The 72,089-nt window shown below is 34.4% G+C and overlaps 5 protein-coding genes and 1 long non-coding RNA gene across 6 annotated transcripts in view; 1 reads left to right on the forward strand and 5 right to left on the reverse strand.

Annotated features, from left to right (window-relative positions):
- Positions 1 to 1,077: 1,077 nt before the first annotated feature.
- Positions 1,078 to 5,673, reverse strand: LOC130728294 (C-terminal binding protein AN). The gene is made up of 7 exons (XM_057579723.1): positions 5,016 to 5,673; positions 4,380 to 4,533; positions 4,154 to 4,284; positions 2,520 to 3,296; positions 2,332 to 2,379; positions 2,021 to 2,134; positions 1,078 to 1,413 (listed from the first exon to the last, which is right to left on the reverse strand). Exons 1-7 carry the CDS (start codon positions 5,574 to 5,576, stop codon positions 1,342 to 1,344), a joined length of 1,857 nt encoding a protein of 618 aa, XP_057435706.1. The 5' UTR covers positions 5,577 to 5,673; the 3' UTR covers positions 1,078 to 1,341.
- A 14,546-nt stretch (positions 5,674 to 20,219) lies between these two features.
- Positions 20,220 to 22,525, reverse strand: LOC130728295 (cytochrome P450 71D11-like). Its single transcript, XM_057579724.1, has 2 exons — positions 21,586 to 22,525; positions 20,220 to 20,979 (listed from the first exon to the last, which is right to left on the reverse strand). The coding sequence occupies exons 1-2, from the start codon at positions 22,501 to 22,503 to the stop codon at positions 20,356 to 20,358; spliced, it is 1,542 nt and encodes a 513-aa protein (XP_057435707.1). The 5' UTR covers positions 22,504 to 22,525; the 3' UTR covers positions 20,220 to 20,355.
- Positions 22,526 to 26,893: 4,368 nt separating this feature from the next.
- Positions 26,894 to 29,575, reverse strand: LOC130728296 (uncharacterized). Its single transcript, XR_009015637.1, has 2 exons — positions 28,719 to 29,575; positions 26,894 to 27,072 (listed from the first exon to the last, which is right to left on the reverse strand). It is a non-coding gene; the product is annotated as an uncharacterized LOC130728296 (long non-coding RNA).
- A 6,230-nt stretch (positions 29,576 to 35,805) lies between these two features.
- On the reverse strand, positions 35,806 to 38,360 carry LOC130728297 (cytochrome P450 71D11-like). The gene is made up of 2 exons (XM_057579725.1): positions 37,412 to 38,360; positions 35,806 to 36,684 (listed from the first exon to the last, which is right to left on the reverse strand). The coding sequence occupies exons 1-2, from the start codon at positions 38,321 to 38,323 to the stop codon at positions 36,058 to 36,060; spliced, it is 1,539 nt and encodes a 512-aa protein (XP_057435708.1). The 5' UTR covers positions 38,324 to 38,360; the 3' UTR covers positions 35,806 to 36,057.
- A 20,812-nt stretch (positions 38,361 to 59,172) lies between these two features.
- Positions 59,173 to 62,779, reverse strand: LOC130728299 (uncharacterized). Its single transcript, XM_057579726.1, has 4 exons — positions 61,712 to 62,779; positions 61,522 to 61,615; positions 59,963 to 60,597; positions 59,173 to 59,857 (listed from the first exon to the last, which is right to left on the reverse strand). The coding sequence occupies exons 1-4, from the start codon at positions 62,702 to 62,704 to the stop codon at positions 59,345 to 59,347; spliced, it is 2,235 nt and encodes a 744-aa protein (XP_057435709.1). The 5' UTR covers positions 62,705 to 62,779; the 3' UTR covers positions 59,173 to 59,344.
- A 9,100-nt stretch (positions 62,780 to 71,879) lies between these two features.
- The window catches only part of LOC130728300 (heavy metal-associated isoprenylated plant protein 39-like), a 2,959-nt gene continuing 2,749 nt past the window's right edge, over positions 71,880 to 72,089 (forward strand). Inside the window, exon 1 of the mRNA XM_057579727.1 lies at positions 71,880 to 72,089. This exon is cut by the window's right edge and continues 109 nt beyond it. The gene's annotated coding sequence lies outside the window, so the exon portion shown is untranslated.

A 72,089-nucleotide genomic window follows, 5' to 3' on the forward strand; every position in this document is an offset into this window, starting at 1 on the left:
GCCATATTCCGCCATTTAGTCATTTACTCATTTATTTAGTCATTTCCGGTTACTTAGTAGTTGTTTTTCTACGTTGCGTTACATTCGTATAACTCGTCTCTCGCCTCTCAATATCAATAACTTATAGCTTTATAGAAACATAGTCTCTTTCCTCAAGTAATCGCTTGTTTAAGAAATCATGGTATCTCAGCCGACTGGACGGTTACCCCTATACCAAAATTTATTTGAAGTAACAACACCCTTAACCCAGTACTTAGAGCATCTCCAATGCCCTGGTTCTTTGTTCTTAGCACTGTTCATATGGGCCCGTACTGTCACATGTGCTTAAGCAACTCTTTGCAGATTTAGCTCCAACCATGAGTTCTTAGTTCTTAATACTATTCATCTGATCCCACAATACCATTATATTAGTAATATTTTTTTATTTTCATATTGATTTAAATTTAAATGCTAATTCAATACCTAAATTTTTAAATCAGTTGATGAATGCGAGAAAAAAAAATAATTTCTTATGCTAAGAACTCTAAAAGTAAAACTCTTTATATAAGAACTAATTCTTATTTTTAAGAACTAAGAACTCCACGTCAGCCCCCTCCAATAGTTAAGAACTCAGTTCTTAGCTCAAAAATAAGAAATAAGAGTTTTGGATTGGAGATATCCTTAAATGTTAGCTACCATTGAAGCATAAGGATGTATGATGACATCCATTATGGATAGAATATGAATTGCTATATACTCACACTCCACACCAAGTCTCAAATATCATTTATCCCAAGCAGTAGAAAGTGCTGTCAAGGCCCTCCAAAGTTGCATGAGGACACTTGAGGTTTAGGACAACATATTCCCATAAAAAATAAGACAACATATGTCTATTACATTTTATAATTAAGATTTAAATTTTTCTAAAGCCATTTTGTATTAAGTGCATTTTTACATAACTTCTACATGTAATTTTGTTGACAAAAAAAAAAGGCAAAATCGGTACTTACAATATTACATCATTTTCATGAAAATATTGAACAGAGCTAATCCCAACACTCATCAGAAGTTTGATAAGGATTGAGTAAAACAGGAACAGGCTAAATGATGGCTAAGTTCATCATTGAAAAGAAATCTCATGAAAGAAAGCCCCTCAATAAATGATATGGATAGAAAGAAAAAAAAAACAAAAGAAACAAAGTTATAATCTACACTATGAATACACTCCATGTTCACAAAGAAACATTTGAAAGATCAATAAGTCATGGGACAGGAATGATTTACAAGCACGCCCTTTTTGAGTAATACAGACCTGGAATCAGTCTCTACAAAGTCTATGAAGAACATACTGGATATTTTACTCTATTCGATCCAACGAGTAACTCCATCTTCGCCAACAGTTGCCAAAATCTCAATGCGTACATTCAAAACAGCCTGACATTTGTATTTATAAGAGGAAACACAGAGATAAACAAAATCAGTTTGCAGAAATTTAGTAAACCAAATTATCAACTTAAACATTATCATAGCCATCTGATGAAGGTGGATACAACAACAATGAAGCAACTCAAATTAAGGTATGCATAATGTAATGTGATGATGACCCACTTGACCCGATGAAAGATACTACTGGTTGACAACAAGAATGCCTTGTCAGGACATGACTTCTATTCCTAGGAAAAATCTAAAGCATCGATAATCTAGAGCAAAGCACAATGATCTACATAAAATACACAAAATTTTAAGTTTACACTGAAATTTCTTCATGCCAATTGAATTTCAAGACTACATAATGAGACCTTAGAATCCATCTTTTAAACCTCTTGCTTATATGAAGGATGAGAACAGCTTTGAGGAAAATATGTCAGAAAAATGATGCGGTAAAAGAAAAACCCATTTTGGAAAAAGCACAACACAATATGCTGCCAAATAGAACCTTTTGAAATTATTTACCAGATGTCAGGGAAACCATTTGAATCTCAAACTGTAGGTATCAAATATGGATCAGAACAGAATTATATGAAGATAACAAAGAACTTACCGATGGGTTTCTGCAATTCACCAGTCTACATTCTTGCAAGGAACCTTCTAGTGTCCAATTTTCCCAAACATCAAAGCTATGACTAGCAAACACAAACTCCATTCTTCTATTGATCTGTAAAATGACATTTATGACCAAATTAAAGGCATCAATATTAATAGCAATGCATATATAAACAGTAGAGGGATCCATATATCCAAATCTTCAACTTTCAGCTAAAATATACAACCCAGAAACAGCAATATAGCATACAACAACATAACGAAATCTATGATGTAATTCAGAAACTGTGTACATTATAAAATAGCTACCTGCAATAGTTTTCCACCAGCAGCAAGAGATCGCAAACCAATTGTGTCCTGAAGCAAATGCATGAACATTCAAATATCAACTAGTTAGCATCAAACTCGAGTAAAAATTAAGACACCTTAAATTACTTTTTGAAATATATGCTGGAAATAAACTACTAGGATAAGTACAAAGTTCCTTTTAAACGAACCTTGCTTCTGAAGATGATGAGAAACTGTGCAGCAGGGTCTCTTTTAGACACATTTGACAAGGAATCCAGGATCCAACCGCCACCTTTAACTCTTTGCCTTGAGACATGAAGTTCTGGACGGTCTTTTGCATACAGAGCTATAACATATCCATCTCTCAGAAGTTCAGTACAGTTTCCATTAAGCCTTGTGCCTGACTTTAGAACTTGGGTGGCAATTGGTTCTTGCATATATTCTACTGGAGTTTTTCTGCTTCTTGAGTTTTCAGAACTGGAGCTGGAAGCTTGATCAGTGCCACTCATAGCAGCATCATCTCTCCGAGATGTGCCTTCTTTCTCCAGTGTAGAAGGATCTTCTGATTTTAGTTGGGACTTCTGACGGGTATGCCTCTTTTTGGCCTTTTTACCTGATCTGCTTCGTCGACCTTCAGATCGAGCAGAGGTACTCTGAGTCAAACTTGACACCTGATGCTGGGATGAAGACTCTTTCACTTGATTACCTTCTTTCTTTTGGGAGCTTTCAGGACTTACATGAACATCATCCATTTGCTCTCTAACAATAATCTGTAGAGCATTATCTTTGTATGGTTGATCGGATTGTTCGTTTTCATCATCCACTTCACTCTCTTCTTCCATGTCAGACAAGGCATTCTGTGGAATAATTCCATCAATGAAGAATGTCTGTAATATCGATATAGCTTTCTCCCTTATCTCCATCCAGACCTCTTCACTGTAATCTGCACTTCGTGGAAGTATCAACACATTAGGCATCTCCTTAACCTGATGCAAACACAGAACAAAGTACATAAACATCATTAGGCATCTCCTTAACCTGGTGTGCCTCTTCACTGTAAACTCTCATTATAGTACCCTAGACAGACTAATAAATATATGATTGAGTAGTAAAAGAATAACAAATTATATGGACAAACTTTTGCAAAACCTATACTTATCTTCATAATAAATTTTCTCATTGATTCCATTCTTGCTGTTCTTCGAAAGAATTATCAAATTCCAAAATACAACAATGCTATTTGATAACTTTTACAAGGAAACCTTTCATCCTGATTATTGTTTCCATTCCAAAATCAATTTAAAGTAGGTCTTGTTTCTCGAGTACTACGATCATCTGCCCTAGACCATTATCATTATTTACAGTATTCTTTTCCTGGATGGGAACAGGGTGCCATTTTTTATTGTTCATCATGACATGAAGACTGCTTAAATCATGAATGTACCCACCACAGACATAGTGTTGTTCAATATGAGAAGTCAAATGCTTTCATACACAAATGCAAGGAGGCATGGATATAAATATAATAACAACAACTGCAGGAATGTGCATAAGAACAGACATGTCCTGGTTTAAAATTGGCTATCACCTGATAGGGAAAATAAAAGACGTAGTTAATGATCCTAGAGAATAATTTTGTTCTATTGACACAAGTAAAACTTCCTCTCAGACATTCTACTATCAAAGCAAGGGGACAACAATTTGAGCAAAAAATAATGGGAAACCATTTCTAATAGTCAGACTGTCAGAGTGAGGGTGAGAATCGATCAGAAATTAGGACGCTTTGTCAATGCCTGTATCATACCATGTAAATTAAAGAATTAAAAACCTAAAATTACCATACCCATGCTTCCATCCATTGGGGCCCTTCTGCACCATCCAAAGCAACGCCAGCTAAGGTTCCATCGATCAAGAGCTGCTTTACAGCACAATCATCCAAAAGCTGAGTACTACCCGTGTTTACAAGAAAAGCACCTGCAGTAAAACGGGTACTTATTCATGAATAGAATTCAGACCACAATAACTAAAATATGCAAAGGAAAATCCCTAAAATATAAACAAGTGCATACCGGGCTTTACATGTTGAAGACTTTCGGCATTAAGAAGCTGCATTGTTTCATTTGTTAAAGCACAATGGAGTGATATAAGGTCACTCGTGGCAAGTAAATCATTAAGAGTATCCATTCTTCGGGCTGCTGGAGGGAAGTTTATTTTTCCGCTTCCCTGTAAATACAAGTTAGGCACAATTACAGTAGCTAGTCAGCTATATAGGATTAGTATTTGGAACCATGAAAAGTACTCAAATAGAAGTCCTTGGTTGAAGTCATGCTAAACTGCTAATTACTTCCAATGTTCGATACAAACAGAAAATGCGAGTCAAAAGAGCACTCTATGGAAGATACAATTAGAATTTGAAGCAAGCTTTATCTTAAGTAAACCCCTCAACTGAATCAAACTAGTAATAGTAATAAAGTTAACATTTTTCACAATAATTGGAAGTATCTAATTCTCACTAAATTACCCAGAATGAGGATTTACATCAACAAACCATGAACACTCACAATTTGCAAGTTAATCATTAACCCCAAAATTCGAAACACCAACCATTCATTCGAATCATGAAATGAAACATGTAAAGTAAAACACCAATTGCCATTTCAAATTTGGAAAAACAAAAACCAGTGATTGAATTTGAAGAAGGTTACCGAGTGAACATCGAAATAGAGAACGCTCATTCTGAAAGCCAAGCTACGAGTGGCCAAAGCCCTAGCGGAAGCAGATCTACCGACGATCCCAAGCACGAGGCCGCGACACCGTCGCATCCCGCGGCAGAGGGGCTGAACGGAGCCAAGCCAGCCGGAGGACGACAGAGAGTGACGAGAGAGCAGGTGCGTGCGGCGGAGAAGGCCGAGGAACAGCGCCATGACGGTGTCAGCGATCTCATCGGCGCGTGAGGTGTCGACGTGAACGAGGCGGAGGCCGAGGTCAGCAGCGAGGGAAGAGTCGACGGCGCGGTCGGAGGAGCCGAGGCAGAGGACGAGGTGGTAAGGGCGGAGACGGCGCTGGGCGGCGCGTGGAAGGTAGGCGAGGGAGTGGAGGAGGACAGCGGCGGCGGACTCGATCTTGCCATCGGAGAGACGGCTGAGAGGGACGTGCTCGACGGCGGCGACGCCGGTGAGGGATTCGAGCTCGAGGGAGCAATCTTCGACGCAGTTTAGGGTAACCACTAAGGGTAGTGGTGGCTCAGTGTTGTTACGGTGAGGCATTGCTGCACACGATTTGATCTCTTCTCTTGTTGTGTTTGCCTCCTCAGTTTACTTTATACTCATGCTACTGCTAAGCCTTCTTCTTCTACCTTTGGGTTTGCCCAAGTTGTAGGAAGGGGAGTTAACAAAACCAAAGGGGTTTTATCTTTTATGGCATGGTAATTGGTAAAAAAAGAATAATGTTTTTGTTAACATCTCTTTTTCCATTTTCAATTTAGATAAATAAATAGTTTGAGAGAAAAAAGAAATTAGTAATATGATATATGATGTGACAGAAAATGCAGAGAGATAGATTAAAAAATGTGTGAAAATGAGATGGGTGAGAAAGTGAAGTGTGAATGAAATTAATGCATTTTTTTGTGTGGTTGATAAGTGTTATCCTGCTCGTGATGTTGCGACAATCTCTAAAGAATGGATTTTTCGCAGTTCGATTTTGTAAATTTATTTTTATGAGAATTTAGCTTACAACTAAACCAACACTTTATTGATGAAATGCGATGAATTTTAATTAGACAACCATGCAAATTTGTTTTTGGGAAAAATTTACATCTAGTGTTCCGTATGTCAATTTTATCAAGTTTTGTATTCAATGGCAAATGAACTTTATTTCTAAAAATAAATGATATTATTAAGACTTAACCATTAAATTTTAAAAAAATTAGATACATGTTACTACATGATTGGAAAATTTGATAGAACTCCTGTTATATAAAAACAGATATGAGTTTTACCAAATCACCACAAAAGAGGTGTTGTCCCTCAATAAAAACTTCCGATCCCCTGCTGTAAATGCCCTAATCCAAGATCAACCCATGAATGTATTAATTGATGAAGAATTGTTTCTAATCTAAATTGAGAAGGACCACAGTACTAACTTTGGCGTCAGTGAAGCTTTGTGGCTGATTGTACCAACGTTTTTCTTCATCTTTGTGTTGATCGAATGTTCCCGGTTGATCATTTTGGGCTACTAATGTGAACCAGTCAATATGCCGTTTTGGCCATCATATAGCTGTGTACGTGCTTATTTTTGGGCAGCTTCTCAAGATAAAATTGATATACATCTTGGGGAGGACATTGACTGGTTATAATTAAGGTTGATTTGTTTCAACATGAAGCTTGTCAAGTGGTGGTTAAAGGTACTATATTTTACGATGGCCAAATATGTCGAGGTGAATTAGTGGCTTATCTATACGTTGGGGCGATTGATGTGCAATGTTTGAAATTAGGGTGGAAATAAGCCAAGCTAAGCTAGGTTTCTGTAGCCCAAGCCCGGTTTGCATTCTTTTTTTGTGGCCCAAATCTGGCATGTGATCTTTTACCAAGCCGAATTTTAATGCTTGGTTTGGCCTGTTATAAGGTCTGACCTGATTTACAAGCCTACTTAACAAGCCGAACTAGGTCTGACATTTTATATTATGAATAAAAATAATATTATATAAGAAAGTAGGCTTATAAGCCAAACTAGGTCTGACATTTTTAGTTAATCAAACATTTTAAAAAGTCTAGGCCCAACCTTTTTAATAAACAAGTCAAACTAGACTAGACCTGCCAAGTCGTAGGTCCTTAACAAGCCGTTTGGCTTACTTCAATACAACTATACAAATTTGCCGCATTTTACTTTCTTTTACTTTCTTGCACTTTATTTTGCAGTCATTTATTTATTCAAGCTTTTAGTCCTTTAACATTTATGCACTTTATTTATTCTGCTTTCAGTCATTTAAGTATTTTATTCATCCATTTTAGTTGTTCCCTTAGTTAGTCCAACCTATTTCATCACCCATCCCTCAATGTCAAACACTAAGCTTTACGAAGTGGCGCCTTAGGAACCTGCATCGATAAACATAATATCTTCCTCGAGTAATCTCTTGATTAAGGAACTGTTATGTTGGCTTCTCACAATCCGACTCACACGGCTACCTTAGACATATTTATTTGCAACCAATAGTTATATATAATTTTGACAATAAAATTTATTTGTGCAGAACAAGTTTGAGGAAGAGATGAGTCAATCCTCAACAGAGGTTGACTCCTTCACTACTGTGAAACTATTACTTGACACAGCGGGTGGGGAGCGCAAGAGACGAATATATGGTGCAGGTTACATGTCTGCGAGTTAAAACCCATGTCGCTTTCCTAACACACGAGCCAACATGAGCTTCTCATTCGTAGTCTCATAATCCATAGATGCCCCTTGACTTTCAACAGATGTTTTGCAAGATAATGGATGACAATCTTATGCTCCAAGAGAGGTTGAGCCTAGGCACAAACAAAGCATATTAGTTCAAAGTACGCAGCCTTAAAAGCGAAGCTTGTGGAGTTGAAGGCGTAACAAGATAGGGGTGCTTTTACTTCTGTTGTTGTTGATGCTAATATTCTTATTGCACTTACGAGGAGGAGTAGGGGTAAAAAAAAATCAAATTTACCGACCACCTAGCCCGTCGATACTTTTGTGTTTAAAAATATCGAGAAATTACAGAGGATTGTGACCATCAGAATAATACCCATGGCTAAGACCGTGGGTAAGTTGCTGGCAGCTCAAGCCATAAGTGTATTACCCATGGCTTAAGCTGTCAAAAAGTTACCGATGACTTTCCCTAAGCCATTGGTATCAAATTACTAACGAGCTAAATATTGACAGATTTTTGTCCTTCGGTTGACTGTTGGTAAGGTCCCATAATGTCCTATTACCGACGATTTTAAGTGTTATCAAAAGCTATTAGTTGTCGGTAAATGACGATTTTCTTATATTGTCTTATAGAAAAATGTTACTCCTCTTACTTTATTTTAGAAATGATATTTTAGAGGACATCCGTTGATGCTAAAATGAAAAAAATAACTAAGTTATGGAGTTAAGAGAGATTTCTGTGGTTCAGACTTGGATTGGAGGTTAAAAGAGATTCAATACGAGTTCACTTTGAATTGAAGTAAGAGTTTGAGTATAAATAAAAGGGTAAGTTGAATACCCAATTTATGGGCTAGATTGAAAGTTCAATTAAATGAATGATTAATTTAAGAGTCATTATCTATATATAGATACAATTCAGAAGTTTTTACTAGCACTGAATGGATGACGTGCCCCCTTCATATGCAAAGATGGATTTAACTTAATAGTTTGTTAGATTTTCTGGTGTGGACACGTGGATTCACAAATTTTGTTCGCAGTATGGGGTGATGGATATGCTACGTGTGAATGCTATGATGACTTGATGACTTCATCCATTTTTATAAATTAAGATAAATTAAGATGTTCATGAGGGTAGTAAATGGGTGTTGTTATGGGATTGGATGCATGGAAACTTCTATATAGATGAGCTCTTGGCTGATGTTCATTGGGGTTAGTAATTGTGCATGTATTCCACGTGTTTCCTTGCATGTTGAGGTTGGACTTTTTTCTGATCCATGTTATGAAAGCATTATAATAGGAAAAATAAAATAATAGGAAAAATAAAATAACCAGATTATGAGGGACACGTTGTGATTCTGAGAAGGATTTTGGTTACATGTCCGCGTATGAAGGTGGTAGTGCATTATAGGTGTTATAATGAAAATGTTGAAAACATTAAGACGGTGAAAGAATGTGTTCTACTTTTGTCAGAAGAGTTGAAGCAGAGTCAAGAATATTACTGACACTGTGTATGTGAAATGAAGAAATTGTGGTACAATTGTGAAATTATGCATGAGATTCAAATTATAGTTTCCCGCTGAAGCCAGTCAAGTGTTCTATAAATAGCAAGGAGCTGGATGGATTGAGCACATCAAGTTCACAGCAAACATATATAATTCTGTAGGCTCTCATATAAGTGTGATTTTGGTGTTGATGGCAAAGATGTTTCAGGTTGGTGATGAGGTTTCGAAATTTTCCCAGGAGAAGGAAGATTGGAAGATTACGGTGAAAGTGATTAGGAAGTGGTTGGCTGAAGGATTCGAAGGTTCTAATGATATTCATGCACCCTTAATGTCCCTCCATATGAATTTTCACTCTGTTTAGGCTTATGTGTTTGCTTCATTTTTTAAAATATGAAGTCCATCTCTCATAATTATAATATGTTCCAGAATGAAATTATAGCTAACAAATTGGCTAAAATTGAGGTCGTATTTTTTTCTTCACATGGTTTAAATCAAAACTCTATCACCAAATGGATTCTGAAGTCTACACACATCTAAATGCATATGGTTAAGCATTTTATTGTACCATCAAGATATCTACTGAGCATGTCCAATATGAGCAGGTTGCCCTAATGCTTTCAGGGATGGGATCATCGAGTGATGTTTTCAGAATGGTAAGAATTACTCACTGTCACGGACTACAGTACAGACTCATTTATTTGTTTAGGTTTGTTTACTCCACTAAGGCACATGAATTACTGCATTCTCAATCATAGAACTGTTTCCTCTCATTTAGAAAGTGAATTAGTATTGTTTCCTCTTCCTCTCAATTATATTTACCCTGTATTTGTTGTCACTACTTGAATGACTAAATGCTTCTCACAAGCCTTATTAGCTATTAGTAAAAATTGGGAAAGAAAGATAAGACATCTTAAGTCAGTTTTCTTAGTGGCTTTTCTCATTTATATAAATTGGAAACAAAGACCTTAAATATCTTAATGCTTCTCACCGGTCTCTTATTCTCGCAGGCATCTTCTACATGGTAGATGGCAAGCAAGAATTGCCTGTGTTGCTGGTAACAAAGACCTTTTCGTAAGCACCATTGCAAGTTAGTCCCCAATGTTCTTTATGATTGGATCAGTTAATTTGCTTCAAGTTTCTTTGTTGTGTTTAGTTATAGTGAAAATTTGTGTTGTCCAGAAAAAGAAACCAGAAAATTGTGTTTTTGTTGTCCTAACTCCTAACATTCTTTGAGTGGTAGATTTCGAGTTGAATTCATGTGAAATTTGCTCCTTTTATTGGTGCTCTAGCTGGAAAAAGAGGCCTTAATATTTCTTGATTCTCTAATGTGTCACTCTTGACCTTGCTTTTGATGACAGACCATCTTCTTAAGTTCCTGATCTTTCTACAGCCAGTATAGTCATTTTTGGCATAGAGTCTTTATCTATAAGTGCTGAGGGAAATCTTGACTTTTTTTGCTTGCCTGAAGAACAACTCTCATCAGCTTCAACAAAGGATTAAAATTGTTGAGCTAGACAAATTTTCTCAAGGCCTGGTGTTGAAGAGAATATAAGCTTTGACCCTCACTTCATGGTTTGGTCACGGATAGAGAGGTCACAAGGTCCAAGTCAGGTTATGATCATGGAGGTTGCTGGGTTCTATGTTCAGGATAAGGTCATTAGGTGTAAAGCTATGCAGGCACAAATCTAGCACTCTAAAGAATAATGGAATTTGGAAATAGGTTGTTTTTACACTTCATCTTATTAAAACCTTTTATTAGACTCTCTCTCTGCTTCAAATTTGTAACTTCCTAAATGCATGTGATGATGTACTGGAAACTTACTATGATTGAGTCTTTTGCATCACTAATTTTTTCTATAATGCCTAGACATGGTTGATTCATCAGTTATATATTGTATTGGTGAGCTTATAGTGTATGTCTATTACCGACATCTTTTATGAGATACTCTTTGAGCCAATTTGAAATTGTTGTGGATTCTGTGAATCCAAGTCGTTTATGTTCTTCAATATTATCAAAATGAATAATCACGGTTGAAGTTACTTTTTTTGTTTTTATGGTTTTTATTTAATGAACTTATTTTGCTGTAATATACCTTAAATCATGGGTGCCAATATCAAAGGTTAAGGACTTAAGGGCAGAGTTGCACCTGACCTTTGTTAGGGGAGAAATTTACTTCTTTTCCCTAAATTAAATCATAATTTATATTTATTTATGTTTAAAGAAAAATTTAATAGAAGTTAAACACTTTTTTATTTTTTTATGTTTAAATTAGGTTAAAAAGTTTTCAACGGTGAGGAATATTCTACATGACAATGCTTTCATGTTAAAATAGGGAGGAATAATTTATTTGATGAATGCTCTGACGGGGAGGAACATTTTACATTAAATTATTTTCATGTACAAATTAATAGAAACACAAATTTTAATAAAATTTCACAACTTTAATTTCATGTTAAAAGTGCATTGTATAATAATATAGTCCACTTTAATTTTTCTACAAATTACAGGGTAAAAGGTCTTACGTGGAGTAACGTTTTACAAGAAAATATTTTCGTGTTAAAAAAAATTCATAGGGCATTTTCATAATTTCTTATTAATAAAAGAAATAATTGCATGTATATAAAACTATGAAAATTTGATGGTGAAACATGTAGTACGAGAATGTAAAAATAGTAATATTATTTATAATTAATTTTTTACAATTAAAAGGTCAGTCGGTATGGGTATTTTACATGAAAATATTTCATATTATAACTAATATAAAAATAAACATGTCAGAATGTGAAGATCATGCCAATTTACTACATCATAACTTATAGTTTCTTGATGGACATAATTTTGAAAGACAAACAATGTTCAACACAATACTGATGTTAGTATAAATGTTGATGCATGAGTTTGGGCTTAGTCAGGTATAAATAGTAAGTTAACAATGTAACATAAGCAAGACAAGGTCGTGGGTTGTTTCTCAAGTGTGACAGGTGTGCGGCGGGCTTATGGAGTGGAAGTTGTAGCCATTTTTCACGCTTTATATTGTACACTTATTCCATTAGGTTTTTTTTTTTGGAAAACACATATTCCATAAGGTTGATCAAGCAATTATGATAGTTAAGTGTTTCATATTTACAATAATATAGAACATGATAATTAACAAACCATTAACGGTTATGGTGCTCGTGCATAGCACGGGTACAAAATCTAGCTTGGAATTGTTATCCTGCAACGCTTCCAGATCTAAAAATATTAGGTTAGCCTATAATACGTATTTTCATAATCTTTTAAATAATTGAGGAATAAACTTACATAAAAACATTAAATTTGGATAGTGAAAATATGTTATGGAGAGATTAGAAAATATGAACATATCACATCGACATTTATTTAGGTTTAATTATATTGTCAAAAGCTCACACGAGGGTGAACAATTTACATGAAAATTATTTTATGTTAAAACTAATAAAAAATAAATTTTAAAATAATGTAAGTACTTTTTTCATATCTTTTCAAAAAATTAGAAGTAAGTATATATAAAAGCATGAAAATTGATAGTGAAAATTATGATGATTAAAAAATATTCATGTAAAAATATAGTCTATATTTATTTGTGTTTAAACCTTAAATTGAAGAAAAAACCCTCACACGGGGAGGAACATGTTACATGAAATAATTTGTTAATATTTATAAAAAAAATTAATACAACTTAAACACCTTTTTATTTTTTATGAATAAATTATAGGTAAAAAGTTTTCACGATGAGGTATATTATACATGAAAATACTTTCATTTTAAAACGGGGAAGAACATTTTACAAGAACGGGGAGAAAAAATCACAGAAGAAATTAAACATCGGTGAAGAACCCAGTGGCAATGTGGTCTTAGAAGATCCAGTTCGGAACATTTTCAATGTCCATTTTAATTATCACAAAGGTCAACCAATTTTCAGTGACAATATTACAAAACTGAGGGAAGACCATGTAATGCAAAGAACTTTTGATTATTCGATTTATTTAACAAGAAAATTTTATAGTTAACAAATTTTTTGATGTGAATCTCAATCAAATTCAATATAGAATTCGATCTGGTCAAGTTGTGTTTGATATTGCAGATCCAGTACTTCTAAGGGCTAATATGGTATCTGATGACAAAGGGAATGACAGGATAATTCATTTAATTAGCAATGATAAATCTACTGATGAAGATGAAGGTGAAATAGATGGGTGTTATATCAATTAATTAGTAGTAATATGTCAATCATATTTGCTTAAAACAAAACATTATACATATACCTGTGCTTTATTAATTTGTACAAGTTTATGTAGTGAATTAATATACTTTTTTTTTGAACGTGTAGTGAATTAATATACTTTTTTTGACATAATAGTGAATTAATATACTTACTCGTGAGTTATAACAATTTTTTTTTTTTAATTTCCTATCTAGACATATGCAATATTATATAGTGTAGAAAATTTTAATCTACACTGATGGACTTAATTCCACTTTGGGCCCCTGATGTTTCACAAATGTGCGGTTTGCATCCACTGTGTTTAAAAGGTGAGATCAACATCCCTCATGATTCCGGAAGGATCTATTGATGCCCTTCCGTTAAGATACGTTAGTTGACTAAAACGGAACTCGCTGACAGTGCATTTATTATATATATATTTTTTAAAACAGAATTATGAAATTCATTAATTCTGAAAAGACAAATTAGTGACGGAAATAATCCGTTACAAACTTAATTAACTTCGTCACAAAATTGATCTTCATCTTCTCAACTGAACCTCTCAAAAGTCAAAACAAAACATCAAACACCATAAGTAGGAGAAGATTGAGAGAAGAGGATGGGAAAAGGATGCTATCAATGCAGAGAAGGGGGCGACATTAGTTTTTGCCATCAAACGCCCCTTCCTTTATCATTTAATTCTTCATCCATGTGCTTCTTCATCAAAAAAGTAGAAGAGGTTGTGGATCTGGGTCTGGAAGGAGAAGAAGAAGTTAACCAAGAGAGGCTAAGAAGAGGTTGTGCAACCGCAACCGCGTTATTTCTTCTAACAAGCTGATCTGTACACCTCCGTCGCGGCGCTCGGGGTTGGACCGTCGGGGATGAGCAGCGACGGAGGTGGAGAAGAAGGGGCGAGCTGTCAGGACTGACTGATGTGGTTCTGGATCGGGCTCGACCATTGAACTCCGATCTGGGTTCGAACGGTGCGGTGGAGGCCGGAGTACGACGTCACGCGGGGATGATCGACGGTTGAAGTACCCAAACCCCATCATCTTCTCCTTTCGATCAACCTCGACCCACCCACCAGATCTCCAGCGAGATGTGAAGAAATTAAGCTCTCATCTTGGGAAGGAGAGCAGTAAACCTTCATCTTCTCCTTCCTTCAAGAATCGTTCTTAATCTCCATTAATCGATTAAGCTTTTGAGAAAGTTAATGGGTGAGAGCTATTACAGTTAATTGCATGTTTCATAGTTTATTGTTCTATTGTTAGAGGGCTGCTGCGGGCTATTGACATCGGGTACTGTTGCGGGTGATTTTGTGTTTATAGTTGAAGTGTTTAGTACTCTTAAATTAACTCTAGAGTACAAGGAGTTTGACTTGGAGATCTAGGCTTGGTACCTGGTTTGTGTTGGAAAGAAAGATTGGAAGAGAAGCATATTAAAGGAATTGATTTTTACATCAGTTGCAAATTTGGGTTTGTGTTCAAAGAAGTAGAATCTGGGTTTTATGGGTGGGGGTTGCAAATATGGGTTTTTTTTTATGATGAAGTATTGTTGATGATGTTGATAAGGATGAAGAAAATGCAATTAATTACTTTCAGTTCCGTTTAGTCAACTGACGGAACTTAACGGAAGGGCACAGGGGATGCAAACCGCACATTTGTGAAACATCAAGGGCCCAAAATGGAATTAAGCCAAATAATTATTATGTCTTCAATTATCAAAAAAAAAAAAAAAAAAATATAGTATTTTAACATTTAAAAAAAAAATCCATTGTATAATTATCCCGTGCATAGCACGGGCATCAAGTCTAGTTTTGAAGAAGGTTCAATTCAAAAGCCAAGATTGAAGAAGCAATCCAACGACTGAGTAGAAGGTCCAACCTGAAGAGTGAAGACCAAATAAAAACTTCATTCGAGGTTGACGAGTTCAAGGAGTATAGTGTGAAATAATGACAATTACTCACTGTCAATCCGTTACAACTCTGTTGACCATCCAAACAAGTCAAAATCCAATTTTTTTTTTTGAAACTAACTTCATTCAATTAAGAAAAAAACAGAGCCTCATTGATTCAATGGAACTAGTGGACTTGCCATTGCTAGGGAGAAAATTTACTTGGTTCAGGCCTAATGGCACTTCCATGAGCCGTTTGGATCGCTGCCTTGTCTCCGTAGAATGGCTAGAACGTTGGCCTCATAGTGTTCAACAGGTGTTGGAACGTGAATTTTCAGATCATTGCCCCATTGTGGTAAAACTGATGAACCAGGAATGGGGCCCTAAACCCTTTAGGGTGCTCAATTGCTGGCATATGGACTCAAGGTTTCGTGGGTTTGTGGTGGACAATTGGAAATATATTTCAGTTCAAGGGGATGGTGCTTTTGTACTAAAAGAAAAGATAAAGAGGATGAAAATTATGTTGAAGAAGTGGAATTTTGAGATCTTTGGAGATTTGAACCTGAAGAGGAAGTAGATTATTGTGAAAATGAATGAGTTTTATCAAAAAGCAGAGGAACAACAGCTCTCTCCAGAGGAATGTCGTGAGAGATCGCAACTTTTATCAGAGTACTGGAGGATTACAAATTTAAATGAGTCACTTTTGTGTCAGAAGTCGAGGGTTCACTGGCTGAGAGAAGGGGATACAAATTCTAAATTTTTTCACTTTGTTGTTAATTGGAAGAGGAGGGTCAATGCATTAAAAGGCTTGAATATGAATGGTGTATGGGTGGAAGATCCCTCTGCTGTGAAAGAAGCAGTGGGAAGCTTTTTTGAACAGAAATATAAGGAGCAAGACGGAGAAGCACCAAATCTGGACGTAGTTCCTTTCCGGTCTCTTTCTGAATTGGATAATGAGATTTTGACAGCGGAATTTGAGGAAGAAGAAATCAGAGCTGTTGTTTGGGAGTGTGATGGTAATAGAAGCCCCGGGCTAGATGGGTATAATTTCAAATTTATAAAGGAGTTTTGGGACTTGTTGAAGGAAGATGTCAAGCGGCTTCTTGATGAATTTCATGCTTCTGGGAGGTGGCCTAGAGGGACTAATTCATCTTTCATCGCGCTTATTCCGAAAGTAGATTCCCCTCAAAATTTAAATGAGTTCAGACCCATCTCGTTGGTTGGATGTCTATATAAAATTGTCACAATAATTCTAGCTGCAAGAATCAAAGGGGTGCTGTCAAAAGTGATTGATGAAAATCAGTATGCATTTCTTGGAGGCCAAAGTATGTTAGATAGCGTGGTTGTTGCAAATGAGGCCGTCCATGAAGCAAAGAGAAGGAAAATTCCCACTATTGTTCTTAAAGTGGATTTTGAGAAAGCTTACGATTCCATCCGGTGGATATTTCTAATTTACATGATGAGAAGGCTCAACTTCTCTGAGAAGTGGATTAGGTGGGTGGGTTGTGGGTTGTCTTGAATCATCATATGTGTCAGTACTTGTCAATGGAAGTCCTTGTCTTGAATCATCATATGTGTCAGTACTTGTCAATGGAAGTCCATCTGGGGAATTTAAAATGGAAAAAAGGGTGAGACAAGGTGACCCTCGGGCACCGTTTCTATTTTTAATTGTGGCGGAAGATTTGAGCGGGATCTTAAAACAAGCTACTGCCACAGCAAACTTCAAGCCTCTTAAGATTGGTAGGGGAGATCCGGTGGAAGTGGCTTTACTTCAGTTTGCGGATGATGCGTTGTTCGTGGGAGAAGCTAATATGCATAATGTTCCAAGTATTGAAGTGTATCTTACGTTACTTCGAGCTAGTGTCAGGTATGAAAATTAATTTTTTTAAAAGCAAGATTGCTGGAATTTCTGTGGATGCAGGGGTGGTAAATAGATTTGCTGCATTTTTAAACTGCCGTGTGATGACCGTCCCTTTTGTGTATTTGGGTCTCCCTATTGGGAGTAATCCGAGGAGGTTATCTACATGGGATCCCATAATTTTGAAGCTGAAGAGAAGATTGTCAAGTTGGAAAGGAAAACAATTATCTTTCGGAGGAAGGTTGTGCTTGGTGAAGAGCGTTCTATCTGCTCTCCCTTTGTACTTTATTTCCTTCTTTAAGCTGCCGAAAGGAGTCATTAAAGCCTGTAACCAGATAATGGCTAGGTTCTTCTGGGGTGGTTCAGATGAGGAGCGCAAGATTGCGTGGGTTAGCTGGTCGAAAGTTTGTAGACCGAAATTGGAGGGAGGACTAGGGATTAAAGACCTAGAAAGCTTTAACATTGCTCTCCTTGGGAAGTGGCGTTGGTGCCTGCTACACGACCATGACCAGCTGTGGTGTCGAATTCTAATAGCAAAATACGGTGAAGGGCATGGGAGGAATGTTTCTGCGTGGTGGAAGGACCTGATTGCTTCTTGTGCAGATCCTGCTACTGGCTCTTTGTTTGCAACTGGAGTGAGTACCCTGTTCTGGGATGTGCACGGATACAGCATACAAAGCATGGGATATGATAATAAGTTGATTTGGGATCTCAAATGGTCAGGGATTTTGGAAGGGGACTTACTGGTTCAATGTGGTGAATTACAACATTTAATTTCTTATTTTGTGCCTATGAGGGGAAGGAGGGATAGTTGGACTTGGATAAAGGAAAATGATGGGAGGTATTCTGTGAGCTCGGGATATGATATAATTGTGGGTAGTAACTCTGAATTTGAAGAGGATGCTTTTAAAGTTCTTTGGAAAATTCCGGGTCCCTCTAATGCGATTTCAGTGGGGTGGAAGGTGCTAATTAATCGGATTCAATCTAAGGAGAATTTAGCTAAAAGGAATGTTCCTCTGACTGATTTGCTATGTCCTCTTTGCTCCTCTGAAACTGAGTCTTCTGCTCATTTATTTTTTAGCTGCGTGAATAGCTGGCAGGTCTGGTCTTTGATTGCTAAATGGTTAGGATTGTCACTGGTTCTACCTAGTAATCCTAAAGACCACTTATATCAGTTTTCTTCCTGTTCTAGCCCAGGTTTCAGGAGTGGGTTGTCACTTATCTGGCTTGCTGTAGTGTGGCGCATTTGGATTGGTAGAAATGGGAGGATTTTCAGGGAAGAAGTGTTTGATGTAGAATCTGTTTTTGAGTTGTCAAGGCGAAAAGCATGGGAACATGCACTGTATGAATGGTACAGGGAACCTATTGTATGCCTTTTTAATATGTAACCTTCTGAGTTGGCTCTTCCCTGTCTCTCACGGGTTGCATTTGGTGCCAATTGGTGGCTTTGGTGTTTTTTGTGGTGGGGGTTGGTGGTTCTGTTTGCTGCAATCTTGCTACTATTTCAATCAATTAATCCATGTTTTGATATTGCCCCCTAGGAGGCTTCTTTCTGAATAATATGTAGCAGTACTACGGCTACCTTTTATGCTCAGCAAGAGGGACTCGTCTAGCATGTTTGGAAAGCTCCAGGTGGCTCTTTTTTTCATTGCAGCTTTGGATGGTTTTGAGAGCAATTTCTACTGGTTTATACTGTCTTTGTTTTTGGCTCACCTTGGAGATTCCATTTTAGTCTTTTTGAAATTGGTATTCTTTTTTCTTTCAAGGTTTTCCCAAGCGGGTTTTTCCTTTTACTTGAAAGATTTTAATGAGGCCTTTTTTCTTTGATCTTTTCTTCAAGGTGGGGGAAGTCACCATTTGTTCTATGGTGGTGCTTGTTGGTTCTTGTAAACTTGTACATTATTTTATTTTTTATCTCTACTTCTATTGGGTTGAAGTACCCCTTGAACTTCTTTTCAATATATATATATATATATATATATATGATCCAATGCTTAAAAAAAAAAAAAATCAAAAACAGAGCTGTTTCTTCTTAATTGAAAAATCCAATTGATTCGCTTTCCCTTTGGTTCTGAACGTGGCGATAATTCCTCCAGAAAATTAGCCTTTTGATATGTTGCTTTTATTGGAATTAAATCAGCCTTGACAAATAATCCATCACAGTAAATTGTGGATGTTGACCGTATTGCTGCATGCATAGAAAAAGTTTGGTTACTGAGTGTTCATCTCGTCTTCTTCTTTTAACCTTTCTTCTTCTATTCCTTCTGGGCAAATTTTATGAAGACTCTATTGAGTTTTGCCTTAAGTGCACAGGTCTATAGCTGAGTTAACCTTGGGGTAAAAAACTGATAGTTGAGATTTGCACTTGAATTTGCCAGAAATTTTGTTTTAGAGCAGTGGCTTGTCACAGCACAACATATCAACAACTCTAATTTCAACGTATACAAGGTAAGGTTGAAACAAGTAACAAGTTATGGATTTCAACATTATTTTTTGGACTTCATATTTCCATCATTTGTCTCTATGATTCCTTTACTCTCAAGTAATCTTCCATTCTTTAAAGCTTTTTAATTTTGTTTCATGAAGCCCTCTTGCATTCATTCATTTACTTTCCAGTTATATTCCATTCATTCGTGTTTTGCTTCTTTGTTCTTTTGACATTGGTTTATTCTAAGTTGCTGATCATACCGAATCACAAAAAGACCAAAAAAATATAATCTTTGATTACTCAAATGTATTAGAATTCAAAGGTACTAAACTTAAGAATGCTAGATGAACTATCTAATCCCAAATTGCTCCTTAGATAAACATTACATAGAAACACGATGTAACAGAGACTAAAAAGAAAATATTAAATTAAACATGACATATTATGGATGGGGAAACCAATTTTATGACAAAACAAAAATGATATACATAACATTTTCTTACTACAAAAGAAATGATGATATTATTAAGCCACAACATGATGAGAGCAAAGCTCACAAGAAAACGATACAAGCAAGCAAAAGAGAAAATGAAACAAGAATCCCCAATATCTAGGATAAAGAACCAATACATTAAGATCAAATATCAAAATACAAAGTAGTATAGACTATAGAGAAACTAATGACAGCAAATATCAAAATAGTAAGGACCACTTTTCAAGTTGTGCATGTTGGATGATATGCATTTTCTATGTTGCTGGCAAAGGACGAGCAACTGTGGGAATCAAGTATAGATCATCTTTTCTTGACATAGTAACTCCAAATTCTTCTGTCAAGTTTAAGTCCTCTTTTTTCATTCCATTGGGTAGCCCCCAATCAAAATGATACAATAAGAATGCAAGACCCTGCTCAACATTTGCCATACCATAGTTCATGCCTGGGCAAATTCTTCTTCCGGCACCAAATGGGATATACTCAAAATTAGTTCCTATGAAGTCAATAGAGCTATCAATAAACCTTTCAGGGTAAAACCTATCCGGTTCAGGCCAATATTTTGGATCCCTTGCAATTGCCCAAGCATTAACAATGACCCTGCTTTTATCAGGTATATTAAATCCATTAACCTCACATGCTTCTTTACATTCCCTTGGAAGAAGAAGAGGAGCAGGAGGGTGTAGCCTGAGGACCTCTTTGATGACTGCTTTAAAGTATTTGAGCTCCTCAATGCCACTTTCATCAATCTTTCCTCTCTTATCAAACACCTCTCTCACTTCAACTTGTGTTTTCTTCAATACGTTAGGATGCCTCATCATCTGAGTCATTGCCCAAATAATAGTAGTTATTGCAGTCCCACTCCCAGCACTGAAGAAATCCTGAAGGGTTAAATTAATGTTAACATCAAATTGCCACTTTTTTTTAACAAATTCTTAACACACTCTGTATCTAAAAGTGATCCATTCATAAGAAAATAAAATTACTTTTGGAGAAAAGGCCAATAGTATGCAACTTTAAAAGACATTTATCTTTGAAGTATGTGATAGAGATAATGTTATTGGAATTTCTTTACATCTTTTGAATCCAAGGAAAGAGACCTGCAAGAAGGGGATAGTCAACCAAAGAAGCCAAAAGAAGGCAAGTGACATTCAAGATATGTAACTTTCAGTTATTTCTAAGAGAAAAAGTTTGATGCACCGACGGTGTAAAGTTTTTTTACACCGTCAACCAATCAAATTTCAAGGATGTGAGAAAATCTCTCCTTTCATTTAATTTATTTAATTGACATGTCACATCCTTGAAATCTGATTGGTTGACGGTGTAAAAAAACTTTACACCGTCGGTACATCAAAATTAAACTCTATTTCTAAACATAAAAAGTAGGTTTTAATATGTTTTTAGTCCCTGCAGCAAATATAACAATTAACATTTTTTATAAATTTAGGAACTAAAAACATATTTAAACCTAAAAAAAGTATGCTTACCAAGATTATAGCCTTAATATTATTTGTAGTTAAATGAAAATCCAAGTTACTGTCACTGCTGTCAGTCTCTTGAAATTTTAAGATAGCATCAATTAGATCTCCCTTTGCTTCCACCAAAGCTTCTTTAGCTCTTGATCTTGCCTCTTTATGGTCATTGATGATATTCTCCAAAATCTTGTCTAATTGGTGGCGCAACTTCTCAAGCTTAGGTCTCATCCCAGAAAGGTTTTGAAGCCATTTAGCTGAAGGAAAATAGTCTCCTATGTAAAAACCAACTGAAAGCTTGACAAGTTCTTTTATCACTAATATGAACTCTTCTTGGTCTGCATATTTCTTGCCAAATGCAGCCTTTGAAAAGAATGTATAGATGGTTGAAACAACTTCTTGAGTGAGATTGATTTCTGATCCTTCTTTTGAAGCAATCAATTTAATGAGGGTAGAGATCTCTTTCTCTCTGATTGGCCAAAGAGATCTAACCCGTTTTGTGCTTAAGAGCTCCATGGCAGAGATCTTCCGGAGCTGCCTCCAATAATCACCATATGGTGAGAATGCTAAATCAGTGCAGTCATAAGACATTATATCCCTGGCTAGAAGACGAGGCCTTGATGCAAAGATAATATCATGGGTTTTCATCACCTCCCTAGCATACTCTGCTGAGGAAACAACGATAGTGAAGATCTCCCCAAGTTGCAGATGCATGATGGGTCCATGTGTTATGGCTAGGTCTCTTAATTTTCGATGTGGTGTAGATGTAATAAGATGGTGAATATTTCCTATGATTGGTAGCTTCCATGGACCTGGAAGTGCATTTGTAGTTGTGTGTGTTTTTTCGAAATTCTTCCTTATCATCACCAGGGTAACAAGCATGGATAGGAAAAGGGTCAAAAGGGCCAACACTTCTTGAATTTGAGAAGCCATTGAGAGATAAAAGAGTAGACGGATAAATCAAGCTGCACAGAGAGCAATTTTATGAATGCATTAATATATATAGACGTTGTGGATCATCGGATGATGTCCTTTTCACTTCTTGATTGGACATGCAAGTAGGACATGCACGTGCTTCTTTGATTATTACTCTTAATAAAAATTTGTGTAACACTTTTTTTCGGGTTGTCAAAATGATATTTGGATTTAGTGATCCTAATTCTAATTATCTTATGGATTTATCTTAAATATCATTGATTGACATTGGGTGATTTAATTCAAAATTCTTGGCCTTAAAAAAAAGTTTTTTGAGTCAAAATTATTATTTTTATAGCTGATTCATTTATATATTTACTACACAAAAGATTTTTATCAACAATTTCATTTCATTCATATGAATAATTACACCTCAAGTGTAGTTTATGTTTGGTTAGAAAATACGAAAACGGAAAAATAACACATTTTAAGTCACTTTGTGTAGAAGTGGCAAGAAAGATGAAAATTGAAAAATACCATGTCCCGAACCACTGTGCTGAAGTAGAAATGTGGCTTGATGTATGTTAATTTTTTTGTCTTTATAATTTTAATTAATCTATCTATATATCTATATATATATATATATATATATAAAGCACACTTGAACTTTTGCATTGATTACTTTACCTTTGTATTAAATACATTAGATAATTAAATACAAAGCTAAAAAACACTATATCTACTTTATTATTCATTATATTAATTAATAATTGTTAAAATTTTCAATTTCCCATATTTTAAAATAATTTTTAATATTGATTCAATTTTAATTATTAATTATAACTTGAGGACAAATTTTTAATAATAATAATAATAATAATAATAATAATAATAATAATTTAAATTGACTACCTTTACATTAATAAAAATAAATTTTACATTTATAACTAATTGTCAAAAATTTCAAATTCTTATTGGTTAAAATTAAATTTATTATTTTAATTTTAATTATTAATCATAAGTTGATGAATTTTAAAAATTAACCAATAAAACTTTTTACTACTTTTTACATATAAAAAACAAATTAAATACTAAAGTTAGATATCATCTTCATAACTTACTAGCAAGATTAGAACATAATATTTGACTTGAGTTCTACATTACTGACAAGATTAATTAATTTTTTATTTTTATTTTCATTTGAAATAATTAACAACCTTAAGGTTGAAAAAAAATAAAAGATACAAAAATAGCACAAACTAATATCTTTTAAATAAAACAAACATGTTAGATATTGAAATTAGTTAATGGTTGAATGCTTTCTGTAAATATATATTTTGAAATTTACTTTTAAAATATGAAATGATTTTGTATGTTGTTTAAATTAACTATAATGTAGTTGCGTGTTATTTTAAAAAAAATAAGTTTAAATTTACTTGTGATTTGTCTTAATAATGATAATAATAAATTATTGATGAATATTTTATGTTATTAACTTTATTAACTATTAATTGTCAACTTTTCAGTTTCTTATACAAAAGAATAATTTATTAAGTAGTTTTTAAAAATAGTTAGAATATTAACCATCAATCATAAATTGAGGGAAAAATTAAGAAATATATTTATATGTTGAAAATATTAATAATTTATATTAAATAATAGTCTAGGTAAAATTTATTAATGAACACTCTAGAAAAATAGTTTAAAAATTAAATAAATTTCTCTATAAGATATTTACTATTAAATATATCGCATGCGTGTATTATTCGAAAAAGAATTACTTTTAAATGTGTTTTTGGACCTATTATATAGTAGTAAAAACATTTTCTCAAGTTTTCGTATATTATTATTAATATTTTATTTTTCAATTTTTTTTGCGTTAATGGTCAAATTAGTCTCTGAGTTTGTAAGCGAGTTTAATTTTAGTCCATTTGAGGATAAATAATGTTTAGTGGCGGTCAAAAACTGTCCGTGATTGTAAAAATGACTGCCACTAAACGTAATTTTTCATTAGAGAGACTAAAATTAAACTCGCTTATAAACTCAGGGACTAATTTGATCATTAACCAAAAATATTATTAAATTTCAATAATATCATTTATCTAAATAAACCGAACTCTAATACAAGCAATTTAATGCATGAAAAAACTCTAATACTCTCTATTTAGATGTCTAAACACAATAATTTTTTCTATATTATATTTTTATTGAAAAAATATTTTAATATTTATTATTTATATAATTACTCTATCGTAATTTACATATAATATTAAAAAATATTGTAAATAAACCTGTGCAACGCACGGGTATAATATCTAGTTGTAAATAAAACACGCTTTCTAATTAAAAAAAAATGCAGTTACAAATTTTATTAATATGAGAAAGTAGTGATAAAAAATGACAAAATTATACTCCCTCTATTCCAATAAATTAGAATGAACCAACAAATTATTGGAATTAGGAATGAAAACAAAAGTGTAAATGTCAAGTCTAAAAATTTACTTTAGGAAGATGTGTGATCTTATGGGGCATTTTGTATCTTAGTGAGGCATATAATATTCTTGTGGGGGCATATAGTTAGGGGTGTTCATCGGTTTGGATCGATCCGATGAAATTGACGAACCGAACCGAACCAAATTAATTGGATTGGTTTTTTTGTTATTCGGTTCAAAATCGATCCAAACCGATAAAAACCAATGAAGATTGGTTCGGTTCATGGTTTGAAAAATCAGAAACCAATGAACCGAACCAATTATATATATTTATGAAATATTTTAATATATATATATGTATTTTATAAAGAATATTTTCGAAGAAATATTGTTCATGTTAGACTTATTATGTTTTTGTTTACTATTATTAATTTGTAATGGTAATAATATTAAACACTAATTTAATCATTTCTACATTGTTAAGTACTTAAGTTGTTGATTATGGATTAAGCTATGAGTGAGTTATTGATTTGACATTTTTATGCATTGTTAAGTTGTGAATCATATGTGGTTGCTATATATTTAAAGTTGTGAAATTGATATTGACAAAAAAGAAAAAGAAGTTGTGAAACCGATGAACCGAACCGATCCACACCGTTCATCATCGGTTTGGTTCGGTTCGGTTTTGGAATTTTATTTGTTAACAATCGTACGAAACCGAACCAATGAATTTTGATTGGATCGGTTTTTGGTTTCACCTAAAACCGGTCAAAACCGAACCGCGAACACCCCTACATATAGTGTCAATAATGATATATACACATGCACCTCATTTTTTAAACACTTTATTTTCACTTCTTTTTATTTCCATCTCTCTCATCTTATCATCTATCATATCTCATACCTTCTCTCTTACTTTTTTTTTCTTCCTATCTCTCTTCTCATTCCACCTATCTCCACCTCAAAGAGGTGGGAATGAAACATTATTCCGCACAACGTGTGTGTGTCCGTCCCTGCTTACTACTGATTATTCTATGTTTCTCTGATCCACTGACATGGGATATGGTATCCTATAATCATTCAATAGATCTTAATATTGTGAGCGTTTGGATTATTTTGAGGTCACATCACAAAACCTATTTGTTTACATTTCATTCCCTCCGAAAAAGCTGAACACAATGAATGCAGTGCGGCAGTGCCTCCTCCATGGAGAATGGTGAGTCTTATTCAATGAAAGAAGAATTAACTCCGTCTATTATGCAAAGAGTTTAAAACAATAGATAGAGGAAAAATACTACTTCAACAAGAAATAGAAATGTTCAAGTGCATGTTTCTCCATGTGACAACATCTCTCACTGCCAAATTAAACACTACTAGAAAAACTATTTTTTACATCGGTTATTTATGACTTTCCACATCAGTTTACATCCGATGTAAGAAAAGGTGATGTGATATGTCCTCAACTTTTCACATCGATTATACAACTCATGTGGTAAGTACTTTTTTACAACCGATGTGAAATGAATACATCAAGTGAGACAAAAACACCGTTGTGAAATGTATACATTTCACATCGGTTATACCAGATAACCGATGTGAAATGTTATAATCGATGTGAAATGTGTACTTACCACATCAGTTCTGTTTGAAACTGATGTAAAATGTTTTGTTTTTTTCGCTTTTTTTTTACACTAATTTGACTTGTACATATTTAAAAAAAAAATGAACATTTATTAGAACAAAAGAGATCTTGAAAACACACTCTCTCAAGTGAGTTTTAGCATTAAAGGAAAATACATAGCAAAGCAGCAATAAAACAGAATAGACTAAAAGAACTATAACAAATCTAACTAGTACAGAAACTAACTAGTAAAGACAAGTGCAGAAAGTAGTCAACATATCAGTAGAGGCGTGCAAGCCAGCATGAGGAAAACAATAGAGAAAGAGACCAGCAAAGATGGAAGAAAGCAATCTGCTACAAGTTAACTATTCTAATGGCTTGATAAAGAATGTGTTAATCAACACAATACACACACATCACAACAATCGTTCAGCAAAAACAACACCAATTCAGCAAATTAATGCCCCAAGCATGAAAGCCACCAGCACCATAAGCATAAATCAGGAGAGCACCAAAGACGAGCAATTTTGAACCCTGCAAAAGTAAGTCCATAAATACAGAGATCAGTATCTACGATATAATGTAGTTGAGAAATATTAGCTAATTAGACAGTTTAGATACAATCTTCAATTAAATACATACCAGGTAAATTCTAAGGTTTAAGCAAGTCAAGAAAACAAGTTGCCCAAATGTTTCGCAAATCATACAACTCTTGTTCTGTTAATGTCATTGGATCATTGAATACCTACCATTTGCACAAAGGTTAAAATACATGTTTTGAGACATTTTGATGATAAACCCGCTTGATTATGGCTATAAGCGTTTAATACATAAACACTTATTTATAAGCTACTTTAAGAAATTTATTAAAATAAGTTGAAAATAAGTTATAAATAATTAAGCATAAGCTCTTTTTCTCAAGCTATTCTGAACAGCTTATAAAATTAAGCTCAAAACAGCTTATTGGTAGGTCATAAGATATTAACATAAGCTATCCCAAACACATATATAAGCAGTTATATATCATATAAGATAAGCTCAAATAAACTCTTTAAAAAATAACCATTGACTATGTAGTCGTATAAAAATGTTAATTTATTTCATTACACACTCATCATTTATCTTTATTCTTTAAAATATACTTATATATTTGATTCTCATGAAATTTTTTACTACTTCCACCAACTAAAAATTTAGCGTTACGCTCCTAACCTAATTCCCCTGGTGACCGCCGCGCCGTGGCGGCAACCCCGACCCTTTGTTTGTTTCTTGCCTTTCGTTGTCTTCCCTTCTCCCTTCCTGCTTCCTTCACCTTTCAGTTTTCAATAAGGCGGAAGCCTCCCTTGTTGTCCCTCTTCCTGTCACGGCAGCAAAGATTCAGATCGGCCGATCTGGGTCGTGTTCGCCTCCCTTGGGCTTGTTGCGCTGCGGTTTTTTGTGCTTCTTTTGCCACCCTTTCGTCCCGCCGTCACTCCTTTCTTTTTACCATCTCTCTTGTGTTGTATGTTGAGGTGTTTTTCTCATATCTGGTTCGTCTTATCTTGTCTCGGTGAGAGCTTTGAATTTGCGTTGGAGGTTGGTACCGGCTTTGAATTTTAGGTCCAATTCTGTTTAGGAGATCATTGACGGAGTCATTGATGTTGGAGATCCGAAAGAGTGGTCAATCTCTGTTTTCTTTCCCCTGTTTTCCCCTTGTGGTTTTGGTGCCTCCGTGTTGGCGACGTGCTCTTTCCGCCCTTGTCTTTGGTGTTGGTTCATGGCAGTGTCCATGGAGCCGTTTTCTTGGCTTCGCAAGCGTTCTATTTACTGGGGGAAGATATAGGTACTGATCGTGATTTGGTCATTAAGGAACTCGAAGAAGCTGGTTTTCACATGACACTTTGGATTTTATACGCAAGTTGGCCTGCAAGGGGAACATTGCGAGTGAATCACCATTTTGGTCCCTAAGAAAGTAAGCGCCGGTCATAGTAGTCCCTAAAAATCATTAATGGTAAAAAAAATCCCTGAAAGTGTTGACGTCGGCCATAGTAGTCCCTATCTATGTTTGGCCGTTAGTCCCTGGGACGGAAAATGCCCATGTGTCAAGTTATGTGCCACGTGGGTTTCAATTTGGTCTTCGACATTATCAATTTAGTCCCTAAGGTTGAAAAAAATCAATTAAAAAATATTGAGGGAAATACCTAGATCACATAGATAGATAATAAACCACTCCAAACTTAATCCTCCCAGATCCTCCATGAGAACGCAGACGGTGAAGCTCGTCGTCATTCGTCGGGTGCGAGGGGTTGAGCTGTGATGAAAACATCGCAGGGGGGGGAGAGGAGAAGGAGAGTGTTGGAGGTTGGTTGAGGAGGAGGGGGAACGACGGTGGTTGGTGGTGGCGGCGAAAGAGGGGTTTCATGGTTATGGTGGCGGAGAGTCCTGCCGCCATAGTCGGAGCTTGGTTTGGAAGAAGTTGAAGATTGCACAGAAGGTGTCTATGTTTATCTCTGGATGAAGGTGTGAAGTGAAGGTTTAAAAAGGGGGGAAAACAGAGACCACAACTTTTTTTGCTGTGAATGGAACTTTGTAATGAAGGTGCTTGTGTGGGGCCAATCAAGGAATTAGTTGGTATACAAAATTGTTTTAAATGTATAATTGATGGTCTGAAATTGGCTATGAAGGTTCATGTTGCTGGGAAGAAAGAAAAAAAGAGGATAGATTCAGGATAATTGCTTGATTTTTTTTTTAGTTTTTTTTTAAATATTTTTTAATTGATTTTTTTCAACCTTAGGGATTAAATTGATAATGTCGGGGACCAAATTGAAACCCACGTGACACATAACTTGACACATGAGCATTTTCCGTCTCAGGGACTAACGACCAAACATAGATAAGAACTACTATGACTGACGTCAACACTTTCAAGGATTTTTTTCACCATTAATGATTTCTAGGGACTACTATGACCGGCGCCTACATAGGTGGTAAGGCCAAACAACACTTGAGAAGCTTGATGATTTTCTAGATGAGCTTATGCAGATTCGTACTATTTCAAGATGAGAAATACACACCTTACTATATTGGGGATCATTACTATTGCTTTGTAATAGCTATTACATTTTTTTTCCCTCTCTTTTCCTACTTGTATTGGCATGAGTTGAAGTACCACTTGACTTCTGTTCAATATATTTCATACTGCTTATCAAAAACAAACAAAAAACGCTAAAAGTAATTTATTTCATTATTTATGTTAAATCATAAATTGTATTTATAATGAAAGTTACACTTACATTTGAAATATGGAAAATCCCCATGCACACAAAGCTAAGCGGATGAAGTGGCAGAAGCAAAAGCATGTGGTGACATATCGGGCAACTAAAAAATGGACTTGAACTCGTTTTAACTTAGAAGTACCTTAATTTGGAATCTATCATACTAATTAAAAATCGGCGTCGTAATTGACTCCACGGAAGTTCAGATCACAGAACATACAGCTAAATTTGCGAATAAAAAGAGCAATATTATATTGCAATTTGCAATATATAAGCGAAAAGAGGGGCACACATGAGGTCCATTGAATCGGTAACAACAACATGCATTTTGAAGAAACTTGTCAAAGAAGCAAATGATACCTTTAATTTTAATTAGTTGTCTAGTATATTCATATTGGTTGTGTGTAAAAAACTACTCGCCCATACCTTATTCCAAGAACCAAATTGGATGTGTACTTTGATCCTTTATACACCCTCTGGTCACATATATAAGCAAAAAAACACATACTATGTTCATTCATTCAATGTCTGTATAATGACTAGGTACATGCATTAAATGAATGAACATAGTATGTGTTTTTTTGCTTATATATGTGACCGGAGGGTGTATAAAATTCAACTTTAAGTTTGTGGGGAATTAATTATTTTTAACAAGAATACTCTTATTTGATTGAATTTTCTCTCTCTTTACACTTATAAAAGCATTAATTATACATTAAAATTAATAAATGTGGATTATGAGTAATTATGAAAAGTCGATATAAATTGAAAACAATTTTTTTTTCCAGAGAAGCCATATAATTGAAAACAAATTTAATTCTACTGACTATATTAACTATGCTTATTAAAGGGTATGAAATGATAATTTGGTTTTTATAAAAAGTAATGGAGAGAATAAAACTAATATCTTGGATTTGTGCTAACACAAAAACTACGACCTGAATAGAATCCAAACCATCATCACAGTTTTGAAACCGCTTGAGGTTTCACGAAATTTGAGTTTAGACTTAAAATATATATGCTGTAAAATATCCAAACAAGACCATAAGATCACATATCCAAATAAGCCTATTTGTGTTTAGGGATGACAATGGGTCTCGGACTCATAGGGTACCCGCAAAAAATACTCACTATGGGTAGTGTAAAAACCCGCTAGATGGGTATGGGTAGTTACCCGCAAAAAGTAATGGGTATGGGTGCGGGTATGGGTACTATAGTACCCAACCCGCCCCATACCCGCACACACATGCATATTATTATTATTATATGAACAAATTAACTTAAGCTATAGCTTTCAAACTTAATTATTTTAAAAAATAGGTTACTATTTAAAGTATTCATAATCATTGCTAATTTACTCCCATTTATTTTTAAAATTAGTAAGTTAATAACCTACAACTTTAGGACTATATTATAAATTCAAAATTAAAAATTAAGTTATATCTTTCTTGCTTATTCGTTCTAAAAAAATATATTCTTAGTTGAATGATTTTATTTGTTACGTAGATAATCTTTTGTATTTATATTAGTGTTTTTTATTTAAAAAGTTAGTTGTATTTTTTGTTTTCTATTAATAAAAATATTGAAAAATATATTTTGGTTAGCTAAATTGCGGGTAATAGACACGGGTACGGGCATATAGGTACCCAGAGGGTACGGGGACGGGTATTCAAGTTGCTACCCACGCGGGTATGGGGACGGGTACGGGTAATTTTTTAAAACGCGGGTATGGGGATGGATACTATAGTACCCTACCCAGACCCTACCCATTGCCATCCCTACTTTAGACTTAATCCATCCAAGCGGTAGTGTAGGCTCCTCTAAGGAAAGAAAAGATTAGCCTATTCTCCCTTTTGTCCATACAAGCTCCTCAAGTCAGTTTTTCTAAAAGCTCTCCTAAATGCTTTTAAATAAGTTGAAATAAATTATTCAAACACAACTTTTAAATAAGCTCTGGCTTTTTTCTAGCAAAAAAGTTGTAATAAGTGCTTATTTGTGATATCCAAACGACCTCTTACACTATAAAAAACTACTTAAAATTTTAGAGGTTTTTTTTCTTCTAAACAATATAGAACTTTTTTAAAATTATATTTAGCCAAACTTTGACTTAAAAGTAAAAAAAAAAAAAAGGTTGGGAAGTGTCAAACACTGTCGTATGAGTGAACATCTTCCGTTTGAATTTTTGAGAAAAAAAGACACAATTAGGTAGCATTTTGTGAGAGAACAAGATAGAACAGAACATGACTGAATATAATAGGATGAAATAGAACAATAATGTTATGTGTGTTGTGTTTCACAACTCTAAGTTATTATAATAGAACCATAATTTTAGTTATATATATAACTCTGATAAGCTAATTAAAACTATGTTGTTTCATACAAAAAATGCGATTTTTTTGGAAAGTTGAAACAAACATAAAAATGAACTTTCTAAAGTAAGCTGAAACAAACGCACTTTAAAGCAGTTTTTCCAAATGATCTGCTTTGTGCTTTTTAGGTAAAACAAATGTAAAAATAAATTTTAATTGAAAAAAACGATTTTTCTAAATATTAGCTGAAACAAATTAGCAATAAGGGAGTTTTCAGTGCTTCTGTTACGAATTAGCAATATCAACAAAATACATATGCACTGACCATAACATTTTCTTATTAAAGTTGAAAAAGGCAAAGCAAACTTAATCCCAAATAGTATTGAAATCTGAATCCTTTCTGTCCCAAAGACACTCGTTGTTTGCATAACGTACGCACTGGGCTGCTGGTGGTCGCCTGTGTCTTCATGGTGGCCGTCGGTGGATTCGTGGTGGCTGGTGCTGGTCGCCTATATCTTTGTCGAAGGAGGAGAAATAGAGATTATTCTCACTGGGAAAGAATCGGGAGTATCAAACATACAATGCACTATTTTCTTTCTTTTAATTTTAGCTCTTGATATCTTTTAAAAGAAATGGACGGATGCGATATAAGCACTTTATTTCCACTAATTTTCCTTTTTCACGGGAGAGGATCCTCTCCCTAAAATCCGTGGAAAAACAAAGACCTGTTCGGGATTGGTTTTGAGTTTTGAGTTTTATATTTTTTTAAAAGCAAAAATCAGTTTTAGATTTTTGATTTTCAAATTGTAATAACTTGTTGCAAAACACGTTCTAAAATTTTATTCATCTAAAATCACGGCCAAAACAAAAAGAATCCCATTAAGCAGTAATCCTATCTTCCTTCTCCCACAATGTCAACGACAACAAGAATCTCTTCTCTTCCTTCCAAAAAAAACTATTTTTCTTGCTTTCAAGGGGTTGTTTATGTGTAAAATTGGAGTTGTAGTTTTCTGCTTTGCTTTGTTGTTTACGAATAATGATTCATAGACATTTAAATAGTAGAAACACCCCAAACACCTCTTTTTTCTACGGATTTGGCCAAATAATACACTGAACTAACCACCTAAATACACATGACTAACCATAAAGCACATAACCATGTAAACTCAGTTGAAATTCATAAATTCAATTTTACACGGTTCTGTGCTTTATGGTTAGTCATGTGTATTTATGTGGTTAGTTCAGTGTATTATTTGGCCAAATCCTTAATTTAGGAATTTCAACTTTACACGGTTCTGTGCTTTATGGTTAGTCATGTGTATTTAGGTGGTTAGTTCAGTGTATTATTTGGCCAAATCCCTAATTTAGGAATTTCAACTGAGTTTACACGGTTATGTGCTTTATGGTTAGTCATGTGTATTTAGGTGGTTAGTTCAGTGTATTATTTAGCCAAATTCGCAGGAAAAATGGGTGTTTGGAGTGTTTTTACTATTTAGATGTCTATGAATCATTATTCGTTGTTTACTGTATCTTTTTTCTTTTTATATTGGGTTGAAATTTAATATAAAGAGAAAACTTGAAATAGTACCTCATGTACTTTAAAACTGACATAAAAATAGAATCAGCACTATTTTTGTTTTATTTTCAAATTTATTTTGAAAATCAAAAACCAGCAACTCACACCCAGTGTTTTAAAACTCGGCTCGGTCATCGACTCGGTCGAGGTACTGAGTCAATGAGTCACTGGTCGGACCAGTGGGTCAATGGGCGGACTGCTTAACTCGGTGTATATTTAAAAATTTTAATATTAATAATACAGCTCATACAACTTCACATTTTTCATATTTTTCAGTGATGTAATTATATTTATAATTAATAATGTGCGTTTATTGTCAATTAATAGCATGTGGTATAGTGGGAAGGTAATATTTTTATATCCTCCATGTCCTGTGTTCGATTCCACCTGTTAGCATTTTCAATTTTTTTTTCCCTTGTGTGCTGCAGTAGTTGACCCAGCCGGTTCAACCGCCCGAGTTTGGCCGGTCCAACCCGAGTTTGACCGGTTTATTCCGAGTTTGACCGGTTTGATGACACAACCGATCTGAACCTGCGACCGGACCGGCCTTAGGATCGAGTTCCGATCGAACCGGTCGGTCCGGTCCGAGTTTTAAAACTATGCTCACACCCACACGCGGGCCTAAATTAACCAAACTGTGGGCCACAGAAATTTCGGCACAACGGACAAAAGAAAAAACACAAATATCAAAACTTGAAGCTCAAATAGGAGGATATATAACCGAGGCAAGGTAGGAAGTACTCCTAATTATACTACAAATTTATAGAATTCTGGTTGATTATAATAGTATAGAAAGTTTGGAACCGACATTCTGAAGCCTATAAGTAAGCAAAGCTACGTTCGGTCATACATGCAGAATAATATTACTCCTATATCAACAACCTCTAATTTCAACATATTTAAGTTAAGGTTGAAAGAAGTAACAAGTGATGGATTTCAACTGTAATTTCAACATCATTTTTTGTACTTTATATTTCCATCATTTGTCTCTAACATTCCTTTACTTTCAAGTAATTTTCCATTCATTTAAAGCCTTTTAATTTTGTTTCATGAAGCAGTCTTGCACTCATTCATTTACTTTCCAGTTATATTTCATTCATTTGTACGTGTTATGCTTCTTTGTTCTTTTGACATTGGTTTATTCTAAGTTGCTTATCATTCCGAATCGCAAAAATAACAAAATTAAAAATAATTCAAATGTATTAAAATTCATAAGCTACTAAACTTAAGAAAGCTAGATGAACTATCTAATTCCAAATTGCTCCTTAGATAAATATTATATTACACAAAAACACGATGTAACAGAGACTAAAAAGAAAATATTAAAACATGACATATTATGGATAGGGAAACCAATTTTATGACAAAACAAAAATGATGATTATTTTACAACAATAGAAATGATGATCAGTGGCGGAACTTGAAGAAAAAGTTTGAGGGGCTAAAAGAAGATTTCAATATAAATTAAAATATTTTTTTATTATTAATACACATATATTCGTAAAAAAATAGTTTTTTTTTACGGACCCTAAATATTTCATCGTAAAAAAAATAGTTCTTAACTTCTTATAATATGAATGTTGAAAATTTAGTATAAGTTAGGTTAATAATCTTCAAAATTTACTTCTCTTCCTTTCAATTTTTGTTTTATGGATATATATTTTACCTTTGAATAACTTCTGTTACTTGAGTCCAAAATAAAAAACTTCTGATACTTTTAATGATCAGTTTAATGAGGGAGATCTGTAATATAAAAATTACCATTACAATTAATGATAAGGAAAAAATTAATAGGTGAAATCTAAATGAATATTTAAAGAATAAAGAAAATAAGTTTTAATATTTGTACAAGTCAACTAAGGCCTGGTCAAAAGCTAAGTGGAACTATAGCTGTTAAACATATATAAAAGGGCTTGAGGTTCAAACCTCAGATCTCCAATGAGCGTTGTGCACAACCGTTCTCAAATACACATTTTAATATATATAACTATTACATAAATAATTTTTTTATGCACAACATGAGACTTGCTCACAGTCTTTGGATGAATATATCTTTTTACTTTAAAAAAATAAATAATTTTTTTTTACCTGAATACTTTTTAAAAAAAATTCTGAAATTTTTGAGGGCTGTCATCAAGAAGGTCCGCCTCTGATGATGATATTATTAAGCCACAACTTGAGTAAAAAGCTCACAAGAAAATGATACAAGCAAGCAAAAGAAAATGAAACAAGAAGCCCCGATATTTAGGATAAAGAAAAGAACCAATACATGAAGATCAAATATAAAAATAAAAATAGTAGAGATAAACTTTATGACAGCAAATATCAAAATAGCAAGGGACCACTTTTCAAGTTGTGCATGTTGGACGATACTGCATTTTTAAGTTGCTGCTGGCAAAGGACGAGCAACTGTGGGAATCAAGTATAGATCATCTTTTCTTGACATAGTAACTCCAAATTCTTCTGTCAAGTTTAAGTCCTCAGTTTTCATTCCCTTGGGTAGGCTCCAATCAAAATGATACAGTAAGTATGCAAGACCATGCTCAACATTTGCCATTCCATAGTTTATGCCTGGACAAATTCTTTTTCCGGCACCAAATGGGATATACTCAAAATCATTTCCTATGAAGTTAATAGAGCTACTGATAAACCTTTCAGGGTAAAACCTATCCGGTTCAGGCCAATATTTAGGATCCCTTGCAATTGCCCAAGCATTAACAAGGACCCTGCTTTTACCAGGTATATTAAATCCATTAATCTCACATGCTTCTTGACATTCCCTTGGAAGAAGAAGAGGAGCAGGAGGGTGTAGCCTGAGGACCTCTTTGATGACTACTTTAAAGTATTTGAGCTCCTCAATACCACTTTCATCAATCTTTCCTCTCTTATCAAACACCTCTCTCACTTCAATTTGTGTTTTCTTCAATACTGTAGGATCCTTCATCATCTCAGTCATTGCCCAAATAATAGTAGTAATTGCAGTTCCACTCCCAGCACTGAAGAAGTCCTGAAAGGTTAACATATTGTCAATGCCACTTTTTCTAACAAATTCTTAACACACTCTTTATCTAAAAGTGATCCATTCATAAGAAAATAAAATTACTTTTGGAGAAAAGGCCAATAAATATGTAACTTTAAAAGACAATTTGAAGAATGTGATAGAAATAGTATGTTTATTGGAATTTCTCTACTAGTGAAATTCAAGATATGTAACTTTCAGTTATTTCTAAAGATAAAAAGTAGGTTTAAATATGTTTTTAGTCCCTGTAAATATAACAAATGTTACTTTTGATTTCTGAAAAGTACGTACGTATTTCTTAGTTTTTAATTTATGAAAATATATATATTGTTATTTTTTAGCCCTTACCAATGGCGCATAAAACAATGACTCACTCATCTTAATGGATTTTTTTAATATGATTTGGAATTACTTATCACACAAGCTGATTTGAAACCAATTATGTGTGACACAATTTGACGTGAAGTTCCGCTGAGATCAATGTGTTAATGGGTGGGTTCCAAAATATCAAATAAGATAAAACGTTCCAAGTAGGAAGGGTAAGTAACAATTTTGTGAGTTGCATGCATAAACAAAACAAGATGGCAAGGAATTAAAAAGTAACAAGGTATAATTTTAGGGATTAAAAACTAAGAAATTTTTTTAGTGACTAAAATTAATATTTGCTATATTTTTAGGAACTAAAAACATATTTAAACCTAAAAAGTATGCTTACCAAGAGTATAGCTTTGATATTATTTGTAGTTAAATGAAAACCCAAGCCATTGTTGTCACTCTCTCCAAATTTTAAGATAGCATCAATGAGATCTCCCTCTTCTTCAACCAAAGCTTCTTTAGCTCTTAATCTTGCCTCCTTATGGTCATTGATGATATTTTCCATTATCTTGTCTATTATCTGCTGCAACTTCTCAAGCTTAGGTCTCATCCCAGAAAGGCTTTGAAGCCATTTAGCTGAAGGGAAATAGTCTCCTATGTAGAAACCAACTGAAATCTTGTAAAGTTGTTTTACCACCAATATGAACTCTTCTTGGTCTGCATATTTCTTGCCAAATGCAGCCTTTGAAAAGAATGTATAGATGGTTGAATAAACTTCTCCAGTGAGATTGATTTCTGATCCTTCTTTTGAAGCAATCAATTTGATGAGGGTAGAGATCTCTTTCTCTCTGATTGGCCAAAGAGATCTAACCCGTTTTGTGCTTAAGAGCTCAATGGCGGAGATCTTCCGGAGCTGCCTCCAGTAATTACCATAAGGTGAAAAGGCTATATCAGTGCAGTTATAAGATAATACATCCCTTGCTAGAAGATGAGGCCTTGATGCAAAGATAATATCATGGGTTTTCATCACCTCCCTAGCATACTCTGCTGAGGAAACAACGACGGTGAAGATCTCACCAAGTTGCAGATGCATGATGGGTCCATGTGTTATGGCCAGGTCTCTTAGTTTTCGATGTGGTGTAGGTGTAATGAGTTGGAACATATTTCCTATGATTGGTAGCTTCCATGGACCTGGAAGTACATTGGTAGTTGTGGGTGTTTTTTTGAAATTCTTCCTTATCATCACCAGGGTAACAAGCAAGGATAGGAAAAGGGTCGAAAGGGCCAACACTTCTTGAATTTGAGAAGCCATTGAGGGATAAAAGAGTAGACGGATAAATCAAGCTGCACACAGCATGCATTATATATAGACATGATTCATAAGTCACTTGTAAGTTCCGACAATTTCATATTACCTCATTATTTCAATGTGGCTTTGTTCACATCACACCTTATACGAAAACAATAATTATTTGTCCACATCTATTGAGGTGAAAAGAGGTGGATGAGGAGAGAGATAGGAAGAAAAGAAAAAGTAAGAGAGAAAGTATAAGATGTGATAGATGATAAGAGGAAAGAGATAGAAATAAAAATAGGTGGAAATTAAATGAAGTGTATAAATAAGGAGGTGTGTATATATCATTACTCACGGATGTATTTGACCAAAATAAATAAATAACAAAATGACTGGTATATCATTATTTTGTTTTCTGCTGGATCGACACCAGAACATATGTAATTTATGAAGGTTTTTTTAATAAATTCTGTAATTTGCAACAATTAAAAACCACCGCAAATTACATATGTCTATCTAGTATAAAATGATGCTATATGGATCAACGTTGTATCATATACATAACTTATATCACTTATTTTTCATTTATTCGTATCTCATTTCAGATGTATACACATTTTAAATGTTCAACAAACACTTCCGATTAATATAAGAACTACTTGGATATGCTTATTAATATTGGAGGTGACTCTTTAACTCCTTGATTGCACATGTAAGAACTACTTGCATATGCTTATTAATAAAAATTCGTGTACCACTTGCGTGGGATGCTAACCGATAATCATTCAATACGAATCTGGACTGCTATTTTCCTCTGATCCACTTGGATGGATGGCATCCGATAATCATTCAAGAGATTCTAATATTGACTTTGACTTGCCTTATAAAAAAATTGCAAAAAAAGCCTTATAAAAACTGTTAATTTATTTCACTACACACTCATATCTTTATTCTTTGAAATATTCTTCTATATTTAATTGTTTCTTTCGAAGTTTCACATTTAAAAATAACAAAGACAACAAGGCATTAGACATCACAAGAGACCGGCTAACCATTGTTTAAAGTTATACTAACTAGTTAGAGTTGTTGTACCTAAATTTGAATGGGATGGATCCGTAGACTTTAATATTGACTTTGTAGTCTTATAAAAATGTTAATTTACACATTCATTATTTATCTTTATTATTTTAGAAAACTAATAAGGTATAATATATAACTGGTAGATAGTTGAACTCTTTAAACATCTAGTCATTACAATACTTTGTGGCAGTTAATTTGCAGCAGTTTTTGTGGAACGATCGCTATATGACAAGCTGTGGCGGTTTAGGAAGTCGTCGCTGTCTAATAACTTTTGTGGCGGTTTATGAACGTTCAGTGTGTGTGTTTTTTTAATATTATGTAATTTGCGACGGTTTTTGTAAGCAATCGTCGCTGGTTGCCCCATCGTTTGCGACGGTTGATGTTTGTTTAAAGGTGGTTTGGTGCCTTATTTTTTTAGTTCTTCTAATTAACTGTCGCAATTTGCCTTAATTTTAGCTTCCCCCTCTCACTCGTTTTCTTTCCCTCTCAATTAAATCCCCAAAACACCTCAAAGTCCTAACTTCATTGCTATAGTCTGGACTCACTCTTTCTCTCAATTCACTCAACGTTACTCTCTCGATGGTGGCGTTTTCCTCGGTCAGGTTTGTCCCTCTCTCTCTATTCTCTTCTCTTCCCTTCCCTTCTTTGATTTGCATTTTACTTTTTTCAGAGTCGGTGTTGATGGCCCTCTCGTGCTCAACATCGTTGTTTCTCAGCCTGGCTCAGGTTGGTTCCTCTCTTTCTCTGATTAGCATTTTGCTCTTGATTCGGTGTTGGTGGCCCTCTCGCACTCAACATCGCTGTTTGGAGGCTAGGTACACCTCTCTCTTCTATTCTCTTCTCTGATTTCATTGTTATTGTTTGTTTGGACTGCATTGCTTGTGCTGTCAAGTTCTGTTCTTGGTAAATTTCTTGCTCTGATATTATGATATTTCGCTTCTGCTGTCAAGTTATGTTCTTGGTAAATTTTATTGTTGTCAGATTCTACTTCTACTTCTTCGCTCTTCACTCACTCTCGTAGAAGCCATAGATTCCCTAATTTTTGCTTCCCTTTTGTTGCAATCAGGGTCGCGGCGGGACAGCGCGTCAAAACTAACCAAGTATCAGAATTAGGGGTGAGCAAAAAAACCGGCCCGACCCAAACCGGCGTAACCGAACAAAAAAAACACAATCGGTCGGGTCGGGTTAGTCACTCGGGTAAGAAAAAACACTGAAACAGTTTGAGACGGGTTAGATCGGTCGGGTGCGGGTTGTGAATTTAACACCCATCGGTACCCGACCCCACCCGATAATATCTTTCTGCAAAAACTCTACTCCTCGGTCTGTGGCTCTATACACTTTCAAACTTACTTTTGTCATTTAGCTCTGTCACCTAACACTAGTAGCATTGCAGGCACACACAGCTACTATTTTTCAATCCATCACTCAATGTCATTTAATGTCTACTTTTTTAGCTTTTAATTAATGTAAAACACTAAAACTTGAAAGTGAAAGGAAAACAAATAATTATATGAAGATGAACGAATCTTCTCTGGTTCTCCATACCCATTCCACCATTTTACACTAGCTTCTTCATTTTCCTTCATATCAAAAGCTCTTCCCTGCCACACTCTCATTTCTTTCAAGCCTCCCTTTTACATTTCTTCTCCTGCGTGTTACAAGTTGTCGCACCGTTTCTCATTTGGCCACTTCCTCTCTTGAATCAAAGGTTGTCTCCCTATCGTGCTTCCCCCACATTCTCTCCTTCTTCGTCTCTATGTTGGGTGTAGCTGAGCACACGATGGATATGGAGCTGGAGCGATGGATCTGAAAGTGGCATCAGGTGGTTCTGTTGCTTAGATCTGAACAAATGGTGATTGGATCTGAACATGCATGGTGGTGAAACTTGAAAGCATGGTGTTGGGGATCTGGACAAAATTTTTACATCTGATACCTTGCAGTGATGAAATTTGGTTCTATCTTTGTATTTTATTTTGGTTGATGATCTTCTGTGTATTTTTTCTTCATGGATTCTTCTCTGATTTTACTTGATCTTCATGTATGTACTTCGTTGGATTGTCTCTCTTCAATAATCCTTCAAGATCCCATTTTCTCCTTTGTTTTTTTTTTCTGGTTGATCTTCTCTTCATTTGACGGTGCCCAACCCGCCTCAACCCACCCGAACCGCCCGCCAACCCAGATAACCCGAACCCGACAAACCCGAAATCAACCACGGGCGGAATCGGTTCTGAATAATTCAGTCTCAAACCCGTTCAAACCCTATATGTTTCACCCGAACCCGAACCGACCCGCCCGATGCTCACCCCTAATCAGAATAGTCGCCATTAATGTTTTTAGGGAGAACATCAGAGAACCCAAAGAATAAAAGAAACTAGATTTAAATTCGAGAGTCAGTTACGTATAAGGAGGTGTTAGCGCCCTACGACGTCCGTTAAAAAACAGTTACCTATGGTCAATTATGCAAGATTTCTTAGCTTTCCAAATCATTTTTTACCCTTTAAAAAATGTCTTGTATTTTATTCTAAATTTGATTTAAGAAGAACATTTACAAGTTCCTAGTGTGATGAGAAAATTATTCTACAAAAAAGGACTAAATTTAGATCAACAGAGAAACAAGGCTACGTAGTTTTTGGTAGAAAACGTGAGTTTTTTTTTTTCTTTTGAAAAGCTAGAAAACATGAGTTGGTTGTTATATATATAGCTTCTATCTCATTTCAAGGCCACGTAGGTCTTGGTTATATATATATATATATATATTCTTAATCTATTTCTATTAGGAAAGATATATTTTCCTTAACTTTTATTTTTGAAAATAGCTTCTAATCATTGAGGGTATCTTTTAATATTTTTTTCTAAAAAAGGACTTGTTCTTTCTGGGATTTTTAAACAAAGGTGTAGTTCACATCTCATTTTTTTTTTTAAAAGAGAGTTATTTGGAAATGCTTTCATTGATTTAGTTTAAAAAAGGAAATCTGGTCCACACCAAGAAAAAAACATGATCAAAGAGTGATCATCATTCCCGAGGCTGAGCAGAAATCATGGAGGCATTGCTTCATGAGGGTAATTTGCTGAGAAAAGGACTCCCCAAAAACAAGCAGGTCATCGGCAAAGGAGAGGTGGGAAAGAGGGGCCCGACCTAGAAAGCTTGATCGGTTTCCAAGCGCCCCGATCAACTTCAAGCTGGATTCTATGTGCTAGCCTTTCCATGCAAAGCACGAAGAGGTAAGGTGAGAGGGGGTCACCTTGCCTTATCCCTCTTGAGGGTGTGAAGAAGTCTGTTTTTTCGCCATTAGAAAGCACTTGGAAAGAGGCTGAGGTTATACATTCCATGATAATGTTGCATAGATTGCCGGAGAGACCAAGGTTCTTCAAGGTGTCCGCGAGGAAAGCCCAACTGAGGCGGTCATAGGCCTTTTCCAGGTCTATTTTAATAGCCACCATTCCTGCCTTACTCTTCAAGGTTCTCATGGTGTGAAATATCTCTTGGGCAATAATTATGTTATCGAAGCTATGCCTTCCACTTACAAAACTGCATTGGTAAGGGGAGATGAGGGAGTTCATTAACCCCTTCAAACGAGAAGCTAAGATCTTGGTGATGGATTTGTACATCACGTTGCAAAGGCTGATAGGCCTAAACTGCTTTAAGCTGGTAGGGGAATTTACTTTTGGAATTAAGACTATTAGAGTCTCATTTAGAGCCTTGATCTCCCTTGGTTCTCTATAGCAAAGTTGGAGATATGAGATCACTGATTTACCAACAGAATGCCATTGGGACTGAAAGAAGAGGGCTTGAAGGCCATCTGGCCCTGGTGCTTTCATGCTACCCATGGCGAAGAAAGCTGCTCTGATTTCTTCTTCCTCAAAGGGACAAGTCAAGGATGATGATCTCAAAAAATGTTCATTTTAATAGAGTACGGGAACTCAGTGCTCTCTTTGGGATCAACTCAACTTCAGATCTTGGGAAGAATTTAGGAGTACCCCTAATCCACAAGAGGGTGGTGAAAAGAACCTATGACTTCCTCTTGGAGCGCACACAACAAAAATTCTCCTCTTGGAGAGCATACTCCTTGAATTTTGCTGGGAGACTCACACTCACTAAGGCAGTCTTGGCGGCATTCCCGTCTTATTGCATGCAAACAACACTCATCTCCAAAGGGGTATGCTACAAGCTTGACAAATTGCAAAGGGACTTCCTATGGGGAGCACCTAACTAGGGACAGAATACTCATACTGTGGCTTGGGACAAAATCTGCAAGCCGAAGTGAAGTGGAGGCCTGAGGCTAAGGAAGGTTCACGAAAACAATCTCGCCTCACTCATGAAGATTAGTTGGGAGATGATCATCCAGCCACATGCACTTTGGGTCAAGGTACTTAGAAGTAGGTATAACTGTGGGGAGAATATCCTCCCTCTGATCAGGAAAAGATCAAATGAATCCTCCACCTGGAGAGGCATAAGAACTTCCTGGACTTACCTTCTACAGGGGATAAATTGGAACCTCGGGGATGGTGCCTTAATCCGCTTCTGGAGAGACCCATGGCTCCCCTCAGGTGTAACCCTGGCAAGTGTGGCCACCGCTACGATTCCCCCAGTGATCCTTAATGCCCCGGTATCCTGTTTCTTTGAGGCACCCCGAGGATGGCTTCTCGATATGTTCTCTCCTTACATTCCCCCTCATCTGGTCTCTAAAATCCTCTTCCATCCAGGACCGGTTATTAGGGAAGGGGACAGCGTCTACTGGCGCCATTCACCTAATGGTCTCTTCTCCATTAGCTCTGCATACGAGTCGATTACGGAGAATGATATCCCTATCGACCAAACAAGGTGAAAGTCCATCTGGAAATGGGAGGGTCCCCAACGCATCCGCTGCTTCCTCTGGAAATTGATGCAGAATGGGCTCTCCACGAACTGCAGAAGATGGGCTTCTTACGCAACCGACTCTCCACAATGCCCCCTATGCAACAGTGCACCTGAAAGCCTCCCCCACCTGTTTCGTGATTGCCCTCTGGTTATGCCCGTTTGGCTTAGGCATATACCAAGCAACTCGAGTTTCTTCCATGGGGATTTTGAGACGTGGACTTGGCACAACATCCACCCTTCCTCCGCTGGAGCAACCCACTGGCCAAAACTCTTTTGTTTCCTTCTCTGGAGCATTTGGAAGAACCGCAACCTCCAGGTCTTCCAAAACCAGATATTCTCTCCAATGAATGTTTGCTCTATGGCGGCCCACCTAACGGCAGACACGACGCTCCACAGCCCGTTTCGAACTGGGCTTGTCCCCCCTTCCTATACCACAACCCTGATTGGCTGGGATTCCCCCCCCCCCCCCCCCCAGGATGGTCCAAATTCAATGTTGATGGATCTATCAAAGGCACAGACAACCTCGCAGCTTGTGGCGGAGTCTGTAGGGATGACACTGGGAAATGGCTCTACGGGTTCATCAGGAACCTTGGATCCTCCAATGTCCTCGTTGCTGAATTCTGGGAATCCTCACAGTTCTCAGTATTTCTTGGGACAAACAGCTCTATAAGGTCATTATAGAGAGTGATTCGTACACTGCCATCAACTTGATCACTCAAGGATGTGACCCGCGTCACCCGTATGCTACATTTGTGAGATCGATCCTGAACTGGAAAGACAAACTCGGGGAGATTACCTTCAAGCATACTCGAAGATAGGGGAACATGGTAGCATATTACCTGGCTAACTTAGGACACTCTTACAATTTAGGGATTCACTTCTTACCTGAACCCCCTCCAGGATGTAACTATCTCCTCTATGGAGATTGCATGGGTGTTTATTATCCCAGAAATGTCTTAGTGTAGTTTTCAGGGCTTGCTCCACACCAAGATAAAAAAAACGTGATCAGCAAAAAAAGAAAATAAAAAAGAAACGGAACTGGGCCTAGGAGGACCGCCAGACATAAAATAAAAGAGATTCACGTGAGTGTGAACAGAGAGAGGAAAGGTTCATGTACACAAAAAACAACACATCGGGCTAAGGGCCCGTTTTGTGCTCATGACAGAATATGATATGACATGATAGTAATCATATCCTGTTGTTATCTATTGTTTGTTGCGCCAGCATGATAGGATAACACTATCCTGTCTCCTATGCTATCATGTTCATCATTTGTAAAAGTTATCTTGAAGGGGGAGCTAAGATATAATATGATAGGATAACAGTTATATATTTTCTTTCAGTATCCTAACTCCAAATTAATTTATTTTATTATTATATAATTTATAATAATATTAATTAATAAATATAAAAATATTAAGGCTTAATTCCACTTTGAGCCCCTGATCTTTAAAAAAAAGAGCGATCGGGGCCCCACGTGTTTAAACGTAGCGGTCAGACACCCCAACGTTTCAAAAACGTGCGTTCCAAGCCCTTCTGTTAAGTGCCGTTAGTTTGACCAAACGGAGCCAGATCGGGGATTTTCTTTTTCATTTTAACATCATCTTTTTCACCCAAAAATTCTCCCCCAATTCACAAACAAGCTTCCCCCCAATTTTTACTCTAATTTCAGCCTAATTTAGCAAGAGAAAGAGAAGAGGAGAAGAGGAGAAGAGGGCGAGTCGCCGTAAATCGCCTCCGGCGGCGGCGCACGACGGTTCACGACGGAGGTCGTCGGAATCGGAAATTTCTTTGTGGGTTTTGTTGCGGACGAGGAGAGGAGCACATCGGTGGTGTTGGTTTGTCGAGATCGTGAGCGGTTCGCCGTAGATCGGACTTTAAAGGCGGTGGTCCTAGGTTTCATGGTGGTGATGGCTTCCACGTAGTGGCCATGGTGGCTGCCTTTTAGGTTCACGTGAGGATGATGAGGAGGTGATGGTGTGACCGGCGGTGGCTCTCATGGAAGAAGAAGAAGAAGGAGGAGGCGCGGTGATGGTGGTGTGGCCAACGGCGGGCTCGCGTGAGGAAGCTCGCGGTGGTGGCGGCTTGGCCGAAGAGGAGTGGTGGCGACCATGAAGAAGAAGATGATGTTGTGTGGTTTTAGGGTTTTCAGAGAAAAATGGAGAAGAAAGTGAGAGAGGGAGAGATGTCAAGATTGAGAGAGAATTGGGGGGGAATTTTTGGGTAAAAAAGATAATGTTAAAATGAAAAAGAAAATCCACGTCACTAGCTCCATTGGTCAAACTAACGGCACTTAACGGAAGGGCTTGGAACGCACGTTTTTTAAACGTTGGAGTGCCTGACCGCTGTGTTTAAACACGGGGGCCCCGATCGCTCATTTTTTTGAAAGATCAGGGGTCCAAAGTGCAATTAAGTCAAATATTAATTTAACTAAAATAAAAAATAAATAAAATTATTATTCATTAATAGTAAAATAGACTACTCACTTACAAATATTGATTTATTAATAGTAATAGACTAATTTAATATTTTTATCTCATAATATTTAAAAATTATTTATCTACTTATATAATAATTTAAATATAAATTACTTTTGAAAAAATAATATTTTTATTTTATTTAATTTTCATTATTTATCACGTGTCACAATTAAGTGAAAACCAATTGGTTACAAATATTGATTTTTTAATAGTAATAGACTAATTTTCTATTTTCATCTCCTATTATTTAAAATTATTTATCTACTTATATAATAATTTGTGATTTAAATATAAAGTACTTTTGAAATAATAATATTATTAATTTAGTTAACTTTTATTGTTAATTATCACTTGTCACAATTAAGTGAAAACCAATTGGTTAATTGCATAATTTTATTTATTATATAGGCTATCTTCAAAACAATAATATAGAATAATTAATATAATTTAAATTAATTTTAGTTATTTTAAAGTATAGACTCATTCATGAAAATGTATAAAAAATTAAATTTAATAGAATGATTAATTTTTAAATGTATTTTTTATTCAAATATAAATTTGATACATTTTTCCTTATCATATCCTGTTCTTATCATGTATATCTCAAACACAGGATAAGATAAGAGTCTATCATGCTCTTATTCCATCATGTTGTTATCCTGTTCACGTATCATATCCTATTATATCCTGTCCTGACCAACAAACGGACCCTAAGAGTCCATCCAACAAGTTATTTTCTTTCCTTTTTCACGTTCTCTCTGCTTCTGATTTCCTTTGTCCACTCCGCCACGTGCGTGGCTTTTATGGCGCTAGAAGGACGATGGCTCAACACCAAGGCCGTAGTGTGGCGGGGCTCGTCGAAGATAATTGATTTTTTTTTTCCTTACTGCACTTGAAATTTTTCCTGCCTAATTTTTATTACTCTAAGAATGGAGAAGGAAAAGCAAAATGAAAATAAAGGGAAAGAATTGAAACGTAAAGAGAAGTCTATAATTATTTAGGATACATGAGCAACAATGGCATAGTAGAGTGATGAGGAGAAATACCTCTATGTAAGCCACAAACAACAATCCATAGCAAAACTTTTTTGTTCGTCTTTTCCAAACAAGGTTCATAATTTTTAATGATGTTAAGTGTATCCAATCCTTGATCCTTTAGGAAGAGTCAAGACTTTTTATTTATAGGAGGACCACTTACCTCAAAAGTGATGGTTCAATGGTCTCATATGTTTACCCTTTTTTTCTATCATTTTTCATAAGTTATTGCTAAAATAATGGGCCCTAAGCCCACTAATGAAAACACCCATTTTTTTAGCTTGACAAAGCCCTTTTTATTATTGTCACATGGTCAAAGAATCAAAAATAAATTAACCCACTTTATCATTAGCACTAATGAGTTCATTCTAATTTCATATCCCTAATAAAGTTGTTAATATTTTCCTTAATTTAAAAGATTGAGCCCGGACAAAAAGGGGTATCCACACCTTTTTTTTTTCTCCTTTGTGCAAATCATTCTCATGCTTGCTACTGATATGAGAATATAGTTTCTTTCTACTTTTCCCATGCTTGTAGCTGATACAAGAACTTTCTTTCTGTGCTTAAGTTGTGATGTGCAAAAAAAAAAAGCATAGAACAATGTGGTAGGATACAATAGTACAAAAAAGTTCAAATTCATTTATTTAGGGATTGTTTGGCCCAACTTATTTCAAACTTAAAAGTTGCTTTTAAGTTAAAGATAAAAATAAGAGATTATAAAAAAAGTTAGCAGCTGTTTGTCAATTTTTATTTTTATATAACTTAAAAGCTACTTTGAAGTTAAAAGTTTTTTGGTAAAACTCTTTTTAAAAAGTTTTTATTTCTTTTTTAAAAAATTAAAAAAACAATTGGAAAATTTATTTTAGTGCTTATTTAAAATATTTTATCATTTTTAATATTAATTGGAAAAATGTAACTAGTAATTGATTTTTATGGTATAAAGATAAATTTTATCACAAGCTTCTATGTTATTTTCAACACTATTAAAATAAAAGACATGTCAAGAATAAATCAAAAGGCACTAATCCATAAAAAAATCATAAGTGTTTAATAAGTAACACGCGAGCAAAACATAAATCACCAAAAAGTTATAAGCCACATATTTATTAAAAAAATCATAAGCCGACGATTTCTATTTTTTACCAATGCAACTGCTACTTGATTTCGAACTCTATCCATGGCACCATCTGTTGCTCTTATAAAATTATATGAACTCGTCTCGTCTGTTCATCAATATTCCTTTCTTCTTCAACTCAATCATGTATCCTAGAAAATTGTCACACTTGTTAAATTCTTCATCTTCAACATAACATATTCGAATAAAGTTATGGAGTGTTGTTGTTGCAACTATAATCCTCTGTTGTTTGCCCAATGGATATGGTCTCATATCACATAAGATATGTCATCTTTTCTTCCATGCCCCAATTGTTCGTTCAACGACATTTCTCAATGAAGAATGTGCATGATTGAATATTTCTTGTATACCTTCTGTTTGACTACCAACTCTAAAATCAGAAATGTGATATCCTTCACCCTTGTATGGTGCTAAATATTCTTTCATGTTTGGATATCCAGCATCTACAAGATAATACTTTCCTAGAGATTAAAATACTTTATCATTAAAAAGCCAATGTTGAAAAATATACAAATAAGAAATTAATGTTAAAAAGATAAGATCTTATATACCTTCACGAGGGTGAGGAAACACAATTTTCATTTCTTCAATAGCCGATGAAAGAATGTGTGTGTCGTGTGTAGTACCAAGCCAACCAACAACAACAAAAGTGATCAACATGTCAAAGTTGCACACTAACATGATATTCTGTGTTGGATATTCCTTTCTACCGATATAGCGAACTTGATCTTTTGTGAGAACAATGGCTGGTATATGTGTTCCATCTATAGCACCAATGCATCCATTAAAATAAAGCAAAATTTACATTCATCTTTAATTTTTGCTGGAACTTCAATAAAGTTAAAATCTCGAGGCTTCACAATTTCCTTTGCTAATAAACATAAGCTATCCATAACTTTACTAAACTTCCTACTTACGGTCTCTCATGACTTCTCAAATTTATTTTGAACATTCCTATTTGTCGCAGTATGTGCACAACTCCAAAGAAACATGGCTATGGCCTCCAAGGATCTTATTTCCTTAGATGGATGAAGCTAACCATTACTCACCAATATTTTTTCAAGTTTTAGTACGACATGAGACTCCATTCTAAACATGTTGTAACTTTCACATGAAGTGTTAAGAGAGATTCTCTAACCCACTTCCATCCTTGAGAATAAAGAAATCTATTACCTTGCTTCATATAAAACTTCATGTGATATACACATGCAATAGCTACTGGAGCATTGCATATTTTATAGAACTTGCGTATTTTCCTTTTTTTATCTTTTCTTGAATATGCAGTAGTTTGAATAGAAGTCATCTTTAGAATAATTTGAATACAAGTTGTTAATAACATCTTAAAATGTAAATACATGTTTATAACCATACTTCAAATGCATGAACATAAATTTCAATGCAAAGTTCTAATGTTTAACATGAGAAAATCAAACTGCAGAAACCCAAATCCTAACCAAAAGACTAGAGTTTTTTCTATGCCACATACTTGAACAAAATCGAACCTACCAAAGATCTATTAAATCAATTAAGGATATAAGTATGACTCTATTTTCGCTAACTGTAAGTAAATCTAATGCATAATTAAATTGACGGTCATCCAAACACCCTTCCTTCTGTACACTTTTTAAGACTTTAATGCAATTCGAGATGGAGTATTTTCCATGGATATGAGATGTGGCTGCAACTTCATCTTTTTCAACTTCATTGTAATTCTCCACTGCTTCAACTGGTCGTCTAAACTTTTCCTCATAGTTGTTGCACTCCCGAATTTTCCTTTACCTATTGTTATTTTATCATTGTGATCTTGTGTCACCTTTCTTTTCTTTTTGAGTTGATTGTTTTCCATAGGGCTAACATCATCTTCAAGATTGAAATCATCATAATCAGATTCCATAAATTGATGCAGCACATCTGGAGTTGTATTTCTACCACTAGATTCACTTGGTAAACTCATAGTTGGAGTCCATGCATCTTGACTTGTTGTCACTGTCTCCCCAAATATGAATTCCAATTCATCATGAAATTTCAGCCCGGTATATCGAAATTTCGAATACTTAGAATTCTCCTGCATGAGTATGAAAAAGATATAAGGTATAACCAGTCCTCAACTTCTACCTAGTGCCTTTCAACTAAAAAAATACAAGATATTCATATTACTCACATTTATCTTAGCATCCCGCCATGTCGCATCAACTTCAATAGTACTTGAGTGGTTGTTTCATCCCAACCATGTTTCTTTACCCTTTAGTTGCTTCCATGTAACTTAATCAGTCCTCAAATTGTCCATCCTATTCTTCAATTGCTTTAGGTATAATTTTTGTAGTTTGTTTTTCAAAGTCTTCTCATTTCTTAACTTTAAATGTTTTTCCACTTTTACGAATCTCTTCCATATAAAGTTTAAGTATAGCTTTGGTAATGTATTGATCCCACTTTACATTTTTTCGACTATTTTTAGAATTAGACATAGGGAGTAGGCTGCAATGTATCATATCGACATTAACTATCTACTCATTTATGTGTACTTTCAAGTATAAGCGTCTATATACATGTTGTTAAATAATAATGTTAGCTTTCAAAATCAGAATCAAATAGGAACCTTTTAGAAGATTAAGCTATATTTACCACGTCAGAACAAACAACTAAATTATATTAAGATAGGTTAAAATACTTAATTGACCAAAAAACAAAAGCAGAAAATAAGACTCATAAGTCATAACCACTGTTGCTCCTCAAATACTATCTCTTTCTTCTCTAGATTTTTCTCTTGTTACCACCAGTACCACACACAGACGCAGAGATATACTAGATAATTGAGTGTTGACATGTGTACTGCGTACAAAATACATGAGTATCTGGTATTTTCCAAATTTAAGTAAAAAAAATAGAATAATTGTGCAACCACTGCCATTGATTCAATTAAACCCCTCAAATTCCTAATATACATACCAAAGTTTATGTGCAAATTGACTTCACACTAATCACTTTGATGAAAGACCATTGAGACCCTAAAAAATTGTCCAATAAAAATTCATATACTTTACTCTCTTATTTAGCTTGTTCTATAAGGTCCACCATCATCATAGGGTCTATCAATATCTTTCACTAACGACTCGACATGTACATATTTATTTATCCATAATAGGCCCTTTCCCGTTATGCAGCAAACCCAAAATGCTATGACAATCTGAGAATGATATTTTTGAACCAAGCGTGATCAGTATCTAACCCAACCCGCTATGAAATAACACACAGTACAACAATATAATGGCAATTTAACCCCAGCCACGTATAACAATGGCGGCAATTAGGGGAAGTAAAAAAATAAAGAACCAGAAAGTAAAAAAAGAAGAGATTGCAACATGATGCTTAGGAAGACGGTGAAAGCTCACCACGAGAGTCTGTAGAGGAAGACGATAGAGGTAACGACCAAGGTTATTATAAGACAGGTAACAAAAAATATATAGACAAATATTAATTGAACTATGGTGGGAATTGCATATGATGCAAAATAAGAGGATTTAGACCCAAACCATAACCTCCATCATGTCCTCCGCCTAACGGATCCCACTCCTAAAATTTATTGTAATTAGGAGTCTCTATTATAGATGTTATTAAAAGCAAGACTCAATAGTTAATATACCTAAACATTTGAACCCAAGGGACTTATATGACATGGGTAAAGTTCTTGAAGAGGCAATTGTATCGGATGAGGCATTTCCAAAACTTGGAGCAAATTTTTACGGATACTACCGAACATGTACAATTGGCAAGAGTTTCTATAGATGATGATCCTCTAGATTATATCATTGCTGAAAATATTGATGGTGGCGATATTCAAAATTATATAGTTACAATGACAAACATGGGTAAAATTATCTTTTTTAACATTTAATCATAATTTTTCTCTAAAGTATCTTAATTTGTATGGTTCTTTTGATTTTATTCATCTTCATATATACTTCTCTTGTCTATTATTTACTTTTTTGGTTAATTAGTGATAACATTTTGGTTTTAGAAGTATGGTTAGATCAAAAAGGCATGCTCGCAGGTCTCCTTCTACACCAACACATCCATCAGCGAGTCATGAGTCTATAGTCTATACCCAAGCAAAATGATCATATACGTCATCTCAGTGAGCCTATACCTTAGCAAAGTGAACCTATCCCTTGTCAAAGTAAGCCTATATATACCTCGGTAAAGTGAGTCTATACCTTGACAAAGTGAGCCTATAAGTGATGCGGTCCAAAATCAGCAACGTAGACGACTTGGAAAGCCTGAATCCACACAACTTTATAAGAAAACTCCTACGAGATCTTGGGCAGTGGACCTTATTGGTATGCAATTCATGTCTTAACACGTTTGACTATGGAATAGTTTTTATTAGCTAGTATTTTTTGCACTAATTTTTTTTGAAACTTCACATGTAGGTGAGGATGGCGTTGTGACACAAGCTAATTTGTGAGCAAAAGATTTGTTTTATGAACTTCTTGGAGGTAGGAAGACTGTGGTTGAATGGAATAGGACTGGTCAACTGGTTGGAAATTCTGGCAGCCTTTTTTTTTGGTGGGGGGGGGGGGAGTTAACTAGGGGATCTTGCATCTAATGCCTCTAAGTTTTGTATCAATTATGAGAATTGGCATAAAGTTTCTAAGACACACAAGGATTAGACTAGCATTGGTTAAACCCACATTTAGTTATCCAACAAAAAAAACAAAAGTACCCCGATGAGAATACTGATGTTAGGATACTGATCAGTAGCTGAGAATACCCCGATGCATGTTCAATCACCGCCGGTTACCCTTAGAGGTGGTTATAACCGCCACTAAATGCCGACTTAACCTCTACTAATTAATCCCTTGTTTTTTAGTCATGGAAGAGGTTTAGAAGAGCCTGCAAACAGTTCAAGTACTTAATGGGATCTGATTTGCATAATGCTTATTTTGAACTGATTACTATTTATATTTTTTGGGGCCTTTGCACTATCTTGTTGTTACACTTTATGTTCTTTTGTTTTTATGTTGGATTTGGTTTTTGTGATGGGGTTGATTTTCTGTAACCCACTTTGGGAGGGATGTATCTCAAGTATATATATATATATATATGTATGTATATATATATGTATGACTGCTTAAAAACTTTTTTATGTTTTTTTTTAAAGAAAACTAGTGAGATTGGAGATTAGTGTTAAGATTTTATTTGTTGTATGTGGACTAAAAAAAACAAGGTTCATAATGAAAATATTTTTTCTGTAAATTAGTAATAGCACATAGAAATTTATTGAAAATAACATATATTGAACAATAAATTTGAAAACATGAATTAGGGGTGAATCAATTTTCAACATGGTCCATAGAACTACCATGTAACCAAACTTAAAAATAGTACTGGAGTGTAATAATTAAGCGTGATTGAAGCTTAATATCATATGAACAAAGTTTTTTTGTTTTCTAAAGTATTCCACAACCAATAGTCATGAGTCTAATCTTTCAAGACTTAAGATCACATTAAGTGAGCAAGTTACTCAAAGAAATTATTCTCCATACGCATTATCTAGGGATCAAACACTAGATTAAATACTTAAAGAGCTCAACTATCCACAACAATTATACAACATATGAACACAAGTTGAAGACATGCAAATTGAGTGTAATTATCTCATATTATATGTGCAATGCCGTCTAAAATATCACGCTCTCAAATTAATTTGGTATAGTGTAAAGAAATCAATTAAGAAACTTTTTGTATACATTTTTTTTTGTGGCCATGGACTAATTAGATATGTTGCCACTCAAAATGCAAAATGTTCCCAATTCAATTATGCATGGATTGGATGGGCCAGACAAAAGTATCTATTAGGAGCCTTACAAGTTACAACCATTCACATGTAACTAGAGTAATGATTCCTGAACTACTATACAGTAGAAACACCCCTTTTTCCTGCAGATTTTGCTACGGGATTTCCTGCGGATTTTGCATCGGAAAAATTTGAAGGTAAAATTTGTAAGAAAATCCGTAGGAAAGTACTATTTTTGAACGAATTTTCGTAGGTAATGATTTTGCGGCGGTTAAATAACCGCCGTGTAAAACTGAAATTCCTAAATTAGGGATTTGACCAAATAATACACTGAACTGACCACCTAAATACACATGACTAACCATAAAGCACAGAACCGTGTAAAGTTGAAATTCCTAAATTAGGAATTTGGCCAAATAATACACTGAACTAACCACCTAAATACACATGATTAACCATAAAGCACAGAACCGTGTAAAGTTGAAATTCCTAAATTAGGGATTTGGCCAAATAATAACCATAAAGCACAGAATCGTGTAAAATTGAAATTCCTAAATTAGGGATTTGGCCAAATAATACACTAAACTAACCACCTAAATACACATGACTAACCATAAAGCACAGAACCGTGTAAAATTAAAATTCCTAAATTAGGGATCCGAAGCAAAATCCGCAGAAAAATGGGTGTTTAGGGGTGTTTCTACTGTGTAGTGATTCAGGAATCATTTTTCATGTAACTTTCATCAAAGAAAAAGTTGGGCGGCTATGTAGCTACTAGATAGCTATATCTTCTCATCATCTCACCCACTTAAATTACTCGACAGAAATAAAATCACGTATCAATGTCACAGACAATTATAAATCTTGGGGAAAAAATCGGTGATATATGCACTGCAGATAGAAAAGCTAGTAGCAAATTGCATGGGGGTGGGGTCCTTGAAACATATGGAATCTGAAATTTCAAATCAGAGAGGTTGAAAATGTATAGGTAAATGCAGAATAGTAATTTAGGCACTGAAAATACACAGAAATATTCTAAGGTCAACATCTATTATGTGTGTTTAAAGACAGTGATAGTTGTGGTGTTAATCTTCTAATGTCCAGGAAATTCGGTAGGGACAACCATACCCTCCGAAGCTGGATGGCTTTGCATGCATGTTAGATAAGCCTCTATAAAAGCCATCCAGGGTCTTCAAAGACAGTGATAGTTGTGGTGTTTATCTTTTAATGGGCCTGTACAAACAGCTACTTCCAGGCCCAAGAGATTGCTAATTTTTTTTTGACAGAAAGAGAGTGATAATTAAATAAACCCAAATGGATGCAACATCTTGAAAAAAAATGGATGAAAAATTGCATATAAATTCAAAAGACTAGATATTTTCTCTTGTCTGAAATCTCGTCAACAGTAACGCGTTTGGCGGAGGATGAGGCGATAACAACATGCACATCCATCGAAGGTTGTCGATGTCGTTGACGGTGACGCATATGGCAGAGGATGAGGCATAAATGTTTTTTAGTCTTCACTTCTTCGAGATCCTTCGCTCTAACGACGATAACATCCGCCATTTTTTGAGCCTCCTCAAGCTCCGCAGTCAGCTTCTTGATTTGCTTCTTCTTCGTAACATTCACGCTCACTAGCTCATTTATCTGGCGCTCCAACTTCGCAAACTTCGACGTTGCGCTAAGGTTGAGACTTGAGAGGAAGAGGCGGCGGAACTTAAAGACATGAAAGTGGTGGTGTGGCGGCTAGGGTTGAGAGCTTCTAAATAAAGAAACTATTTATATGGAGGTCGGTAGACTAGGGTTTGAGTCTGGGGTGAGTGTTATTTTTTCTAATAACCGGTTCAAAGACAGTGATAGTTGTGGTGTTTATCTTTTAATGGGCCTGTACAAACAGCTACTACCAGGCCCAAGAGATTGCTAATTTTTTTTATAGAGAGTGATAATTAAATAAACCCAAATGGGTGCAACATCTTGAAAAAAAATGGATGAAAAATTGCATATAAATTCAAAAGCCTAGATATTTTCTCTTGTATGAAATCTCGTCAATAGTAACGCGTTTGGCGGAGGATGAGGCGATAACAACATGCACATCCATCGAAGGTTGTCGATCTCGTTGACGGTGACGCATATGGCAGAGGATGAGGCATAAATGTTTTTTAGTCTTCACTTCTTCGAGATCTTTCGCTCTAACGACGATAACATCTGCCATTTTTTGAGCCTCCTCAAGCCCCGTAGCCAGCTTCTTGATTTGCTACTTCTTCGTAACATTCACGCTCACTAGCTCATTTATCTGGCGCTCCAACTTCGCAAACTTCGACGTTGCGCTAAGGTTGTACCTTGAGAGGAAGAGGCGGCGGAAGTGGAAGACATGGAATTGGTGGTGTGGCGGCTAGGGTTGAGAGCTTCTAAATAAAGAAACTATTTATATGGAGGTTGGTAGACTAGGGTTTGAGTCTGGGGTGAGTGTTATTTTTTCTAATAACCGGTTCAGTCGAGAGCCCAAACTGATGAAACTGGCCGGTTAAACCCACATGAACCTAAAATATTGAGCCAAACAAACCCACAGCCAAACCGAATCGGCCCAAACAATAAAAAATCATCAGTTTGTTCGTATCTCGTTCGGTCCGGTCCAGTATGAACAACCCTATATTGGTCACCACCAATTCTACCACACCTCCACATTATGCCAAAAACCCCTAAATTACATCTCAATCCATTTGATGGTACTGAACCTCCAAATTGGTTATTTAATGTCGATCACTATTTTTCATTTCTACCAAACTCCTTCAGAACAAAGGTTAGAGCTCATTTCATATTATAAGAAAGAAGAGGTCTTAATCAGTTGATTCAAATAAATGCATAAAAACGACCAGCTTACTGCTTTGAAGGAATTTACGGGAGCTCTTATCTTCGTTTTGAGCCACTCTCTTACAAAAATCATAAGCAAGTGTAGTTCAAACTCCAACAAACTTCTACGGTTACTAGTTATCAATCCATTCGAGAAACTCTTTAACTAGTTATACAATACTTTCTGGAGGTGATGCTAAATTGTTTTCGATCAAGGCTTAACCATGAAATTAATAGAGAATTGTCCATTCTATGGCCTTATTCTATTTTTGTTGGCATAGATATTTTTAAACTTATTAAGAAAAAGTTTAAGAATTTTTAACCACATGTGCAATAATTTTTTAAAATTAAAAAATGAAATAGTTGCTGAAACTAAGCTACCAATTTAGCTAAGACTTTGCTATTCTCCTAGCTAATTCGCAGCAATTTAATAACAATATTTACATCCGTCACTCGAATAGGTGATGAAACCTTTTATCGTATATATAAGGGAAAAATCTCTAAAGAACATAGCATGATTTTCTTTTGCCAAATATAGAACAAACCTACAAAATATATCAAAATGTCCAAATAAGTTTTATTTTAAAACATATATTTTACTGATTAAAAAAATTGTCTAACTGGTTTAATAAAAAACAATTGTAACTCCCTTAGATAGAAAACAATATCAACAAATGAATAGTAGCAGTAAAATAAAATAAATAGCAGTTTTTCAGAAAAGAAAATTTGGAACACCTGTGGGCTAATGACGGCGGAAACGGCTACGGGCATTCAAAAGTATACGGCGCCCGCCGCCGCAGCCGCCAAATTCGTAAAAAACCCGCAACCGTGATTTGATTTGAAGGCTCGACAATCATGGGACCCACACAATAAAACAACCACCTCCACCACTCTCTCTCACGTGCGTCATTCTATACGTGAAAGTTCCCCCACGCGCTCACGGGATCGTACGTGCGCGTTGGATTATTCTTCGTAGTCAGTACAGTCAGGAGTATCCGATGATGATAATGTACATACGATACTGTATAAATACACTGTTCTGTACGCCACTATGAAAAAAAGTGAAAGTGACGTGACTATCATTCTGTTCTTCTGGCACCGTCCACTGGGCCCACTAGACGTGGCATTCACAAATTTCTATTTATTGCTCACTGATGCACAGTGTTTAGATCACTATGATATTTTCTCAAAATAATGCATGGTGATATAACAGTACTTTATTTCTATAATTGCTAATAATATTTTGGTTTATGCTATGTATAGAATGTTATATTCATAGTTTAATATATAGTTGTCGTCTAAGAAAAATTACTTTTATTTTTGTTTGGTTGTTTAGATGTGAATGTCAGTAGATATAGCATTCAGACCATGTACAATGGTTTAAACAAAAAATTTCCATTCAACACCACTTTTTCTCTTCCCAACACTCCACATCATCTTCTCTCTTCAATTCAACACACTTTCAACAAATACCCACTCCAATGGTTTTCTCTCTCAACACCCTACCCCACCACTCACCCTACCCCACCACTTTTTATTTCATATTTTTATTTAATTTTATGTTTTTGTTTTTTTTATTTACATAAAATTACAATTATTATTTTAAATTAAATTAAATAATAAACACTTAACGAATTAATTTTTTTTAATATAGATAATAATTTATTTTATTTCCTTAACTAAAAAATGGAAGACGATAAACGAAGCACACAATAATATATTTTATTTTCTTAACTTAAAATGCAAGACAACAAACTAAGCACACAACACACAAATAACGTAATTAGTACGATACAAATCATCTTCCATCACGAAGCATTTGCAAACTTTGTCCATATGTGCTTCACTAGATCTGCTTGCAGTTCGTGATGAACGTTCGAATCACGCAACTCGGATCTAGCACGCACATGATTTGCAAAAGCGGGTAACACCTCGGTCGAGTATGGTTGCGGTGTACTAGATCCACCTTCCCCAGATTGCTCAAAATCGGTCCAACGTTGAGCAAATGTATCTCGTTCATCCTCAACAATCATATTATGTAATATGATGCATGACCTCATAATGATACCCAAATCAGCTATGTCCCACAAACGAGCTGGTTCACGGATGATTTTAAAACGAGCTTGAAGAACTCCAAATGCACGTTCGATGTCCTTCCGACATCTCTCCTGAACTTGTGCAAACAACTTATCCGGTTCACTTTGAGGAAGTCTGATCGATTTGACGAAAGTTGGATAAGAAGGGTAGATACCATCAGCTAGATAGTATGCCATATTATAGGGACGTTGATTCACAATGAAACTCACAGTTGGAGCCTTTCCCTGTTCCACATCATCAAACACTGGTGATCGATCTAGAACGTTTATGTCGTTCAACGTTCCCGGACATCCAAAAAAGGCATGCCAGATCCATAGATCATGAGATGCAACTGCTTCAAGAATAACTGTAGTGGTTCCCTTATCCCCTCTAGTAAATTGACCTTCCCATGCTTTAGGACAATTTTTCCACTCCCAGTGCATGCAGTCAATACTCCCGATCATGCCTGGGAACCCCCTTTGTTCACTAACCTGTAGTATTCTTTGCAGGTCCTCTTGAGTTAGTGCTCTCAGGTACTCGTGCTCATACAATCGTATGATTCCATTACAGAATCTACGTAAACACTCCAGTGCTGTAGTACCTCCTATTTTGATGTACTCATCGACTGCATCTGCTGCCACACCATATGCTAACATTCGCATTGCTGTGGTACATTTTGCTAAGGGTGATATACCTTCTTTCTTGGCTGCATCAACTCGCTGGGTGAAGTAGTTATCACTACTTGAAAGGTCCGCAACGATTCGAAGGAAAACGTGTTTTTGCATCCGGTACCGACGACGAAACATTGAATCGTCATATGTAGGCTCATTGGCAAAGTAGTCGTCAATTAGCCTTCGGTTTGCTGCTGCATGATCTCTACGGACATACTTTCTACGAGGTGCACTATCTTCCAAATTTTGGTTTGGACCCAACCCTAATTGGTTGAGTATAAAAGCTTCTTCAAGTTGAGAATTTTGAAGGTATGTTGCAATATCAAAAGGATTTTCACAAGGATTCTCAAAAGGATCAAAAGGATCCATTTGTTGTGAAATTCGAAGTAGAAAGTAAGAGGTTTTGGATATTGGTACATAAATTGATCTATGAATCCATATATATAAGTAAATTGAATGGTGGACACTGACGGATTCAAAACAAGTTACCCACTAGAGTTAATAATCGGAAAAGGACTAGATTCGAATTGAGTGGAGCATATTCAAACCCAATAACCCATACACTAAAGCCGAACACTGCAGACTTGACACCACTGGCAAATTATTAAAGCAAACCCCACCGACTTGACACCACTGACAGATTCGAAACAAGTTACCCACTAGAGTTAATAATCGGAAAAGGACTAGATTCGAATTGAGTGGAGCATATTCAAACCCAATAACCCATACACTAAAGGCGAACACTGCAGACTTGACACCACTGGCAAATTATTAAAGCAAACCCCACCGACTTGACACCACTGACAGATTCGAAACAAGTTACCCACTAGAGTTAATAATCGGAAAAGGAGTAGATTCGAATTGAGTGGAGCATATTCAAACCCAATAACCCATACACTAAAGCCGAACACTGCAGACTTGACACCACTGGCAAATTATTAAAGCAAACCCCACCGACTTGACACCACTGACAGATTCGAAACAAGTTACCCACTAGAGTTAATAATCGGAAAAGGAGTAGATTCGAATTGAGTGGAACATATTCAAACACAATAACTCATACATTAAAGCCGAACATTACAGACTTGCCATCACTGACAAATTATTAAAGCAAACACAACATACTTGACGACAACACTGACAAATGGTTAAAGCAAACACCACAGACTTGACACCACTGGCGGGTTTGACCGAATACAGACAAATACTCGATTGAAATTAATTACCAAATAGGTCTTGGGCCAACTTACTCAACAGCTCTTTCTTACGGTCATCGAGATCCTCTTCAGAACTTAGCTTGAGATACAAATTGGTTTTCATCAATTGGTTAGTCTGTTCTTGCACCATTGTTAGCTTATCAATTCGTGCAATCTCTTGAGCCTTCAAATCTTTGTATTCAACCCAAACTTTCCCCTTCTCCTCAACGACAGGTTCTTTACTTTTCTTTTTATTCTTTCTTTTAGCTGCCTCCCTACCCATTGGACGAGGAATTGATCCTATAGTGGTTGAGCCACATGCATCACTGTCGTGAGATCTCTTAGATCCACTACTTGCTGAGCCACCATTTCCTCCTACTTGACTACAAAAACGTGGTAGATCACGGAGAGCGATCCATTCTTCCATCAAAGTAAATTGAACATTCTTCCCACATGCGAATAATTCCTGCGCTTTTGCCAAAACATCATTATCCGACCAACCGCTTCCTTGTTGACGCTTAGCGGCATCATAAGCGCCAATCCATTTACCCAGTATTTTGTTCATATAATTCCAACGGTTTCGACATGCAATTCCATCACGCGGAGGATCGAATGAGCAATGCTCATTACAATACTCAGCAATATCTCTCCAAAATGTTTCTCCTTTCTGGTTTTTCCCCACAACACTGCTTGTTCCACAGTTAATCCACCCACTAATTAGCACCAAATTTTGTGCAGTGTTCCATGCGGGTGCATGCGTTTTTTTGCTCTTAGGAGTGACTTCATTGACTTCATTATCAGCTGACCCGTCACCAAGATTGACTTGTGTTGAAAATTCCGGAAATTCCGGTCCATCAACACTAGGAAAATTTTCACGAACCATTGGCATATAACCACTAGACTGGGGTGTTTGAGATGGATATCTCACAGATCCATAAGATGGATGAAAGTTTGGAACAAATGATGACTGGTTCGAATATTGATTTGGATCTGGATAATAGTTTGGATTTTGAGGATGTTGGTTGGAGAATTGATGTGGGACTTGAAAATAGTTTGGATTTTGAGGACGTTGGTTGGAGAATTGATGTGTGACCTGATAATTGGTGGGATTTTGAGGACGTGGGTAAGAAAATTGATTTGGATCTTCATAGTTGTTGGGATTTTGGTTGGAAATTGGGTAGCTTGAAGAATTCTGGGTGTTGTAATGATGATTGTTGGGATCCATTTCAAAACAAATGCTAATAGAAGGATAATAAGATGGTGAGAGAGATAATAAGATGGGGAAAAACTTGGTTTTTTTTTCTGTGTCCAAATCTAACAAACCAAGTCTCTATTTATAGAGAAAAAAAAGTTATGAATTTTGGTAAAAAAAAAAAATTAAAATTATTTTTTTTCAACAAGATAATTCAGTTTAAAGTTTTTAAAAAAAAAAAATCCGGTCCGCCAATGGGACGCTGCCACGCGTCCCATCCTATCCTCTCTGTCCTCTCTCCTCTCCAACTGACACGACACGCGCCTTGTCGGCGCGTGTCGTGCACGTGCCCAACGTGCTCCAATCCGGAGCTGCCACGTGGCTCCGGATGGCTCTCTCAACAATGTTGAAACCATTCAACATTTTCCCTCCTTCAACAATATTCAACAGACCATTGTAAGTATTAAACAAGTTTCAACAACATTAAACAAGAGAAAAAACAGACCATTGTAAGTGGTCTCAGTAACAGCAACAAAGCTACCCCAATCAAAGCATCTTCCCTAACCACAGAGTTGGGTTTGGACAATAATAGTAAAAAAAAGTTAGCGATTAAATTATTCTTTGAAAATGTTAAGCACTTATAAGTTTATCATTAAAAGAATGGACTAAATCACCGGAAAACTTTATACGATAAGGAGATCACAATGTATTTTTTAAATTTTCGGATGAATTTAGGATCGTTCGAACATTAAATGAGAGTCCTATAGCTAACTTTAAAGTGAAATATTTTTTTTTGGATTTTTTGACTTAATATTAATGTTCGGTTTTTTTAGCCTTTTTTGTTTAGTAAAAAAATATTTTTTGAAGTTTTTTTTCCTTAATAAATTTTTTTAGGAGACCTAAAGTTTTTACTTGAGTAAATTTACCCTTGAGCCGGCCTTAGATAAGTTTGTGGCTACCTAATAACACTCGGCACTAATTGGATCATTCACTCATTTTTTAATTTATATGTCAAATTCACCTGCTTTTTTCTTCTACAGATATAAGATTCCTTTGTAAACGAATCGAAGTTACAAATGAGAGTGACCCTCCTTTCCCATCAAATAGATGAAAAATGACTTGGATTATACAGAGCATTTACAATGAGGGACAATTGCTTCAATATTTGCATCCTGTTCTTATATATAGTGCTCCCGTGAAAATCTAATCACCTGTCATATTTGTTTTTTCATCACCTGTCATGTTTTCTTTTTAACCTGCCTTATTTTTTGTCTGTTAAATAAAAATATCATTATTCTTCAATTTTTATTGAAAGAATCACAAGAATATAAATAAAATAGAAAGCTGATCATTTGGATGGGGGTGAGAGAAAGAGAAAATTAAGATGCTTACATGTTGACACATGCAGACGTCTTCTCAGGGGGTAAGCTAAACGTTATTTCAACTTCATCAATTTTATAACAAATTGTCTAACTAAATAACCTAGAAAAAATTGAGTTAAATTACCCAAACTTAGGTGTTTAATTTAATAATATTATAAGCACCTTTAAGAATACTAAAAACTCATTTCATTAATTTTTAATTTATATTTTCATAATATTTATTTTATTAAATAATGTATTTATACAATTAATTAGGTTCATTATGATAGAGTCCTTTAAAAAAAACCTAAAAAACCCCTAAATTCTAGAAATTCCTTCTTCCACGGCTTCAAGGCGTGTTTTCCACGAGAGCCTCCTCCGATCCAAATGTAATTGCCCCACAACAACTCGCCAGGCTTTGAAGTTGATCAGTACTCCTCAGACCACTTCTGCATGTTCCAGTACAATGTTAAGCGGTGCACACACAACCGTAACAACGAATTGACGGAGTGAAAATTTTCCCACCCCAATGAGAAGGTCCATTATCTGTTACACTACTCTGGCACCATAGGTGATGATTTTGATCTCCCCCAATTGCTTATGTGATTTGGTACTTTATTGGAGGTTGATTAACCACTAATTAAGTCTTAAATGTTAAAATCATACTCCCTCCGTTCCTTATTAACTGTCCACTTTGAAGAAAAAAATTTGTTCCTATGTATTTGTCCACTTAGAGTTTCAAGAGAGCATTAAATGATTTTTTTTCCAAGAAATGTCCCCGCAGGAACAATAAATGAGGAAAGATAATATACATTTTAATTATAACAGTTCAAGTTTCAAAACTCAAAGGATTGGAAAAAGATATGAGCATTACATCTCAACCATCATGAGATGAAAACTATCACGAACAATTTTGTTAGACTAAAACATAATCTACATGTCAAATTTTAAATTGTTTATTTAGATTTCATTTTACATGTCTATCCAAGCATGATTCATTAAATTTGATATTACATTACATGCCAAGCTAGAAAACTTTTGTTCTGTTCGACACAAACAACTACTTGGCCCATCATATCACGATCACCCCAAATGACTACATGACCAATTTATTGTCAAGCTGGGTTGGCCATGACAACCAAATGCAGAGTTTTCACACTTAACTAAGTTATTAGATTATGGTCAAGTTCATCTGAGCACGAGTTAAACACCTCAATGCCACCTGCATAACAAACTGGACCTAATCACTCCTGTTACTACTGTTACTATAAATATAGGTTTGAGGACACTACAAGCTAAGTGTTACTCATTTTCTCTCTTATATATGGGTCTTTTGAACTGTGAGAGTTTTCTCTTTGATTTTGAGTTGACACAGAGTCAGGGTACCTTTTGCAGATTCCTCCCCGTTGTGAATTTTCATTATTCCATTGTGTTGTTAGGTATATTCTCCACTTACACTATATTTAAATTCTAGAAGAACAAATATTCAAATAAAAAATCAAGATAAACATATTTTATATATGAAAATAAGAGAAAGGGCCAAATACATGTGCTTAGCATTGGAATCACACGTCAATTATGATATAAAATTTGTAACCAAAGTTGGAGGTATTGATAAGGGGGTATTAATTGATAACCTACTAAAGTGAACCATCATACTCATACATTTAAGAGTTTAATGGATATGCACTGATAGTGTAAAATAGTTTTACACAGACATCCAATTGAATTCCGCCAAATCAGAAAATATCTTATTCTTTTAATTAAAATTAAAGTCCAATGTAATTATCTCTCCTATGTGGCATGCTTTGATTGGATGACTGTGTAAAACTATTTTACACTGTCAGTGCATATCCATTAAACTCTACATTTAACTATAGAGACAAATGTTTCTAAAGTCTATATAAATTTCAGCTTTGTGTACACTAGTGACCAAGGTAACTATGCCTCACAAGTTAAAAAACAGTTTTATCATAAGTAACATATTATATCTATATATATATATATGAAAATAATGTTTCCTTCTAGAAGCCTATGCCACATGGCACCCCCAAATTCTTCCAATTTTCCTCCAAGAAAAAAAAAGACATCCCACTTTTTTGTTACAACATATTTCATCTCTCACCTATTTAATTTCATTTATTATTAATAATTCCTTATCCTATATGATACACTTGAATGTATATTTTTAAATATTATATTTTTGAAAGTTTGTGACAATTCAAGTAATATTACGAAATCTATTTCAAAAAAAAATGATTATTTCGAAATCTTTTTCTCACTTTTTAAATTTTAAATATAAAAATTAATTGAAATTATTTTAAAAATAAATCTAACATTAGTTTTTTTTATTACAAATTAAAAAATATAATACACAACAAAAATTGGAATCCTTTGTTTGTTCAACTCCAACAGCAATGTTGATAATAAATATTGAAACTTTTAATTTAAACTATCATTATTTCCTAACCTATAATTTATGTCTTTAACATGTTTTTAAAAAATATATTTAAATTTTTTAAAAAATATATTGGAAGGAAATATTATATTAATTTTACATGTGAAATTTAACTTTCTTCATTATAATAATTGTTGAAAATCTAATTAATATTAATGGTTGTTGGTTTACTTAGATGAGAAAATGAATGTTTTCAAATCAAATAAATATTTTTTTTTCCAGCATCATGATTTTTTGGTAAATTGGAAAATAAGCATCATGTTTTTATTAAGTTTGATTTATTCTTCCGAAATTTTAATCTATATTAAACATTTTATTCTTATAATTGTTATTAATGACTCTAATTAATAACTAAAGTCAATGGATATAATTAATTACCTTTTTTAAATTCAAAAATGAAAAAAAATCAATTTTTTAAAAATTTTGCTTTTTTTTTTGGCTAAAACTTCTACAAATCAAACAAATAATTTATATGTGAGGCACACATCATTAATAAACATTTCATTACTAAACAAATTTCCAAGGTTTTTTCCATTAGCGGACCTTATTATCCTATTTGATCCAAAAAGCTAGAGCATATTCTGGAATTTTTTCTCCAAGAAATGGAATATTCCAAAAATCTATATATATGTGAAAATAAAGTTTATTCTAGAAGATCTATGACACATGGCACCTCCATATTCATCCATTTTCTCTCCAAGAAAAAAAATATTCATTCTACTTTTTTGTCACAACATACAATCATGACTCACCCTATTTAATATCAGTTAATTTAATTCCAATTTTTATGTAACCTTTATTTTAAAGTTCAAAAATATTTTAAATCCTTTTTAATTGAATTATCACAACAATTAATGATTTAATTTTTTAATATTTAATATTTAATTTCAATTTTTTATATAACCTTTACTTGGAATTATATTTGAAAAAATTACAAATATGATAAGAAAAATTAAATTCGAAAATAAAAAATAATAATCACAAATCGGAAAAAATATTTTTTAATTTAATTTTCAACGTAATTATTATTTTAATTTTTCATCTGTTTCGAAAGTACAGATTTTCAATATTTAATATTGATTTTAATGTCAATTTTTTATGTGACCTTTACTAGGAATTTTATTTGAAAATATATCTAATATAATAAAAAAAATTGAATTCGAAAATAGAACAAAAATAATAAAAAATCAGAAAATAAAATTAATTTAAATCCTTTTTAATTTAATTTTCAACGTAAATGTTTTTTTAATTTTTCAATCTATATCTATATATATATGAAAAGAAGGTTTTCTTCTAGAAGACCTATGCCACATGTCTCCTCTTAAGTAATTCATTTTCCTTCCAAAACAAAAAAATATATTTCCACTTTTTTTTGTCACATTAATTGCTAAGTTTAATATAGGTAAAATCTTTATTAAGAATAAAACACAAGTAATACTTATAAAAACTATCAAAGTAAGGATATAATTCCAAATAATATTATTTTCTGCCCCTCCATATTTTCGAAAACATGATACAATACATGAACATCTCTAAACCTATTTCATTTCATCCATTATTAAAAATTCATAATTAGATTAAAACTTTTTGAAAATAATCAATTCTGATTAAAAAAAATTAAATTTTTATTTTCCCTGAAATTATTTTTTAAGATAAATCAAATATTTTAAAAAAATATTACAAATTTGAAAATACGATTCATAAAAATAACTGCAATCCCTTTTTTTTTAATTAACAATATTCTAAATAGTTATAATAAATATTCGTAATTATTTCAAATAGAAATAAGTATTGGATCTTTTAATTTTTATTTTTCTAAAATTCATTTATTTGTTTTTCTTTAATATTATGGTTAAAATGATTTTAAAATATAAATTATTTTTTTGAAATTCGAATTTCCTTTACTATAGTAATCGTTTAAAATCTAATTATTACTAGATTAGTTGTAAAATGAGTGTGATGAGCAAATAATTTCTTGAAAATAAAATAAATATATTTTTTAAAAAATTTTAGCATCATTTTTCTTTTTTTTTTTTTTAATTTTTCGAAAATTTGGCAATTGAATAAATATTCATATTTTAGATACTACAATTTTGATTTCTTATAATTGAAATTAATGGCTCTAATTAATTCCGACAATTAATGAGTATAATTAATTGTCTTTTGAAATTCTATTTTTAAAAACCTTGATGCTCAAGAATTGATAATTTATTGGAACAATGAAATAATTTGTAAGAAATAACGAAAAAATTTAATTAAATTAGACAAGATTAATTAAAGAATTGAAATTTCAAAAATGAAATATTCCACATTTTCGAAATTAAATTGATATAATTTAATTAATGAATCCTTAGAACATTTAATACAAATAATTTTGTTGATATGTTTAATTTCTGATTAATTTTTCACTGACCAATAATGAATATTTTATTTTAGGAAAAAATTAAGCATAAATAAATCAAAATATTTCAGCATCATTTTGTGCATACCTCCTCGAAAACAAGGTAAGGACTTTCATTTTCCTCCATTTCCTATTCAACTTATACTTCTTCCTCCCATCTTTGGAATTTCCTCTGAAAAAAACCCACATCATGTTTTTCTCTCTGCTCCATGGTAAGTATTTTCAACTTTCTTCCATATTTTTCATACTCCTCTCTTTCCTCCCTTTCATTTTTCTGTTTCTCAATTCTTTATTCAATTTCATGTTAAGCAACTTTCACCTTCAATTTTTCTTTCATTTGAAACAATTATAGAGAAAAATAATTTATCAATCATGTGCTAGGTAATGCTTTAATTTTATCTTAATGCAAAAATAATTAATTTTTCTATACATGTGCATTGGTTAGAGAATTCATTTGCTCTTTTGAGACATTTCTCACATTATTTATTTAATCTATAACATTTTGATATAATTTAATTAATGAATCCTTAGAACATTTAATACAAATAATTTTGTTGATATGTTTAATTTCTGATTAATTTTTCATTGACCAATAATGAGTATTTTATTTTAGGAAAAAATTAAACATTAATAAATCAAAATATTTCAGCATCCTTTTGTGCATACCTCCTCGAAAACAAGGCAAGGACTTTCATTTTCCTCCATTTCCTATTCATCTTATACTTCTTCCTCCCATCTTTGAAATTTCTTATGAAAAAAACCCATCTTGTTTTTTTCTCCGTTCGTCTACTCCATGGTAAGTATTTTCAACTTTCTTCCATATTTTTCATACTCCTCTATTTCCTCCCTTTCATTTTTCTGTTTCTCAATTCTTTATTCAATTTCATGATAAGGAACTTTCACCTTCAATTTTTCTTTCATTTGAAACAACTATAGAGAAAAATAATTTATCAATCGTTTCGGTTTTATAATTTAATTACCCAATTTTTTTTTTCAAATCCGATCCAATTTTTATCGGTTTGGATTGGATTGGATTTCAGTTTTTCAAAGAAAGTAAAAATCTTGAAATACATAACAAAATAGAAAATAAAATCATAAAACAAGAAGCACTGTAAAAGTTACAGAGACAAGATATCATGCTTAACACTAACATCAATACTGTAAGAAATGAATTATGTACGCACTGATATGTTTCACTTTCGCTGAATGAAAAGAAGACATATGTCTCATAACTTGGAAAATGTTAAACACATTACTGTAAAGGTTTGGGTATACATGGAATAAAATATTATAAGTATGGTTAAATGGGTAATTATGTATGTCAAAATTTAAATAAATAAATACTTTCGGTTTGGTTTGGATCGGTACGATTTAGAACATGGGAACTGAAAACCAATCCGATCCATTAGCGTAAATATTGGTTTTTGCTATTTTCGGTTTTTCAGTTTTTGGTTTTTTTGGATCGATTTGAGCGGTTTTAATTGGTTTGGTTCGGTTATGAACACCCCTATTTCATGATCCTATTATTTACTTATTCATCCATTTTTTATTCACCATCATATATTGTTTCACCCCTTTTTTAAATCATGAAGGGGAAAGACGAACATCCTTCAATTTATCTGCTTGGATTGATAAAATGAATTTTTCCTCCATCGTCCCTGGTAGGCGGTGGTTACCAAAGGTATGATCGAAGAGCCAAGGACAAAAAAGAGGAACGAGTTCAAACTTAAAAGTAATAGTCACATGAGAGTTTATTCAAAAATAAGAGAAGCCTCTGGATCTAAATAATTTTCGTAAATTATCTATTATTTTGGTTTATTTAATCTGGCGATTTTCTCCTATGATTTGATTTGAGTTTTATTAGAAGTGGGGTTTCATTTTGTTGTTACATGTTTTTTTTTGTCCTTTGGCCACCAGTCACCACGGGGGAAAAGAGCCCCACGTGACTAATCTGGCTCGGGATACGGTAGTAATGTCCCTGACCACAAATGTATTATATTTTCCCTTAGAGGGGATCGAACCCGGACCAGAAGCCTAGGCGAAATCCCTTAAGGAAATGCACATTCACCAAACATTTTGAATCAAAATATATATATTATTATTAGTGTTATTGCTATTATAAATAGAAACATTGATATGAAAAATAATCAATCAAATATTAATAATTAAACATGTATAAAAAAATTAAAATACTGATTTAATGCATATATAAAAATTTGAGTGAATTTAAGTCTTATAATTTAAAATATTTAATTTTTTTCATATTTAAATAATTAAAAATTTATAAGTAAAAAGTTGTGGTAGATTAATACATAATTATCACTATTAAGAACATATAGTTGAAACAATTGTTAAAATATATTTACTAAAAAGATAGAAAACATAATATTACATGAAATTTAAATTGTAAATAACAAAAGTCACCCGTGCAGGGCACGGGTAATCCCGCTAGTTTTAGTTGGAAAAACATGACTCGTTGGTGGACTAAATTTAAACATTTTCTACCATAAAATTACTCATAATTTCCCCTCAATACTCACGCAATCAATTAATTGAAAGTTATGAATAAAAAAACAATTAATTAAAGGAAGAAAAAACCACAACCCCTAGTTCAACCTTGTGGTGGCCCTCAACTAGCTAGCTACACACGCTCTTGTTATCACACTATTTCATGCGTGGGGCTCACTCACTACGTCTTCTGTCCTCAAACGCTCAATTCATTCATTACATCATCACACTAAACTACGTCAATTTATTTCTTTTTACGCACTACATGCTATCGACCACTATGAGATTAATTTTCTCATTTATTACATCTCTTTTGATATCACATTGAGTGATAATGTCATCTTAACAAAATTTTCTCTTATTAAATACTGGATTAGATATTTAAGAAATTCAATTATATACAAAAATGTATCAGACTTATTCGTACATCCTCAACATTATTTCTGTAAAGTGTAAATGTTACTCCATAGTACATAGTTTCCTTTTTCATGAGTACATCTCCCCCTCTCTCTAGCTTTTCATTCTCTCTCTTATTCTGCAAACCTTGTTTTCATTCGGATTTTCATGTATTAAAGTGTGTCCAAATGCTTTCTTTCTATCTCTTTTCAATAGAGTGAGCATTATTGTTCAATTTCGTGTTCCACTCTCTCATCATCTCCTATTCTCCATTTTAGCTATAACCTTTCTTTT

Source organism: Lotus japonicus, chromosome 1, assembly GCF_012489685.1.
Source record: "Lotus japonicus ecotype B-129 chromosome 1, LjGifu_v1.2".
In the NCBI taxonomy this organism is placed as follows: domain Eukaryota; kingdom Viridiplantae; phylum Streptophyta; class Magnoliopsida; order Fabales; family Fabaceae; genus Lotus; species Lotus japonicus.

Bases quoted from the DNA above. Each gene is read 5' to 3' on its own strand.
- LOC130728294 (XM_057579723.1), bottom strand. From the start codon at position 5,576: ATGCCTCACCGTAACAACACTGAGCCACCACTACCCTTAGTGGTTACC. The intron at 4,285-4,379 runs GTATGCACTTGT...GTTTTACTGCAG, and splicing joins TCTTCAACATGTAAAGCCCG to GTGCTTTTCTTGTAAACACG. The intron at 2,380-2,519 runs GTTCGTTTAAAA...CATTTGCTTCAG, and splicing joins TCATCATCTTCAGAAGCAAG to GACACAATTGGTTTGCGATC.
- LOC130728295 (XM_057579724.1), bottom strand. From the start codon at position 22,503: ATGGCTTCTCAAATTCAAGAAGTGTTGGCCCTTTTGACCCTTTTCCTA. The intron at 20,980-21,585 runs GTAAGCATACTT...TTAACCCTTCAG, and splicing joins ATATTAAGGCTATAATCTTG to GATTTCTTCAGTGCTGGGAG.
- LOC130728297 (XM_057579725.1), bottom strand. From the start codon at position 38,323: ATGGCTTCTCAAATTCAAGAAGTGTTGGCCCTTTCGACCCTTTTCCTA. The intron at 36,685-37,411 runs GTAAGCATACTT...TTAACCTTTCAG, and splicing joins ATATCAAAGCTATACTCTTG to GACTTCTTCAGTGCTGGGAG.
- LOC130728299 (XM_057579726.1), bottom strand. From the start codon at position 62,704: ATGGATCCCAACAATCATCATTACAACACCCAGAATTCTTCAAGCTAC. The intron at 61,616-61,711 runs GTCGTTGAGGAG...GTGCAAGAACAG, and splicing joins AAAAGAAAAGTAAAGAACCT to ACTAACCAATTGATGAAAAC. The intron at 60,598-61,521 runs AAGACCTATTTG...TTGATATTGCAA, and splicing joins GCTGTTGAGTAAGTTGGCCC to CATACCTTCAAAATTCTCAA.